We start from the raw sequence: 69,181 nt of genomic DNA, 5'->3' as shown, positions 1-69,181 counted from the left end.
ACTACAAGGTTCCATATCACAAAGGGAAAGTTGGGATTGAGTTAGGGGGTGATGAATCATAAGGGGGTTCAAAAAATTTGGGGGGGGGGGGATTTTTTTTTCTCTAAAATTTTCCATTTTAAATTGGTTATTTCTGATTTATATACAAAAGCAAATAATAATGATATGGTTTGAAAAGGTAAATTAAAAATTTTTAAGTTCTTAGACCACATTCATTCTGTGTCAGAAACCTATGCTGTGTCAAATATTTAATCACAATCCAAATTCAGTGCTGTATCAAGCTTGAATGTTGTGTCCATACTTGCCCCAACTGTTCAGGGTTCGACCTCTGCGACCAGCAGAGCATTTTATTTCTGATATCTCTAAAACTGAAGCAATAAGGGAAAACTATCAATGGTAAAGATGGTGAGCATGACGAGCTCTATCTGTCCTAAACATTTTAGAAAAAATATAAAGTAGATGTTTGATTTTGAACTGTTTGACTATATGGAAAACTAGAAGCTGGCTTAAAAGTGTGAATTGCAAAAAAGATTAACATGGTTACCCAAAACATTTCAAAGAATTCTGACAATCATACATGGAGTATTTGCCCCTGAAAGGAAATTTAATACCGATTTTTAGTCTTACTATTATCATAACAACAATAGGAGCTAGATTAAAATGGTGAATTAAAGAATGACCAGCACTACAATATGTTTCTACCATAAAAATTGAGAAAAATCCAAAACCTGTTATGCAGTTATTGCCCCTGAAATGACCGATTTTTGCAGTTTTTGGCTGTGATTTGAAAAATTATATTAATTTTTTTTTTAATTCGGTTTACATGTTTTGGAGTAATTGCCAACACCTTTTATGAAGGGCCATTTGAGAATTTGCCATCACTTTGCGTCTGTTGTCCATAAGCTTTTCTTTAAAATCTCCTCTGTAACCCTTCTATTTATCAAAAGCAAAGTTTCATCTACAGGATATCCACTATGAAGCTTGATTATCAACCAGGTAGATGAACAAATGGAAACACATTTTTGGGTTATTGTCCCTGAAATGTCTAATTTTACTATTTTTTGGCTGTTATCTCTAAGGTTAAAATTGTATATTGCAAAATTGACAAGATCTATCTAAACTGAAAATTTCAGAAACTCTGATAGTGATAACTTGTTTTGGAGTCGATTTTTAATGTTTTTGCAGTTTTTTTGGCTATTTTACAAATACTAAAGGTGATGGGTTCGAAGCTAAATTGCATAAATGACCAGCAGCATACGAAAAAAACTAGTATGTACAATTAGATATCATCATCAGCAGACGCACTTTTTCACCAGGTGAGCGATACAGGTTCTGGTGGGCCCCCTGTTAGATGAGACATAAGCTTGTGTTACTTATTTTCTCGCCTGCGACGAAAGTCGTAGAATACGAGACAGGGATTACAATCAGACAGCTGAGATCGGCTGTAAACTATTTGCATTAAGCTTTATACTTCAGAGGGTAGAAGACCTGAAGGCTTCATACCTTGTATACAGATGCCTTATAGTCGTTGTACTTGACCTCATTTTCATTGTTCAGCGACTTCTTGAAGAAAAAAAAGTTTTATTTTTTGTCATGTAAATTTCTCCTTCATGATGAGTAATAGGATAACTATAATATTTGGTACATGGAATGATTGTAATGATTTGTTGTATGGAATAATTTTACAGTGTACATGTCAGTCTGGCAGGTTTCGTTTGGCCTTGACTTCATTTTCACGGTTCATTGGTCAATGTTACGTGTTTGTGTTTTGGTCTGTTTTTCTTATACTATAAGCAATGGGTCAACATATTTGATGTATGGAATGATTCTAAGGTGAATATGTCTGTCTGGCAGGATTCATCTTGACATCACTTTCACGGTTCATTTGTCAATGTTAAGTTTTAGTAGTTAGGTCCTATTCTAAAATACTATAAGTAATAGGTCAACTATATTTGGTGAATGGAATGATTGGAACGTGTACATGTCTGTCTGGCAGGTTTCATCTGACTTTCACCTCAGTTTCATGGTTCATTTGTCAATGTTAAGTTTTCCTGGTGAAGTCTGCTTCTTAGATACAATAAGCAATTAAAGGTAAACTTTATTTGATACATGGAATAAATGTTAGCTGACTTGCATGGTTCATCTGATCTTGCACCTTTTTTTTATGGCTCATTGGTCAATATTACGTTTTCATGGTTTTGGTCTGTTTCTTATATACTACATGTATAAGCAACAATATTTGGTGTATGGAATAATTATTAGGTGTACATGTCTGTCTGGCTTGGTTTTTCGGACATTTACCTCATTTTTACGGATCATTGATTATATGAAGTGTATTTGATACTTCTAGTAAAACTTTATCTTTAGGACTATCAGCATAAAATATTTACGGATAGTAAAGCAGGCGAATTCATACTTTGTTTTATAATGTAGAATCCTCGTTTTTTTGTCAAAATTCTAACAAAAAGAAAATAGATCAATTGAAAATAAGGACTGGAGATATGATATGATTGCCAATGAGACACCTCTTAGTGTCATCACAATGGTTCGTTTACGTACAGTGGTGAAGAGATCCTGGTGATGAAGGCAAGTACTCTAGGGTCAATACTTGGTGTCCTGTCTATTCGTTTTTGTGCTTTGTGTCGATCTGATAATTCAGACCCTTTCCTACTGATTTTTACAGTTTGCTGTGCTTTTACATCATTTTCCCAGGTAAGGGGAGGGTTGAGATTTCGAAAACATGTTTAACACCGCCACTTTATGTGTGTGTCTGACCCAAGTCAGGAGCCTGCAATTCATAGGTAGTCGTTTGTTGCTGTCTGTCATATTTTTTTATCATTTATTGCCGCCGAGTTTTATCTAAGTTAGGCCTTTGGGTTTTGAATTGTTTAACTTTTTGTCATGTCTGAGGACTTTATATCTTACTTTACATTTAAGGTTATCCTCATTGCTGATGGTCGTACGGTGATCTTTCAGTTGATTCAGATATTAGAAGTGTTGAGTACAAAGTAAATAGACTTATTAAAAAAGGATATAGTTACGATACTGTTGTCAGGTCATTAAAGATTGCATATTTTGGCGTTAATATTGATTCACTTATAGGGTCTTTGCATCGACACTAAACACATTTATTTAAAAACCAGTTGTTGGCATGACACGGGTTATGTTCTTCTCATATATGTTATGATGGTATGATACTAAACCCCTAACGGGAAGGATTGTGCCTGATATTCATATGACGAAGAAATAATCTTTCAATCAGTTTAATTGAAGTCTGGAGCTGGCATGTCAGTTAACTGCTAGTAGTCTGTTGTTATTTATGTATTATTGTCATTTTGTTTATTTTCTTTAGTTACATCTTCTGACATCAGACTCGGACTTCTCTTGAACTGAATTTTAATGTGCGTATTGTTATGCGTTTACTTTTCTACATTGGCTAGAGGTATAGGGGGAGGGTTGAGATCTCATAAACATGTTTAACCCCGCCGCATTTTTGCGCCTGTCCCAAGTCAGGAGCCTCTAGCCTTTGTCAGTCTTGTATTATTTTTAATTTTAGTTTCTTGTGTACAATTTGGAGTTTAGTATGGCGTTCATTATCACTGAACTAGTATATATATTTGTTTAGGGGCCAGCTGAAGGACGCCTCCGGGTGCGGGATTTTCTCGCTGCATTGAAGACCTGTTGGTGACCTTCTGCTGTTGTCTGTTCTATGGTCGGGTTGTTGTCTCTTTGACACATTCCCCATTTCCATTCTCAATTTTATTGATCTTCTTTTTGTGTAAATGTCCAAAATCGGCATCTTCGTTTATGGTTGTCGATGTTCCTTAATGTGTTTTCCATATTTAGAAATTTGGTTGTTACTGTTAAATTCATTCATAACTAGGGGTTATCTATAACTTAATACTATTTAAAAAAACGTTTTCATATCTTAATACAGTATGTCAAGCTTCTGATGAAGTTATTCGTTTGTCTCCCGTTGCTTTGTTTGCTTGGTCTTTTTATACAATTATTTGTGCACTACGAATGTATCTTTGATAATTTGTTATGCTATGATAATCATTGTGAAATTGGTATATTTTTGTATATGCCCCTTGAGGGTTCATGATTGGTCAATAAAATCTTGAATCTTGAAAATTGTAATGCCCAAGTAGTTAGTTAACATTTAAAAAAACAATGCGCAATTCAGTGTTCACAAACAAAACTAATTTAAGACAACATCGGCTTGCAATAGTATGCCATTCGCCATAAAAACGAATGGTAAAATTTAGGTTAAAAGATGAATTTGTATCTTTAAAAGTTGTCTCGTTGAAGTCTACTCTACATAACTTAATTATTGGAACTTCTTTTTATGTTTTACCGAGAGATGAACAACCGGGTCCAGCTCAGTTACGTTCTGAATGTGCATGGAATATTTGCCGCTAGGCGTTAAACAAGCAATAACAATCAAAGAAAAAAGAACAATCAATCTCTCCTTAATTACGATGGTATTCTTAAGTTGTTGTTTTTTTTAGCATTTCAGACATTATATTAGCCAATGTGTACTTGTGAGGCCTATGGTGAATAGAATGCTTATTTTACATAACAATGTAACAAGTTGCTTTAAAAAAAAAAGACAATACGTGAACCTTAGAACTTTTTTATTCTAATTATTAATTCAACTGAATAAGAAATTATATATCAGTGTTATCTTGGCCATGTGTGTGGAGGAAAATATTTTCTTTTTATTGTAAATCATTACAATTTTGGCATGTTGAGAGAAGTGTTAAATATAAAGCAAGGAGAGAAAAAAAAAAGATTCCCAGACGTATAATTTCTTAAAGAATAATAATAATTCAAAACATGGAGGATACATGTACCTTCTTCCAAAAACTCATAAAATTAATCTAGAAATAAGTAATGAGGCATTGCGAACTGGTCAGCTAGCAGGACACATTAATGTTCGTTACCGACCAATCACCAATAAGTGTAACTCACGCAGAGATACTTACTTGATCTAATTATAAATATAAACAAGAAGATGTGGTATGATTGCCAATGAGACAACTCTCCACAAGAAACCAAATGACACAGAAAAAAACAACTATAGGTTACCGTATGGCCTTCAACAATGATCAAAGCCCATACCGCATAGTCAGCTATAAAAGGCCCCGAAATGACAAATGTAAAACAATTCAAACGAGAAAATTAACGGCCTAATTTATGTACAAAAAATGAACGAAAAAACAAATATGTAACACATCAACAAACGGCAACCACTGAATTACAGGCTCCTGACTTGGGACAGGCACAGAATGTGGCGGGGTTAAACATGTTAGCGGGATCCCAACCCTCTACCTATTTATTGACACACAGGAGAATATACTTTAAAGATTCTCAACAAAATAGATTTAACTGCATTTGTTAAATTAATTCTTAGAAACAATGAATTTGAGTTTAATGAACTGTTATACAAACACATAATAGGAGCGCCCATATATAATATTGTCACCAACATGCACAGATCTGCATCTGTCTGCCCTATTCATTAAAATCTTAGATAAGTTCCAATGGAGGGAAAACATCAAATTACACTGTCAATAGGGATGACGGTTTTATGGTCTTCACAGGCAAATTAGAGCAAGTTGAAGATTTCTTTAACCTTGCAAACGAAATTGACCATAGATCTACTTAAGTTCTAATATGAGGTATCGACATCTAGTATGGCCTATTAAGAGGGTGGTAAAGTGTTATTTTCGTGCAACGTTTTCGGCATTTTTATTTCACGTGTTTCCTTGTTTCAACGTTTTATTTCTCGTTTTCTCGTGTTTGGTTCGATGTGCGTGCTTCGTGTTTTCCCTTAATTATTTTCCGTGTTTCGTGTCGGTACTCTTTTTTTCTCGTGCTTGTCCCGCATTTGATTAAAAAGTAAACCGGGACTAATTCAAAGTCAGCCAAATATTGTTTTAAATTATAAACTAATTAACTGGTCCCAAGATATTTATTAATAGCCTATTGTATTACTATGATAAATCGGATGCAACTAACGGACGCTAAAAGGTGACCACATGCAGGGTCGCCATGTCCATTTATAATGACTGCATGATTTCCAAGAACGGCTGAGTAATAACTTTCGGTACTTTTTTCCTTAATATTTACGATTTTATTCCTTGGCTTCGTTTTTCCAGAGTGTTTATTTTACCGTGCAACGTTTTTGCGATTTGTTATTTCACGTGTTTCCGTGTTCCGACCCTCCCTTTTACCAACCTCTATTTATATACCGAAGTGTACAAAATTTAGTTGACTATCCTGTCACTGTTTGGTGTGCGCTTGCATACTTAACAAGTCCAAAAATAATTTTAGCAGAAAGGAAATAATTTGTGCTGTACATAACATTTATACATGGTGGAAATAAAAACATGGGACTTGAAATTTAATGTGCATGCAGTAGTCTCTTGGACGAGTCAAGACTTTCTGCAGCGGTCACTGAAATAATAGTGACTTCAATGAATTGAATAAGCATTTAATTAACTTACAAGATAACTTAATTGATAGAGAATACTGTAAAAAGGAAACAGTAAAAGATGTAAAAATGTATATTAACAAACAGTCTTTATTTTACTTGTTTTATTTTCATTTTTAATCTGATTTGTCAAAATGACAAGTGTGCATAATGATTTTATTGGTACAAATCAAATCCCAAAGCCCACTATAACTCATTATGTAGAAACCACAGCACTATTTTAAAATATCTCTCTGTGAATATCTATACACAGATGTTTGATACCATAGGTCGTTATAATTATATCTTGACCATTTAACTTTCACTTGTTTATCAAAGGGTACAACTGTAAACTTTGCTCAAGTCAGTAAACCCTTGCAATGCATAAAATGTAGCTTTACAATAAATATACATGTTTGAAAAGGATCAATAGATTGTTTATTATCATATATCAGATAAGTGAATTCGCGATCTGTGAAAATTCTTTATTGCAATGTTTGCGTGAACCCCTGAGGGTTCACGCATATTTATTAGTTAGAAAGATAGTCTATGGAGGAATATTCGGAAGCTAAATTATTGTTCATTCGGAACACCTATTCATCTTATCTATATTAGCTTCCTGCAATTAAGAGCACCTCCATACGGTGTATCTAAGATATTTAAAACATGGCAATGAAGAATTTTCACAGATCGCTAATTCACTTATCTGATATATGATAATACACAATCTATAGATCCTTTTCAAACATGTATATTTATTGTAAAACTACATTTTATGCATTGCAAGGGTTTACTGACTTGGGCAAAGTTGACAGTTGTACCCTTTGATAAACAAGTGAAAGTTAAATGGTCAAGATTTAATTATAACGACCTATGGTATCAAACATCTGTGTCTAGATATTCACAAAGAGATATTTTAAAATAGTGCTGTGGTTTCTACATAATGAGTTATAGCTATAGTGGGCTTTTGGGATTTGATTTGTAACAATAAAATCATTATGCACACTTGTCATTTTGACAAATCAGATAAAAAAAATCTGTTTCAAATGAAAATAAAACAAGTAAAATAAAGACTGTTCGTTAATATACATTTTTACAACTTTTACTGTTTCCTTTTTACAGTATTCTCTATCAATTAAGTTATCTTGTAAGTTAATTAAATGTTTATTTAATTCATTGATGTCACTATTATTTCAGTGACCGCTGCAGAAAGTCTTGACTCGTTCAAGAGACTACTGCATGCACATTAAATTTCAAGTCCCATGTTTTTATTTGCACCATGTATAAATGTTATGTACAGCACAAATTCTTTCCTTTCTGTTAAAATAATTTTTGGACTTGTTAAGAATGCAAGCGCACACCAAACAGTGACAGGATAGTCAACCAAATGATGGTGGTCACTTAGTGGAAGAAGTAGAAATTTCTTATATTATTCACACACTGTAATGCTCTTAAATTTATGTGTATTTTGGATGTGCACTAGTCATTGGTAAATATTGATACGTTTCTGTGTTTTTAATATATGTGACTTAACATCAAGAATTCCATTATTATGGAAACGTTCACTTTTGTACGCTTCGGTATCTAAATAGAGGGTGGTAATTAAAAGGGAGGGTCTGAACACGGAAACACGTGAAATAACAAATCGCAAAAACGTTGCACGGAAAAAAAAAACACTCTGGAAAAACGAAGCCAAGGAATAAAATCGTAAATATTAAGGAAAAAAGTATCAACAGTTATTACGCAGCCGTTCTTGGAGATCATGCAGTCATTATAAATGGACATGGCGACCCTGCATGTGGTCACCTTTTAGCGTCCGTTAGTTGCATCCGATTTATCATAGTAATAAATAGGCTATTAATAAATATCGTGGGACCAGTTAATTTGTTTATAATTTAAAACAATATTTGGGCTGACTTTGAATTAGTCCCGGTTTATTTTTTAATCAAATGCGGGACAAGCACGAGAAAATAAGAGTACCGACACGAAACACGGAAAATAATTAAGGGAAAACACGAAGCACGCACATCGAACCAAACACGAGAAAACGAGAAATAAAACGTCGAAACACGGAAACACGTGAAATAAAAAGGCCGAAAACGTTGCACGAAAATAACCCTTTACCACCCTCTAAATAGGCCATACTAGATGTCGACACCTCATATTAGAACTTAAGTAGATGGTCAATTTCGTTTGCAAGGTTAAAGGAATCTTCAACTTGCTCTAATTTGCCTGTGAATACCATAAAACCGTCATCCCTATTGATAGTGTAATTTGATGTTTTCTCTCCATTGGAACTTATCTAAGATTTTAATGAGTACAAATTGATAAGCCTGGTTGGTACGCTCCCATAATGTGTTTGTATAACAGTCCATTAAACTCAAATTCATTGTTTCTAAGAATTAATTTAACAAATGCAGTTAAATCTATTTTGTTGAGAATCTTTAAATATATTTTCCTGTGTGTCAATAAATTCTAATGCATTGATAACAATTTCTTCTAAATTGTCAATGATCATATTTGTCTACATTGACGTACATCATAGGCAATAAGAATGCATACTTTTTTTTACCTCGTGTGACTCTATTTTATTAATGAAATTTTTTGTATCTTGAATGTTAAAGTTATGCCTCTTCAATAATTGGATGTTGGATGTGTACTAATTGATAATTTAGTCTTAGATGCATGATTTTTTTAATTAGTTGTTAGTGGCTTTGATCTAGCTGTCAGTAACTGCGAGTACTCTCAGATCTGTGCTTAGTGTCTATTTGGTGTTGGGATATACAAGTACCCGGCCACGTCCACTCTGTGTAGTATTTCTGTTTGTATCCATCTGATGAGTTAAGCCTTTTTCAACTGATTTTTATAGTTCGTTCTTATGTTGTACTCAGTCTGTTACACCACTGTCCCAGGTTAGGGGGAGGGTTGGGATCCCGCTGACATGTTTAACCCCGCCACATTCTGTATGTATGTGCCTGTCCCAAGTCAGGAGCCTGTAATTCAGTGGTTGTCGTTTGTTGATGTGTTACATATTTGTTTTTCGTTCATTTTTTGTACATAAATTAGGCCGTTAGTTTTCTCGTTTGAATTGTTTTACATTTGTCATTTCGGGGCCTTTTATAGCTGACTATGCGGTATGGGCTTTGCTCATTGTTGAAGGCCGTACGGTGACCTATAGTTGTTAATTTCTGTGTCATTTGGTCTCTTGTGGAGAGTTGTCTCATTGGCAATCATACCACATCTTCTTTTTTATATTTATAATTAGATCAAGTAAGTATCTCTCGCGGGAGAGTTACACTTATTGATGATTGGTCGGTAACCAACATTAATGTGTCCTGCTAGCATTACTTATTTCTAGATTAATTTAATGAATTTTTGGAAGAAGGTACATGTGTCCTGCATGTTTTGAATTATTATTCTTTAAGAAATTATACGTCTGGGAATCTTTTTTTTTTTCTCTCCTTGCTTTAAATTTAACACTTCTCTCAACATGCCAAAATTGTAATGATTTATAATAAAAAGAAAATATTTTCCTCCACACACATGGCCAAGATAACACTGATATATAATTTCTTATTCAGTTGAATTAATAATTAGAATAAAAAAGTTCTAAGGTTCACGTATTGTCTTTTTTTTTTAAAGCAACTTGTTTAAATATCTTAGATACACCGTATGGAGGTGCTCTTAATTGCAGGAAGCTACTACAGATAAGATGAATAGGTGTTCCGATTGAACAATAATTTAGCTTCCGAATATTCCTCCATAGACTATATTTCTAACAAATAAATATGCGTGAATCCTCAGGGGTTCACGCATTGTTTATTATCATATATGAGATAAGTGAATTCGCGATCTGTGAAAATTCTTTATTGCCATGTTTTAAATATCTTAGATACACCGTATGGAGGTGCTCTTGGCAGGAACCTAATACAGATCAGATGAATAGGTGTTCCGAATGAACAATAATTTAGCTTCCGAATATTCCTCCATAGACTATATTTCTATCTAATAAATATGCGTGAACCCTCAGGGGTTCACGCAATTATTATAGAACGAAGCAGAGGGAGAACTCGCGCGTTATTTTTAACGTATAAAGTGTCGATAGCAGTTATCCTTTTAATTTACCATTTCATGACTCGTATTTCAACCTAAACTTGCAGTAACAAACTGTGATTGTAAAGTATTATGCCCTGTACGTTTTAAACGACAATTCTCGCTTTTTCATGGTTGATTATCTCAAGTGAAGAACTCATACTGAACATATTTTGGCATGTCAGGTCCTTTTATAGGTGACTATATATACGATATAGGTTTTACTCATTGTTTAAGGTCGTACGTTCACCTATAATTGCTTACATTCATTTCATTTCGACTCGGTCAAATGGTTGTCTCATTGCCAAACGTTCCACAACGCCATATTATTTTTATAACTGGTGCTGCTTTATCGGATACTCAGCGTATATCATTTGTTCACTTAATAAAGATAACACCATTGTGTCCTGTTTAATGACCCAAAAAGAGAAAATTCCAGTCATTGTACTATACTAGATTACGATGGCACCTGCCAAACACCGAAAACGGACCTCTTTGAGTGTGTTCTATTAATAGTTTCTATTTTGTGTCTACGAAAACAGACTTTTAGTTCTATAATTATCACCACGACCACCACCACCAACAACAAAAACTAACACAGCCTACTGGTTAAAAACAAGTATAAACCATTTCAATGTGTACAAAAAATGGAAGCCAAATAATCTAAAACCAAAGACAATCTCAGTCATGCAGAAACTAAGCAATATCAGATAAAATAAACTTTTAATTTTGGTCTTATAGCAAGTTTATGTCAACAAATTAACAATATATTTTAACTTTCAAAAGATGTAAACGATCCTTTAAAGTTTAATGTTTTACAGTGTTCATAAGGTTGTATCAAAACACTTGAAGATGGCAATATTATCGTAGTTTCAAGATGTTATAGTTCTTATTTCTTTGTTTAATATTCCTCTCCTTCTTCTTCACCCTCACCTTCAACGGAGTCAACTCCAACTTCTTCGTAATCTTTCTCAAGAGCAGCCAAATCTTCACGGGCTTCTGAGAATTCTCCTTCTTCCATACCTTCTCCGACGTACCAATGGACGAAAGCACGTTTGGCGTACATCAAGTCAAATTTGTGGTCAAGACGAGCCCAGGCCTCAGCAATGGCGGTTGTGTTGCTCAACATGCAAACGGCTCTCTGTACTTTAGCCAAATCACCTCCTGGTACAACAGTTGGTGGTTGGTAGTTGATTCCGACCTTGAAACCAGTTGGACACCAGTCGACGAACTGGATGGTTCTCTTTGTCTTGATTGTGGCAATAGCAGCGTTGACGTCCTTTGGTACAACATCACCTCTGTACAACATACAGCATGCCATGTATTTACCGTGACGTGGATCACATTTTACCATCTGGTTGGCTGGTTCAAAGCAAGCATTGGTAATCTCGGCAACAGAGAGCTGTTCATGGTATGCCTTCTCGGCAGAGATGACTGGAGCATATGTAGCCAATGGGAAGTGAATACGTGGGTATGGTACCAAGTTGGTCTGGAACTCGGTCAAATCGACGTTGAGTGCACCATCGAATCTGAGTGAGGCAGTGATTGAGCTGACAATCTGACCAATGAGTCTGTTCAAGTTGGTGTATGTTGGTCTCTCGATGTCCAAGTTACGTCTGCAGATATCGTAGATGGCCTCGTTATCTACCATGAAAGCACAGTCGGAGTGTTCTAGGGTTGTATGGGTGGTCAAGATGGAGTTGTATGGTTCAACGACTGCGGTGGAGACCTGTGGAGCTGGGTAGATAGCAAATTCCAATTTTGATTTCTTTCCGTAGTCGACGCTGAGACGTTCCATAAGGAGTGAGGTGAATCCTGATCCAGTACCACCACCGAAGCTGTGGAAGATGAGGAAACCTTGAAGACCGGTACATTGATCAGCCAATTTACGGATTCTGTCCAAGACCAAGTCGACGATTTCCTTACCAATGGTGTAGTGACCTCTAGCATAGTTGTTAGCGGCATCCTCCTTTCCGGTGATTAGTTGTTCTGGGTGGAAAAGTTGACGGTAGGTGCCAGTTCTGACTTCATCTGAAATTATACATAATAAAATGTTCTAGTCATTTCAGTCATCTTATAATGATAATATTTTTATACATGTGTTACTTTTACCTTTAAATAAAATCAATGAACCACTTGAGCGTATATTTGACGATTGGGCTAACTGTAATCAATTAAATAAAATATGAATGGAAAGCAATTACAAAAGAATTTAAACGTGTATAATCATGTTAGTAAAAGTGTGCATTTTAAAATGAAATAAATTAATATCAATCAATTCATCTCGAGTTGTATGGACACGTTTGATAAATCTGATTTATCTTGACAAAATTAAACATTATATTAGTATGCAAGATAAATAGTTCAGTAAAATTCCACCCATCAGTGGTGTCATTACGGTATCATTATCATATCTATTCTCTTTCGATTCTTATTTTTTTTTCTGTGGGACCAAAATGAATGATTAAAAGTACTGAATTTTAAACTTACCGACTACTGTTGGCTCAAGATCGACAAAGACAGCTCTTGGTACGTGTTTGCCAGCTCCAGTCTCACTGAAGAAGGTGTTGAAGGAGTCATCACCACCTCCAATGGTCTTGTCTGATGGCATCTGGCCGTCAGGTTGGATACCGTGCTCCAAACAGTACAATTCCCAACAGGCATTACCAATCTGGACTCCGGCCTGTCCGACGTGGATGGAAATACATTCTCTCTGAAAAAGCACATACAAACATTTATGAACATGAAATTATCAATAAAACTTGGCATAAACATTTTCTTATACAGCGGACACGACCGTCTTAATAAGGAAAAATACCAGGTATGTTATCTTGTATTGACTTACATTAAGGAATTAGCATTATTTTTTAATATATGCAAACATTCTGAATTGATGCAAACTTAAAAAATTTCAATATTTATTATTTTTTATCTATTTTTTACATATCGGAACGCTGATATATCAACCTCAGCGGAACAGCCAGACAAATCAGCTATTGCAATGAAATATAATCAAATGTCTGATTATAAGGTAATGTCTAGATTCTTTTATCGCTTGCCAAGATAATTCTTCACTTTAATATTTTATGTCACTTTCATAGTCTTTGAAATTTCAGTCAAGCTTTAATTGAGAAAAAAACCCAGAAGATAAAAGAACAGAAAACTTTCCTATTTAATACATTTCGTGGATCGAAATAATATTTTTTTATGACTTGATAAATAAATACATGTAGTTACAAAAAAATAATAGTATTATTAAGAATGACTTACCATGTTGACGATTTAGTTGTTGTTTTTTTTAAATGAAAACAAAAAAGGCCTTCGCTCACTGTGACTTGAGGTGTCTTGTGAGAAATAAGGTATAATGATGTTTGATTCATAATTTCTTGTATTTATATGAAATGCAATGTCGTTGCTAGGAACAGCGATCAAAAGCTTGGTTTTCTATTGGTTGAAAGTGAAGGACAACAATATGTCAATTCGAAATCGCCGGTCTTTTTGTTCAAATAATTAAGAAAAGTCCCGAAAATGTATATCCAGGGATTAAATGTTATCGGTAAATTTGTTTACACGTGTCCCATAGTGATAATAATCATTAACGGTATTTTGACACTCAAAAGATTCAAGATTAAAAATCAAGATTAAATTTCAAATATAATGTGTGTTGATTTTAGAATAAAACCATCTCTTTAATCCCTATACTCGACATGTCCAGACTACTGTAAATAATGATTTTACTGACGATAGGATTTCGCAACAGACTGAATTATGTAATATATAGATATTATTTAACTACGAAAAGATAAATGAATGAAATTATTGAATGGAGTGTAATAGATCTATTACTCGTATTTACCCTTTAATTAGCTTTAATAAAAAAAAATATTTCAACTGTAATTTTATGGTATCTGCTTGTCTAAATGTCCAACCAAGGATGTGTATAGCAGTAAAGTCTTGGTCCAACACAAAACTATCTTTGCTTCAACATGTGTCTCTTTATTATTTTTTTGCTTTGTGTTTAGGTTTGTTCAAGAATTTTTAAAGTATACAAATCCTTGGTTTGTTATTTGAAAGGTTAATTTAATATTCGACGTTGATTTAAGAGTTGAAATTTAAAGACTTAAAAAAGAAGAAAAAAAAATAAGAAAAAAGAAGCTTCGAACATATGGGAAGAGTATAACTGAGAATTTATTATGTATGTCCCAGATCAAACTAAATCATGGTACAGGAAATAAACATGGTAGCCATTAGTTATTAGTCGTTATTCAAATAACAACGTGACATTTACTTTATAATTGTATCCGGATCTATTAAATAAAGTATTTATATTACTGTCGTCTTTCATTAATTTATTTAAATATTTCTACAGGCATTCACATGTTCAAGAATTTAAATTGAGCATTAATTTAAAAAGAAAATGTGTTGTGCACAATAAGACATAATATCAACGAAAATTTTAGTTTATTTCGTATGGCACAAAGGTTCATAATTAAATCTAAAAGGTTTACAAACTAATAATTAACACAATATGCCTGTTAGCATTTCGTCTTAATACTTGCATTTTTCTTTTTTTCATGACATTTTCAATATTTTTATTATGTAACAGAGCATGTAGTTTTGATTTATTTTTGTATATTGTATCCAATTCATCAAGGAGACACACTAATATAAGCACTTGTTGCTTGTTTCTGAATCCTATTTGCCACAATGTACATTTATATTGTATAACGTGTATCTAATTTCACAATAAAATATTGTTTACACTAATACCAACGATCTTGATATGACACTTTTCTCTTTTTAAATAACGAAATTGTTTTCACAAATAGTAATCATTAGTTATCTCTCTTTCACTTTTAATTTGTAAATAGTGCACATACTATGTTTTATTCTAATTTATAACTGTGCTATTTATTACATGTAACTTCTGTATACCATTGTATTGACGAAGGTTTATCAGAATAAAGATGTATATACTACTAAAAAAAAATTATTTCAAATTATAAAAGAAGCATATTATGTCCAATCAGTATTTTCTCTTTAAAGGTCCGGGCGGCTGAAATTGTGATGAGTTGGAAAAAATACTTGAACACCTTTTTTCTTTAACTAGAAAATGAAATAGAACTGCAATTCATTGAGAAACTAATTTGTTTGTTTATTGATTTAGGAAATTGTTTTCCTAATAATATGTGGAGGTTACTCAAGTCACTAAACTTCATGTAGCTATAAAAACCCATTTCAATTAATGAAAACGGAAAATAAGATTAGATTACTATAACTTATATTATCTTTCCTTTAGCTTTTTAAAAAGTAACATACAAACGTTTAGCAAGCGGAACGTGTTAGAGTATAAACGGTACGAACAAAATCCGTGCAGAAAGATTACCGTTTCTTTGGAATCTTTGGCAATAAATCAGATTCAAAACAAACTCCCTATAGAATAATAACAATTCTGGCATAAATCTGTTACTATATGTCTTCTTAGCTAGGCCCGGTAACAGCAAATAAAGATTCATATAAAACTTTCAAAAATATAATAATCGTATAAAAATCCAAAACCTAATACAAACATTGAAGAGCTGATCAATCAAAAAAGGACCTAAAGTAAAGCCAAAGTCGAACAAGGAATCAGAGCTCGACATGAGGGAGATATACTCCTTAATTTAAAATAATTTCTAAATTTAATAACAGCAAATTTCAATCAAATAATATCACGGTATTTTCATCCAAGTCCGAAGTTCTGGCTACTTGGCTGGTGATACCCTCGGTGACTAAGAGTCCACCATCAGCAGAGGTATCGACCCAGTGGTACATGAAGCCGGTTAATGATATAGAAGATACCAATTTTACTGCACCAGATGTGCATTTCGACAATTTCAAAATGTCTCTACAGTGATGATGAAGTCGATATATTTGAAAATCCAAAAACACAATATATACGTACAACGTGCAGAAAATCGTATCGCGCAGACAAGTCTTTCTTTCAACGACACATACAACATATATATATCTAAAGTGTATTTTCGAAAAAACTTTATTTTGGACAGAAATTATTAATTATTTTTGCTCATTTATCTAACAAGAGTTGCAAGACCTTAGTTTTTTTTTGCATTTATCTTTACTGGATCAGTGCCTAACTTTATTTGTTTAAATATGTATCTTAACTAGAAATGCTCCCCCCCTCTTTTGAGAGTACTTTAACACATGTTATAGTAGTCTCAGCACCCCCCCCCCCCCCCCCCAGAAAATAAAAAATAAATGCGCTCATTTCTGAAAACCAAATATTTCTTGTTAAGGTGTCCTGATCGTATTGTTATCAATATCTGCGACTATTATACCAGAGACATATATACACATATATGTCTCTGATTATACTCACTATGTATAATAGTCCCAGTCAATATTGCCAGAGGTTTGGTTAAAAAAAAATATGTTGCAACGACGATGTTGATTACTTAAAAAAAGTAAAATATGGTGTTATCTATGGCACGCCTGAACCACTTTTATAGATAATCCTAGATTATCTCAGATAAACTAGGATTATACAGAATTATTTATATCATGATTTATTTGTATAGCAGACAATTCTTTAGGGTTACAAATTCAAAAATTTTAAAATAAATCTTACTCCAATCTATTTATCATAATTATTCTTTATTTTTAAATATTTCTTCGACGAAAAAAGAAATAAACAAGGTATTATACATAAACAGTGTACCAAATATGTTATGTTTTAAAAAAAAAATACAGATAAATCTTAGGTGACATTCTAATTAACCTTGATTGTTATAAAAACAAACTATTTATCAAAACATCTATTGTTATTTGCATGTGGGAATAGAAGGAATAGTATTTTTAAAAAGTGGGAATAGGAGGAAGACACCTTGGTATCGAATATGATCATCGGTCATGCATGACATATTCCAAATAACGGCGCGTGATAATAAACACTTCAATAACTTCTGAAATATTCAATTAATTTTATTCAAACAAAAATATTAAGATAAAAAAATAAATAATTTATCGGACGCATACCCTCAACGCCCACTAAAATATCTATTACATGTCCTGAGTGCACTCAGGAGGCCCTGAGTGGTTTTAAAACGTACCACAAAATTATTACTTAAAATAATTTTTGTTGACTTTTAAATGAAATACATTTCAATTCATGGAGTGTCAGTGAGTTATAATATATTTTACAAATGAGGGCCCCACTTTGGTAGTCCAACTTGAACACATTGAGCGATCGTATATATGCAATCAGGAACAGATGTATCCACGAAATTATATTAACATTTTATGAACTTGCCTGCTTAAATAAATCATGTTTTAGTTATAACATACACTTTTAATGTACAATTATTTATAAATCAATGTTTAAAATTCACATATATGTGCTTAGATTAAAACTTCATGTAATATTTTAATACTTTATTCTTGTAAAAATTTTCATAAATAAATACTGTTTAAACTAAGATTAAAATTTCATGTGTCATACGGTCATTCCAAGTGTCATTCGGTTATTCGTGTTACGTATCTCCAGTACTTCTCTATGGATAAGAGCTAAAACTACCAAAAACAAGTTCACCAGAATTAATCGAAAACTTCCAGAAAAAGCTACTAATAAGCTTATACTCTCATTACCAACTTATGTAGCAGATGTTACTATCAACATCCTAAACGGAATACTACCAGTAGAAGCCCAACTACATATCCGAGTACTTGGACTATTGAACAACATCTGTAATCAGCCCGAAAAAAAGAATAGATAAATTGCTAGCTGACGACAACTTAAACTGAAAAATAGCCAAAGTTCTAGTTGCGTGTCGCTATAAAACATATGCCCACGAAGTACGATCTACAAAATGGTACATGGACAACACCGTCAAAAAAATATTATGGACCTCCAACATCAAGAAAACAGTACAGAGCTACTAGTCTAAGAGTAACTTCAGTAAACAGCAACACTGTATTCTAGCTTCGAAGGCCGTACGGTGACCTATAGTTGTTAGTTTAAACATATTTTATTGTTCAAAAATGACAAATGGATTAGACACAAGTTTTTCAACTTAGTAACGTCTTCTCCTATTGTTGTCAATTTCTGTGTCATACGGTCTCTTGTGGAGAGTTGTCTCATTGGCAATCATACCACATCTTCTTTTTAATTTCCAAAACGACGAGTGTAAAAAAAAAAAGCAAATATGCAAACATACAGCCTGATTTATATTTACAACAAAAACAAAATGAAATACAGGAACAAAGACTCAATGACACAATATGTCATGACGGAGGAAGGCACATGCATATTTGGAAGGGGCTAAAAAAAGGTCTAGTGCCAAACCATACCTTAAACTGAAACTGTACACATGGGATAAGACCGAAGTCAGAACTTAAAGTAAAAATTTGTTGAAAAAGGTCCAGGGTACCGTTTCACAAAGCCTTCGTAAGTCTACGTGTCATCGTACGTTCATCGTAAATAAATCGTAGGTTTTACAGCCGTTTCACAAAGCCGTCGTAAGTTAAGATGAGCGTAAATGGGTCATTTTCAAAAAATGTGGATATTTCAGTTGTGAAATAACTATACAAAAAAATATTCAATTTTCAACTTTAATAAATGAAATTGAATAGTTTAACAACAATACAACCTGAAATAAAAATATGCAATCTTAAATGCTACTACAAACATATTTAAAAAAATAAAATAGAAACAAGTATGGGACAAATGTCAACTACATAACGGATTTAGTTTCGGTCCCTAAATTTTTTTTAATAATAATTACATTTTGCTTGATATATATTTCCATAAAAACCATCACACTTTTTTCAAAACAGTTAAAATAACACTTTTTAGAAACATATTTTTAACATTATGCAGATTTTTAATGGAAGGGTCAGAATACTTGTGTAAATCAACTATAAAACTCAGTATAGATTGCACCAAAATAATATTTTTATAATTGAATTACCATAAAATTGAAATATATGACAATTGTAATATTGACAACTATCAACAATAGATTAAATCAAGTATTATAAGGCACAAACACCAACATTTGACAAGTGTTATGTAGTTGACATCATCGTTATGTGGTTGACAAAAAAGCATTTCTTGCTGTTAATTGACTAGAAAATAAAAAATTAACAATGAACCTTGAACTCCATCTCGAATCGAATCTCAGATTAACAAGAAAAACACATATAGCATATTTAGGACACTATTATCACGAGTAAAGTAAACTTGAAACTTCTGACAATGGAACTGACGACTGATAACAACATATTTTCAAACAACAACAAAAGTTAATAAAAGAGTCTATCTTCAGAGGATCGAGTAATTAAACAAAGTCCTTTATACCCAGCTGTACCATGACTTCTCTCCAGTCTGAATCATTAACCTTGAAATGTGAATCATTCCCTTTCACAGCCTCGGGAGGTGGAATTGTTCTGAGAATGTCATCAATATCATACCAGTTTCTATCACGCATCTTTCGTGGCCACGAAAAACAGTTGTTATTTTTTTTCCCAACTGTGTGCATGCATTCTACGAAAACCATCTGAGACTCCATGTCAACATTTTCAACCAGACCAGGATATGCTTGACCATAATACAATACAAGCACATGACTTCCAATACAGGCATCAATGGTTACTGTATTGTCTTCAATCCTGCTGCTATCTTTGTTTTGTTGCTTTTGAGATCTCGAAATCAACAGCTCTTTGTACGCATTTTTTATTCTAACATTTTCAAATGTGATAGGATCAGACGATTTCTTTGGCAAGACTGGTACGAAATGATTGGGCACCCAGTTATTGTTATTCATATCAAGCCTAGTTGTGGTCCACATAATTTGGGCTGGCATTGATGAACGTACCTCTCGTGGATATATATGTCTACAAAGATGTTTTCTGACTGACGGATTGCCTTTCTCAGGATAGATAGAATCAATCATCATCCCAATGACTGAAGAAAGACTATGGATCTGCCATATGCCCATATATGTTCTTTCTTTTGTTATTTTTAGAACTTCTTTAGAATAGATTTCCTTTATCACTGTGTCTGTGATGTGATTGCCATGCATGTATTCGTCTGAATACATGGTGTATCCTTTTATCAATGTGCCTGTTTTGAAATTGCTTCTATCATAGCCTTTCAAAAGATTATCTTCATTTAGATAGAACTCTGCATTCATCACCTGTTCTATGATAATTCGGGTTCTAATTTCTGATGGGTGTTTGTCATTACCAAATACAAACATACTGCCAGAGGCTGGCAAACAATCACCATCTGCTCTCACTGTCACGGGTACATCCCCCTTTGTTTCGTAATCTGTTGGGAGAAGTGCAACGGACAAAATATCTGTAGAATAATGTTCATTGTTTCTTGCAGACCCACTCACCTCTTCTATTTGCTCATGAATTTCAACACACTTCAGTTGCAGTTCATCAAATGTTTCACATGCTTGCAATAATTTCAGAAACCTCCTGTATTTGCCTTCTCTTCTTCTCCCTTCAGTCCTGTCCTCATCAACAGTATCATTTTCGATTCTTGTTTTCCTAGGTTCATCCTTGGGTTTCGTTTCATTTTCAGACGTTTCAATCTGCTTTGTTCGTTTAACGAATGTTTTTTCAGTACAAATCGGGGAAAAGGTGAATGGTTGCAGGTCATGGCCATCACAAACTTTTTCATAACATTCACAACTTACAGATCGATACCTGACACTACCCATCTTCTCTGTAAATAGCTGGTGTATCTTCATGGTTCCTGGTATTGTTTTCAGGTTGCAGGACCTCACTTTTGACTCAATGTCTAAAATGTCCTTCTCTTTGATGAGATAAACATTAACAGAACTGTTAGCTTCCCAAATCTGTTTACAGAGATCAGTTGCATTTACAATATCTACTCCATGTTTCACTTTTAGATCTGCCGACCTTTTGACGGATGCACCTATTCCATCTGGAATTCCTTTGCCATGGCCTGAAGCATGAAAATTCCATGATGCTTGCTTGAAGCCATGGTCAAATACTTCTGTGCTAAATAAATAAAAGTTCATCTTCTGCTTGTACTGGGAGGATGGCCCGTCACTGTAAAAATGCAGTGTATCTACCTCTGGATATTCAGATCTAATTTGCATCAATATTGGTTTCAAGTATGCCCAAACTGAGATGGGATCATGTTGTAATGAATCTGACACGCCACAGAATGACTTTAAAGAAGTCATTGTTCCTGTAACGAAATACCCAGTATGAAGAGAAATTTGTACCTGAGATGCACCAAAGTGTTTACTTTGAATTTCTCTTGCCAATTTTGCGATGTAGTTTTCAGCGAAATCAATGTGCAAAAAACATTCTGATGGTTTCAATGTCCCTTTAACATTTTTGTAATGGTTCATTTGGTTATCAATCATAAACGAATGTCTCCTATACTTGAGCCAAAGTTCATCATGGACTTTGTCAAGTAAGTCGCCTGCGGTTATCTCTTCTTCTTTTCTTTTAGTTATTGTTACATCTTTGATGTCTCCTTTTATCTCTCTTTTTTCTTTTTCTGTAACCCATTGAGTCCAAGTTACTAGTTTGTTTTGGTCAAACTCTTTGAGATCAATCTGTTTTTCCTTGCACATCTTACAGTTTCCAAACATACAATTCATACTGTCCGTTGAACATGCAACCTGTTCCACTAGAACAGAAATATCTTTTGTTGATATCACATCATTTCCGTAAAGCTCTTTAGCCATATATGATAAGTTCTCACATGTTTTACATAAACATGTTTCTCGTTCCTTTTCTGTAGGACATTTAACCCAGAATGGTTTCAGTCTCCAGAATGTAGTAAAACTGATACTTTTACATGTTTCATATCTCTCTGCTTTGAATTTCCTGTACAAATGTTGAAGGGTATCAAGCATGAATCTTTTTTGGCGTTTCTCTTTGTTTTTAGTAACTGTTTGTCTCATTCCTGTCGACATTCGTGAATTGTCGTCACGCTCAAAAAACTCTTTGACTGCTTTCTTCATGTTCACAGTCTTTGAACCTTTCTTTTGTCTTCTATCTTTTCCACCTCGTACTCCAATTGTACGTCTAGCTTCAGAAACAAATTTGTATTTTCTTATAACTCTTCCCACAATTGCTTCAGATAGGTGTCTTTTAGCTGAATTTAATTTGTACTTCTCGCTTAGCTGCTTGAGGAGTGCATGGTGAAAGTTTAAAGCTTTTCTCACTTTACAGTGTTTGGCATCATAATTTGAAAAGTTTCTGAGCAGTTTTTTTGTCTTTGATCTTGGAGAATCTACATTTCTTCTCTCTGTTTCCATTCTATGTACACGTAATCTGTACAATTCAGCTTTCCTTTTTGTGATTTCCAACTTTTTCTCTAATATAGCTTTATCTCTATAGCATTTTGCTTGATCTCTGTTTCTTTTTTTCTTACTTTGGATTTTTTGACGGGAACATGTGGGTGGTTGTGGAATTACCATTTCTATATGAGCTGGTGATGCTGGTGGAGTTAAGTCGTTTTCAAGGTCTTTTTTTCGTTGTCTTTCTTTATTCTTTGATAACCTCCATCGCCTTCTTTTACTTCTTTTTGATCTTTCAGACATCTCGTTTATAGATTTAACCATACCAATTTCTTTGTAGTCATGATACCGCTTTCTTTCCTTTGCCCTGAAGGCCTCTAATCTGTCTGGGTCTCCTTTTAATTTGTCCCTAAAACGTTGTTGTCTTTCTTTCACTGTTAGACCCATTTTACCTTTCGTAACTAGTTTGTATTACAGCTGGAATGATAAAAAATAAAAATTACAGATTTTTTGCAGCAAAGTGAAACCATGTTTTATATATACCGTATATATATCGGGGTTTTTTCGCGTCTGGTTTATTTCGCGATTTAATGGCAAAATGGGCATGTTAAATTTTCGCTGTGTATTATTTTCGCTGATTGGTAAAACACACGCAAAAATTTAACACGCAGTTATCCTAAATTCAAGTAGCGAGGATTCTGAAATAACGCATACATAAACTTTATTACTGATTGACAGAAAATCAATAAACAATCATTATATTTACAAACTGATGTCTACATCAATCACACAGACGATTGGTGTTAACTGTTACAGTTATTTAAAGGTATATTTCACAGCATTATAAAATCACGGTATATAAAAGCCACCAAGCAACCAATTCTGATCAATTCTAGTGGTACAGGGCTACCGGATACAAAATACGATAAAATGTTACCTGTTACAGTTATTTAAAGGTATATTTCACGGCATTATAAAATCACGGTATATAAAAGCCACCAAGCAACCAATTCTAGTGGTACAGGGCTACCGGATACAAATTACGATAAAATGTACCTTTGGAAACACTACAACAAGTTTTAAAACAATTATTCTGTTTAAGAAAGCAAATAGATAAACAAGTTCAAATTATGGATGCTAAATCATAGTATAAGGTTCGATGATTAGCCCGACAAGGTGACCTCAAGTCAATTTAATTCAGCATTGTCAACTACATAACGCTTTCTGTCAACTACATAACGATTCGATGCGTTATGTAGTTGACCGTTATGTAGTTGACCTATTTGTGGTTTTCGGATGTTTTTCTTGCCCCTAATACTACCAGATAAATGTTTTTTATTGAATTAGAGTCAGTATTATAGACTTTGAATGATTTATGTAAAAAAAAATATTTATGCAAAAAATTAATCAATGTTTTTGCCGTTACAAAGTTGACATAGAATTAAATTACGGAGTAATTTGTACTCACCAAAACTAATCTACATTGAAATGAATTCATGATGTCATCCTGTAACTTTAAGCACGTCATCAGAGGATGAAGAGTTAGTAGAGAGCACTTCCTTAGTTACAAGGGATATAATCAGTTGTTTATTGGCAACACTATTTCATTTGTGTTATGTAGTTGACATTTTTTAAAGTACGAAATGAAAAGTAAAAAAAAATGCTAATAAAATCTAATAATTCCCTGTATTTGTGTATACATACCTGCAGTGATACCTATATATTCATAATAACCAAAAAAAAAATAATAATTTCCGCTTGGTATTAAAACCAGCATGTAAAAAAGACTAGTTTTTTAATTTCGTACAAGCAATTTGGGGTTTTTTGGACCCTTTGAAACCCACTGGAAGCAATTTCTCTAGCTAAATTTCATATTGAATTTGCTGGAACTTGTTACACACACCAAAAACTAAATTGTGTATCTAAAAATTGGATAAAAATATTTACACTTTTTTAGAAATATTGATTGTACAAGAAAATCCACATTTTTTGAAAAAGGCCCATATAATACGTAAATCCTGGCGTAACTTACTACCGTACAGCTATACCCAGTCGTATCTCGATCGTAGTTTGTCCGCGAATATGAATTAAACCATATCTAAGATGGCTTTATTCTCGAACAAGATGCCGCAAATGTTAGAAGACGAAGAAGAATCTTCAATATTAGAACCACATTTTCTTCGTTTGATCATTTTGAAAATGAAATGGATATTATATCCAGATACAGACTGGATAGACACAGTATCAATTAAATAACATTGGCAATAGAACCAGATATAAAACATGATACAAATAGGTCCCATGCACTTACTCCTGAAACGCAGGTTTTGTTAGCTTTGCGCTACTCACTGGTTCTCCGGTAAAGCGCCCATTTTATGACGCTGATTTGTCCCACCGTAACAAAGCAAAACTAACGACTTCGAGTTATATACCCGTAGCTTGTTATACTTATATCTGATATTTTTATATTTCTTTATTATCTACATATAATCATATTGCACAACGATAGTGATCGTACCGGCCGTCATAATGTTTTCTTCGTAAACCTGTAATTCCCGTTAACGGATAGAAGACCAAGCAAGAATAAATATTTAGCACAATATAGAGTGTGAGGAAGCAGGACAAATCGCCCCACTGGCAAATCGCCCCACACCTAATCGCCCCACTTTTTCACCAACTCGCCCCACTTTTAAAAAAATCGCCCCAAACTATTTTACCAACTCGCCCCACTTTTTAAAAAATCGCCCCACTTGTGAAAAGGGTTAAATCCCGTTAATATTACTCCTGCCAACTCGCCCCACTTAATGAAAAACGGTAATATCTAGATGAATATATAATTTTTATGTCTGCCAACTCGCCCCACTTTATGAAAAACGGTAATATCTAGATGAATATATAATTTTCATGTCTGCCAACTCGCCCCACTTTATGAAAAACGGTAATATCTAGATGAATATATAATTTTCATGTCTGCCAACTCGCCCCACTTAATGAAAACTAATCTACACAGAATACCAGCGCAAGCAAGCCCGCACTAACCAAGCCATCCTATTCAACATGTGGGAGCAGTATATCAAGTTGCAGGCAGCATATCTACAACCAGACTCTAACGCCAGTGTGGTCGTGTCAACGGTCGAGTCGTGGAAGCAGACAGCTACTGAACTTTCTAATGACAATGTATTCATGTATTCATGTTCTTGTTTCTAGTGCTGACATTTCATCTAGTACTTCTTTTTAATATGTTATCATGCCAGTGCTTGTCATAATTGATTTAATGTATGTTTGTTTAAAATGTTATTGTTCTGCATACTTACGTAGATGTGCAAACCTATCATCTGAGAATAAAATTATGTTATTGTAAACACACATGATTCTTGACTTATCTAATAAAACATTGAATATATACCAGGAAAAAAACGTCACATAAATGCTGATGCTACTTTCTTTCTGTTTTATTTCAACCAAAAGAAAAGAACAAAAAAAAAAGATGCATTTCTAACGTTTTCATAAGTGGGGCGAATTGGAAGGCCTACACTCATTTGCTGGCATGACTCAATATTAGGATTTTCTTATTTTTCATAAGTGGGGCGAGTTGGCATAACTCAATTCATCAGGATTTTTCTATTTTTCACAAGTGGGGCGAGTTGACATTCACGTCACCGAAATACTGATACTCACTTCTTACTGCTTTATTTAAACAAAAAGAAAAGAATTACAAAATATGTTTATCTAAGGTTTTCATAGGTATTGATTTTATTTATAAGTGGCAGGAACATATACAACGGGATAGCATCTTTTTCCATAAGTGTGGCGAGTTGGCATTACTAAATTCATCCTGGTTTATCTATTTGTCATGAGTGGGGCGAGTTGGCAGACATTGTTTCAGCGGTATTTTAACCCTTTTCATAAGTGGGGCAAGTTATCCAACCTATTTTCAATGGGATTTTACCCTTTTCATAAGTGGGGCGAGTTGGTAAACAAGAGTGGGGCGATTTTTTAGGAAGTGGGGCGAGTTGGTGAAAAAGTGGGGCGATTAGGTGTGGGGCGATTTGCCAGTGGGGCGATTTATCATGGATTCGAGTGTGATATGAGTTAAATTTGATTATAAGGTTACCATAAATAATTTTGTTTATAAGGTTACCATAAATAATTTTGTTAAATCGTCATTTATTCCAAATCATATCAATCTTGAAAACTAAACAAAGTTGAAAACTGCAGAAATTTGTTAAGCATGTAAACTCCGTGGAATGGTATATCCTAAACAAACACCTTTTTTGAAAATAAATTCTACATCCAACAGATCGACATCGGTGTCAACATTCAATTTTAATACAGATCTTCAGATTCCCGTATTATATTTTATAAATGGGGGGGGGGGGGGGGGGGGGGGGGGAGGCTATAGATGACGAAATCATCGAAATATAATCTCCGTTCATGTTTTTGTGAAGAGTGCTTTCTTTCACGTCCGCACTTCTATCGAGTATGGCATGCCAAATAAACATTTTAGATAATAATTACGGATGGCGAATATATAAATTACAGATCACGACATAAGAAGACACCATGTGACAATTTTAATTAGTCAATTGTTTTGGTGTAACAGAGTTGCTTTTTTCTTAGATCTACAAAAAAACAACAAAAAAAACGCACTGGATGTTTTTATATCAATATTAATGCAAGTAAATAGTTTTAACCCGTTTTCAATATTAAAGATCTGAAACTTTTATTATTAATATAAATTTGATACAGAATTTAATACGATTAAACAATTATGCAAGTAGTCATAAAAAATGCTCTGCCTAATGAGTTTAATAAATCATATTGCACAGGGAGAGAAGCTTTTAAATACTTTCTTTCATTAAAAATGAAATTACGACGTCGGCTGAGAGGGCATGGTATATATTGTCCGTTACATTTATTAACAACACCTTGTACAAATATTCTTTTCGAAAATAAAAACAGTTAAATAGAACAAACAAAACTATCCGTCACAATGATATATGAGGGTCTGGATTAGGGGGGGGAGGGGGGGGTTTACATTTCTGTATTCTGTAATTCTTTTGGCCATTTTTCTCTATTCAGTAAGAAATATGCTTATTCTGTAAATTCTTGTGTTCAGACCGTGCATATGAAAATTTCCTGTTGTATCATGATTTTGACATGATAAGATCTTTTTGTCTGTATCAACGACATATAAATATTTGAATCTACATTTTAAATTGATACAAAAAATCAAAATTCTCTGATCTATAGATTTTCATAAACGAAGTCTAAAATATATCCATAATAAATGCACTGAATCAAATGCATATATGAGAACAACTACTTATAAACTGCTACGCGTCGCATACTATGTATAGAGACATGCATCATAAATCTAAGTTAAAAGACAAATGGAAAAAAAGAAATTTTAAAAGCTTTCTTTGACAAATTTTATACTAACTTCATTTTAACAAGTTTAAATTACATTTTCTAAAATAGAGCCAAGAACTGTTTGTAATGTTGTAAATTTAATTCGTTTGAAATTTTTATTCAAATACGCTGTTGAAGATTACTAAGCGCCAATAGAATACAATAATTTTGTATTTTATAAATTAGTGTCTTCGATAATGAAAAATTCTTCATCGAACAGTCTCATTATCATGTCGGTATTCGAAATGACTCGTTTCATTGTTATTACAAAAAATAGTTCATAATAACATGACAGAGTTTTTTTTGCTTCAGAATGTTCTAGATAAATATACAAAAAGCAAAGTTTAGACAATGTACCCTCATAAGCCTGGAAGTGGCTAGTCACATATAGTTAACAGCGTTTTTCTCACAATGATGTTCTACCTCCATAAGCCTGGAAATGTCGTGGCGGGTCACATATAATCAATCCTTCTGACTTCATAAATTTTGTTAGAGAGTCGGCTGAATTAAGACGTTATATGATGAAAATTAATTAATTTCCTTCCGTGAAAATGCATCGCATGTACAATAGAAATGAATCGCCCCTACAGTGAAAATTAAAGTCTAGTATCATTATTCGACAGTAAACATGAATCGCATAATGAAAACAGCATAGTGGAATTTAATTCAATATCAACAAGCTGAATAACAAAACCTGTTTTAAGTTATACAACATTAATAATTATGTTAAAAGGTACATTTTTCTGCAAATGAAACTTAACTGCTGCTTTTAAATCTCTTGCACGCTCTGTTCGTGAACTATTCTTAATATTTATCTATTTGTGTATCAATTTTACACCTGGATGGCTGAAGGCGCGATGAAAACCCGTCCGCATCTCATACCTATATCATGAATTTATAAAAACAGTACACATTATATCTTATTTCTTATTCTATTCAAAAATCATGAATTTGTCGTCTGTTTATTTATCATTCTACATTAGAAATTCATAACGGATACAGTGAAAATGGTATTTCAGGATTCGCACATTATATACACTGGTTTTGTTTATTTTTATTGGACTTTCTTTTAATTCTTTTCAACGACAACGCATGCAACTTCTTATTTCTTGTTTGAAAATTCTTCTCTTGCTCATAAATCTGCATGAAATATTTGCCACTGTACGTTCAGAAAACAGCAATCAATCAATCATATCTCCTCTAAAATTGCAGTACTATAATAACTTTAGACATTATCAAATAATTGTTAAAAAATTCGTTTAATTCTTTGATCAGATATAAACACGTCTCGTCACTCCTATATATTATTTCAAATTTCCGATACAAAGAAAAAAAGTATTATTGAATATCAAAGGAAGTAACCCATCAAAGATACAAGGCTTGTGTCTCGTCTACAAATGAAAAACATACGAACACACCCACTCACCTGATTCGCTCGTCCTCACAAATATAAAAAAAATCAAAATTAAGAAACAATTATATACAAAATAAAGGATAAGGTCACCCCGGATGCCGCACAAATGTCAAGGCAACGAACGAGAAACCGGAAAGGACATACTTGGATTCCAAACCGATACCGCTAAATGCCCAGCTGTATTCCTGGTAGAGGAAAGCCGAAAATCCTACAATAAAGCATCTCGGAAAGAAACTACCGATCCATTAGGGGAACAACAGCTAAAACCCTCAGACATCAAATAGATTGGTCTGATAGTTTCCCACATGGAAACTTCTTATGGATTCCATCTGACCACATGTCTCAAACAAACCTGAAAATATCTGCAGAAACTTTCCTCAACAAAAAAATATAATCCAAAACATAAAATATAAGATGTAAGGATAACAATATTTATCCATGAAACCAATTTGGCAAAACAATTTCAATGATGTTGAAGGATTCTCTCTGCAAACATTTTCACGTCCGCTCTCATCGGCATGCTCGACTCATCGATCTGTGAAAGAAGAGTGTGCCATATTCCGATGTAAATAAACTACGATTCACACCTCCTGTTTACAGCTAGAGTTCCGTTTTACGATACACTTACGATGATACACAGTGCGTAACTTGCGATCAACTTAGTAGTCCTTTACGATGCCTTTGTGAAACACACGTAACGGGAACGTAGAACCACACGTAAACGGATCGTAAAATGATACGGTGATCGTAAGTTAAGAAGGCTTTGTGAAAAGGTGGCCAGATCAACACAATACAGACAAAAAAAAGTATACCAATAAATAGGACACAAAAGAACGATCTGATAGTACTAGCATTTTATAACCTAGTTCAACATGTTCAAAGTCAGTAAACTTTGATAGATCATACAGAGTGGTGATAGATATGCAGAGTGGTGGTAGATGTACAGAATGGTGATATATAAACGAAGTGGTGATAGATATACAGAACGGTGATAGATATACAGAGTGGTAGTAGATATACAGAGTGTTGATAGATATAAAGAGTGGTGGTATACATAGAGTGGTGATAGATATACAGAGTGGTGATAGATATACATATTGGAGATAGATATGCAGAAAGGTGGTAGATATACAGAATGGTGATATCTATACAAAGTGGTGATAGATATACACAATGGTGATATATAACAAAGTGGTGATAGATATACAGAAAGGTGATTGATATACAGAGTGGTGATATATATATACAGGGTGGTGGTAGATATACAGGATGGGGATAGATACACAGAGTTGTGATATATATACACAGTGGTGATAGATATACAGAGTGGAGATAGATATGCAGAATGGTGATATGAAATGAGGTCGAGGTCAAGTGAAAACTGTCTGACGGACATGAGGACCTTGCAAGGTACGCAAATACAAAACATAGTTATCATGTTACTCATAATAAGAGAGACATTATCATTACAAAAAATGTTAACTTTTTATTTCAAGTAGTCACTGAACCATGAAAATGAGGTAAAGGACAATGGACATGTGACAGACGGAAACTTCGTAACATGAGGCATCTATATACAAAGTTTGAAGCATCCAAGTCTTCCACCTTCTAAAATATAAAGCTTTTAAGAAGTTAGCTAACGGCCCCCTATGTCGAGCTTTCTGCGACAAAAGTCGCAGGCTCGACAAAAATCCAACTGGTTGTCTAAAAAGATAAGTCCTTCCTTAAATATATGCTAGTTTTCGAGTCAAAAGATATTATTAGAATAAAATATTTGAGAAAAAGATTGAACAGAAACCATAAGAATATAAATCTTTCAAAATTTCTTTTTCGTGCATGAATTAAAATATTGTTTTGAACAGTCTTAAACAAACTTTTATTACTTTTTTCCTGTTATGTGAACATTTATTGGGGGCAGTTGTTATATATTAGCACTATAACAGGTAAAGCTTTGACAATCTTGTCACCTGTAATTACATTTACCTGTAAGAATAAAACGTTTTGGTTCAAGATTTAGAAACAGAACGAAGAGGTTTTCTCCTGTTTCTTAGCCACGGGTGTCATTCGGTTTATCGAGAGAAATGATAGTAAAAGAATATTTTACGGTGGTCAAGTATTGCGAGACGATCGTGGAATCTCTGGTACCGGATCGTGAATGTAATTAAATGTAAATTCTACTTCAGAATAGGTGAAAAAATCGCTGAATTTTCAAAATGCGGAACAAATCCGAACAAAAAAATATGTCTGTCAAAATGATTCAACTTCCTCAACATTACTGTGCAATAAGATAAAGAAAATATGCAGTACTTTACGAAAAAACACAAAAGGCACAATGCATGTCTATGGGATTAATTAAAAAAACACGTTTTTGTACCTATAATGGTCATATTTCAATATATCATGATATATTTGAAATTTAATCTTTGTTGTGTCCGAAAGTACAGTAAAATAAAAGTATGCTCTTCCTTTAAAATCGTTCATTTGTTAATGAAAACCTTGAATTTTGTTGATTTTTTATCAAACTTGATCGTGATAGATCAGGCAACGCATTATTTTGATCGTGAAAGATAATGCGTGACCAGACTTAATAATCAGAAATCAATATGTCTTTTACCATTTGATATACCTGCAACTGGTTGAAGCCAGTAACTTTTTTGATAAGAACGAACATGAAAGCTATCATTTGTTTTTTAAATTCAACACTTTACCTCTAAAGTTAAAAATTTTTAACTTAAAACGTGTCTAAATCAGTGTGAAAAATTCAGCTCTGAGAATCGGACTAGTACAAATCAGGCAGACCTCCATTATTTAGCCAATAATATGGGTATGCAACGTTCAAACCAAAAAGTTAACCATCAACCAAAAACTTATAGCAAAAACAGCATCTTTCATGAAAAATTTGAGATTGAACGATAACCAACATTTTGTTATATGTATCTTTGTATACAACGTAGCAGATGTGGATTGATTTCCAATGAGACAACTATATATTACAGAATAAAGAATACCAGAGCGCAAATGCTGAAATGTCTCGTCTGCTTTACTTATGATAGTATATTTGTTGAACTTCTGTAATATTAAGGGTTTTACTAGAAGTGTCACATACTCTTAAAATTGTCAATGATTCATAAAAAGAGGTCAAGGTCAGATGAACCATGACATACAGATATCTACAAAAATCCCGTACACCAAATATAGGTGTTCCGATGCTTACAGTACCTTAGAAACTGACAAATGTAAAAGTTATGTTTGGCCAATTAATTCGGAACATGAGGTCGAAAGTATATGAACCCTGACCGACAGTCAGACACAGACATCTTACTATCATTCAATATATCAAATACAATTGACGTCATATATGAAACATGCAGACAGACATGTACACCATACACCAAATACCGTGGCCCTATAGCATACAGGTATGCAAGCTTTATAAATATAATGGGCATAAAGATGAGAATTCAAAGTTATAAATACAAAATAAAACATCTTAATGTATAAAAAAACAATACTTATGAAGGACGGACAAATGGACTGGTATTGATACAATTTACCAAGTCTGTGTGGTATTATAAGATATTAGATCCAATGGCATTGCACGATTATAGCCCTATTCACCAGCAAAAGAGACCCGGGTCAGTCATGCCAATCTAGTTTTTTTTAATACCAATAACAAATATTAATTATCATATAATTGAAGAATAATATGAACGTCTTCGTAGCATTAGATCTTTTACGATCCTTTTCACGATCTTCATAAACCAGTACGTGATCTTTCACGATCCGAAATATCAATTTTGTGTAAATATTTCTTTTTTTACCAAGTTTCAGATTATGTTTATACAAAATAACTATGAGAACCATTTGATGCATTCAAACAGAATGCCCTTTTTCGAAGAAAAATAGTTTATTTTATTGGAATTTGTGAAAAAATCATGTTTGTTTACATTTTTGATGTCACTGAAATGTCGAGGAGCAATATGCCTTTTGTTGTTTTGTAAAAACTATGTACTTTTAGAACTGGATTTTCTCACATACTGATCATAATGTTCGACCATTTTGACAGACAGTTTTATTTTGTTGTAAATTTGTCCGTGTAATGAATTAAATTAGATTATTTAATTAATGACTTTTCATATGTCTTCTCGATTAAATTTCTTTCACGATCCGGTACCAGAGCTTTCACGATCGTCTCGCAATACTTGACCTCCGTTAGATATTCTTTCACGATCATTTCTCTCGATAAACCGAATGACACCCGTGTTAGCGAGTACACACACATTTTGTATTCAGACAATGTACATTTATTGTTTATATCCTACAATTAATAACTGGCGCTTTAAGGTTCGTGGCATATAAACTCTTATGTATTTAATTATTTTGAAAACAAAATGAAAATTATGTCTAATGAATAACCATGATGATTATTGTTTTTCCCATAATTGAATCGTGCATTTGTGTATTGGATTACTTAGTTGCCTAGGTTCTTTCTAGTGCTATTTATTTTGTTTACTGACAAATGACGAAATAACGCAATAGTTAAAATTAAATATTTTACAAAACTTTGTCACGATTAAAAAATTAAAACCGACTGAATGAATTAAAATATGAGAATTCAATGATTATCGATGTCGAAATTAGCCGTCGGTAATAAACAGTCAGTTTGTGTAAAAGAAATAGCTACCAAATTTGTTTATTACGTATGTACAAAGTATATGTATATTGTATATAATCAGCCCTTCTGTATATTACTTGTTTTTATAATTGATTCAACAAATTTCGCTTGTCCAGGTGTCAATAACGGTGATGTTCACACCACGAGTAGTGATAAATGACACAATAACAGCGATCGATCAGTAAAAATTGCGTGCCGTATGCTGAATGTCGCCCCTCCTCTGAAAAGGACGCTAATTTTTATATAAAATCTCGCAAAATTATGACCCATATTTTGGCACATCCCCGTTCACCTAATAATAGGAAGTGAATTCGTCACCATCATGGTTTCAAAGAGAAAGTAAAACGTTAAACGCCGGATTCAGTGTCGTCCAATTAAAACACTCGTTACATTGTTCTTTTGTATATTTAGAATCCGAGATAAACCTAGATTTTCTCGAGAAATGAGATAATTCATTATCTGAAATTGAGAAAATTAATTATCTGGAGATAAATTAGGATTATCTGAAAATCGATCAGAAAAACCTAGATTTTCTTAATATTTTGAGATAATCGGGATTTTCTCCAGATAATGAATTTTCTGTATTTTCTGAGATAAACTAGGATTTTCTCGAATTTGAATTAAGCTGAGATAATCTTAGTTTATCTGAGATAAACCGGGATTATCTGAGATAATCCTAGTTTATCTGAGATAATCTAAGATTAATTAATAAAAGTGGTTCAGGCGTGCCATAGTTATCCTCATATTTCCTAGTTGTTTATGGCGTCTAGTTTTCGAGGCATGTACGTATAATTAAACACCCTTTAATGTCGAGCTGACATCTCGATAGATTTGATCGGTATAGAATCGATATTTCTCTCCCACAGCCATTGTCACCGTGGTTTAATTTGTTTTTGTATACGTTTTTACATTGATTCCGCCTGAATCTCTTTAGGTCAGTTTATGTTTACATGTTTTATTCAAATTGAAATAAAGTTTGCTTTCTTTCAATCGAGTTCCTTGCGTCACGCAAGTTATAAAGGTAATTAAAAAACCCTGTTAGATCTTATTAGTTCGATTCTTTTTGGTGTCCAACTGTAAACCCTTTTTACCCGATTTCATAATGACACTTTACGGTCATTGCCTATTATGTATGCATAGGACGAACCATAGATGTGGCGAAAATGTAACCTTGTCATTTAGACATCACATCTGCGTTTCAAATTTAGTAAAATTTAAATTTGCAATAAATGCTACAACTTGACATTGAATGATAAAAAGAATGTTTCGGGAACATGGCAATTTTGAGATTATTATACAAAAAGCGACAATTTCTATTTGCAATATTATGTGTAACAACGTTCTGGATGATTTACATTTTCTTATCCTTGCCTCAACCATCAAGTAAGCACACTAGCCTGTCACTATGATACAAATAAGTTACACTTAAGCCAAATATTGAAATAAGGTTCATCATAACAAATGGACAAACATGGCTGTATTTACACCTCAAAAACTACTCTGTGTACAGACTTACCTGTCCAGTTTGGAAAGTTTTAAGGCCGGGCATCCACTAGATATATAAATGTTAAATGCATTTTTTGTTTCAGAAAGATATAATCACTTTTGGATTTTGATGGGCACTTTTTTTCCTTTCTGCAGAAGGTGTAAAAATAAAAAAACACCTGAATTGCTTTGATACTGCCCACTCAGTTAAACCCTTTAACTCACCTATAGTTGTGTAGATACCTATTGTCTGTCTTTTGTCCCTGTCAATCAAGGACAATCAGTACAATACTATACAGTTTTTACCTGAGAGAGAGTATCTCAAAGTTTTATCCCAACTTAGTTTATTTTTACACCTTCTGCAGAAAGGAAAAAAATGGCCATCAAAATCCAAAACAGATTTTATCTTTCTGAAACACAAAATGCATTTAACTTTTATATATCTAGTGGATGCCAGGCATTAACACTTTTCCAACTGGACAGGTACAGTACGGGTAGAGACTTACATGTAAGTCTGTACTCAGAGTAGTTTTTGAGGTGGAAATACAGCCATTTTTGTCCATTTGTTATGATGAACCTGAAAGACTATGATACGATATCGGTATGGAAACTACCGATATTGCCATTATTGGCGATAACAAAGTACTATAGTTCTATCAGCGCTGTAATTCTTGCCACTGCAATAATTAATGTAATTGTAAAGTTGTTCTGTAGAATAATGCGTCAATTTATCGATTAAGAGGTCAGAGCAGCTAAGCAAATCCTTATTCAAAAGCACAAAGTGACTGCTGGTTCCCTCATTCAATGCACATAGAGGTGTTTGCCACATGAGCATTGACCCTGGAGGTTCAGAAATCAAATTAATTTGCTTTCATTATACATGTATTTGCATGCTTTTTCATTTTTGTCGAGCCTTCGACTTTTGTCGAAAAAGCGAGACATAGCGATCCTACATTCCGTCGGCGTCGTCGTCGTTGTCGTCGGCAGCGTCCACAAATATTCACTCTGTGGTTAAAGTTTTTGAAATTTTAATAACTTTCTTAAACTATCCTGGATTTCTACCAAACTTGGACAGAAGCTTGTTTATGATCATAAGATTATATTCAAAAGTAAATTTTGTAAAAAAAAAATTCCATTTTTTCCGTATTTTACTTATAAATGGACTTAGTTTTTCTGCCAGGAAACATTACATTCACTCTGTGGTTAAAGTTTTTGAAATTTTAATAACTTTCTTAAACTATCCTGGATTTCTACCAAACTTGGAAAGAAGCTTGTTTATGATCATAAGATAGTATCCAGAAGTAAATTTTGTAAAAAAAAAATTCCATTTTTTCCGTATTTTACTTATAAATGGACTTAGTTTTTCTGCCAGTTAACATTACATTCACTCTGTGGTTAAAGTTTTTAAAATTTTAACAACTTTCTTAAACTATCCTGGATTTGTACTACACTTGGACAGAAGCTTATTTATGATCATAAGATAGTATCTAGAAGAAAATTTTGATAAAAATATGTTCCATTTTTTCCGTATTTTACTTATAAATGGACTTAGTTTTTCTTCCAGTTAACTTTACATACAGTCTGCAGTTAAAGTTTTAAAAACATTTATTAGATTCAAAAACCATCCTGGATTTTTACCAAACTTGGACAGAAGCTACTTACAATCAAAAGATAGTATAGAGAGGAATATTTTTATTAATTTTTTTCCTCATTTTTGTTGAGCCTGCAATTAACAGCAAAAGTAGGCGAGACACTGGGTTCCGCGGAACCCTTACGAATTTTTATTAATTAGTATTTGCATGAAGCTGCAGGATTTTTATATTATAGTCGGTTAAAAAGCTCACCAGAGCTCATGCTTTATCTGTTACTATGTACATATATGCCGACTTTAAATAAAATTTACTTACTTACTTATTCAAAGGATTTTTAAACAAATTATTTACCATGCAATAAACTGGTACACTGATAACTTGAAAACTGCTGAAAACTGCTTATAAACCAGAAAACTGAATGATATTATATGAAAACTACATTATATAATGTGATACTGCCTATATTGATAATACAGGCTATAATTTTGGAATATATGTCACTTTTATTTAATTAAAGTACAATTTAACTTTCATACATGTAGTATAGGAATACTATTTTTGTGCCTTGCATGCATGTGCCTTGGAAACAGCATGGCGTATGTAATTTTTCAAAAGCTTTATCCAAATAGTTTTGTCCTCAATATTGTTTACAAGGAACTTGCATACTAGACACACAAGTCTTATTCCTAATCAAGTCAAATTGTACTTTAATTAAGGTAAAGTTACATATGCATATATATGAAAATCATAGTCTTTATTATCAATATGAGCTGTATAAAACCATAGAAAATGAAGTCTTTGGGTAATAACTGTCAGTTTTCGAAAGTTTTTCAGGTTATTTTGGTACCTTGCAATAAACCGCTGCAATCTGTGAAAATACTTTGTAGTACCCAAAACTTTGGTATGTAAACAACTGAAGTGAGAGCGATTGTAGCTTACTGATCAGGGCTGATCTAAAGACCTTTGGGGTTTAAACCACCACTAGTTGGTTCCACTAAATAATATAGTTCAGGAAAAAGTGATTGTTTGTCAGTGCTCCAGCTAGAAATCAAAAGGGGCAGGGTGCCAGTGGAGGGCAGGGCACTTTTTTATGAAAGGAAAAGGCACTGCTCATTTCTTTTGTCTATGTTTCTGTGTGTATCACGAGTTCACATTCTTTTTTTTACTGTATATGTTGTTAATAAAGATGCATAAGTTGTTGTTTTGATTATTTATTCTATAAAATTTGCATTAGAAAATGTAATTCATACGACATGTTCATAAAACATGTAAATACACATTCATACATCACATCACTATAAACCAATAGAGGCAAATTAACTTACTATTATAGACAGTTAATATCCTTAAGGTAACATTCTTATATAATTTTGTATTCAATTGGTAATTTATTCCTATTTTTAATACTAGATAATATTTTAGGAGCACAAATTTGTAATAAGCTAAAACAGGGGAAGTAACTCCAAAATTAATTTCTAATACGTTAACTGTTTGCTTGTCGCTCACAAGTTGAGATGGACGGTGTTTCTGTGAAGGCATAGTTGTATTTTGATGACTTAAATTCTATTCTAAAGTCATGAAAGTCTTCATTTATACACTCTTGTTTTAGATCGAAAATGCCGACCCACGCTGACACATTCATCAAATTTATGACAAAAAGGTACATTGTCTTAATTAAATTACCTAGTTATTACTTATCCACTGTAATTGATTGTAATGACATGATTAACCTGGGGGCAATCACCTGGTGTCATATATGTAATTTAACTTTGTGATAAGAAATCGATGAAACAAAAGGCGATTTTACCAAAACGGCACAAGGGTTTTTGGGAAAAAGGTGTCGGGGCAGAAGGGCGCGGATGAAGGCAGCCAGGGCGCGGCTGAGGGCACCCAGGGCGTGGCTGATGGCACCCAGGGCGCGGGGCCCTTCTATTTTGGGCTAAAGAGACCACTGTTTGTAAATTTCATTGTTTGTGTCAAAACATGTAAGGTGTGGGAACCCAAATTGCACCTATTTTGACAGTTTTTTCACCTACGTTTATCTATGATCCAGACAAAGTTTCCATTCTGTGTTTATTTTGTAGATGCATCACTATTTACTATATAGTTTCACCAATTTAATTTTGAATCCATATTGAATCATAGAAAAATGGGTTTGAACCGACCTCCAAACGATCCATGATTCTGCAATGAAGAGTACCCAAATTGCATCCATGCGTAAATTCACATCCTTAAAAATCGAATAACAGATGTTTTGTTCTATTTCTTCAATTATTTAGAACAATTTGACATTAGTCCATGTTTACTATACATTTTTTTTAAGAAATGGATGCTCGTAACATATTTTATTTGGTCATTTTTAAAAGATGACTTTTTGTGGACGTCGCATGGCGACGTTTCTGCAGATTTTACTTTTTCCAGTGAATACTTCATCTGTTGATATATACTGTGAACGTTTTGTGAATATTTAAATATATTTACTTATTTGAAAGACGAGCATAATGTCAAGTAATAAAAAAAATACAAGTTGTTTAGTCCCTAAGAAAACTTGTAAGATTTTCGCTGCGATTTTGCTAAATAGGTGCAATTTGGGTGCTGTAACGTTAGTCTTATAGCACTTAGAATTGATTGTTTATTTATTCTGAAAGTGATTGATCATTACATAGTCTTTTGTTTTTGATTTGTGTGAGGTAGTATAGTTTATCAGTCTCTGCTATATTGTATAGGAATGGTTGCCTTAATTATTTTTCTGTTTCTGGAGTGTCTGGAGTTCAAAATTACTCAGCAGCCGTCGAATAGTACTTTCTACTTTTGAGTGGTAATTTCAGCTAATGAAACAGGCACCTCTCTTCTTTGTATAAGTTCAATTTTTTTAAAGTCACCTTTCATACACAAATGTATATGTATATATATATATGGGTCCAAAATTACATTGTACCACTCTATACTCAATTGTTGATCTCACAAGTGAGATGTAGCATTGTAGGCATTTTTCCTGCAAGAGGTTGAATAGTCATGATAGTGGTTCAAGGAGTAAGTTCATGAAGGGTTAAAATTGGTCCTAAGATTTAGATGTTTTTTTTAATCAGGCAAAATACTACAAATTTCACATAGAAATAGTTGTGATATTAGGCCAAAAAAAAAATAGGTTGATTTACAGTTACCCAACCAACTTAATTTGAGCGCCAACCCTAAGTCATTTTATTTCCATCCTAAAGTGAAAAATTAACTGAACTCGTGTCAAATGCAAAGTTAGAGTTGCCAATAAATTTAATCAATTGCCTGATACATCCCAATGTTCACAATCTTGAATATGACAGCTGTTTTTAGGAAACTCATGACTTGTGTGATGAAATAAACACTTTGCTGCCATCTTTTTTCCAACTAATAACTACGGGAAATAATCCAATCATTAAAATACAGGTAAACTTGGCTCATGGACAACTTGGACTACAACAAGAAGGACAACACAAATCAAAATCATGTTGCAAAAAATAAAATGGAAATACTGACCTACCTACATGTACCTAATTTTTTTTTTATTATGTAACCATAAACACACATATATTTTTTTTGGCCTTATTAAAATGACAATAATATTTATTATTTTAAATTGAGCAGAAAGACGATTATCATTTGAAATAAAACAATATACTTTGCATAGCTTTTTTTCATAAAAAAAATTACTGATACTATATTCTGCTTTACAGAAACAGAAACAAGAACAAGTTTTTCGGATAATTTATCAAAGACTCAGATTGTTCTAAGAAAAAATGAAGAGAAAAGCTTGAAAGACAGAACTGTCAATAATGTTATTGCCAAACCAGATCTGGTCAAGAAACCACAACTGAGTGAGGTGAAAAATGAATCTGACAAATTCAAAAAGGAACAGGATGAAAAGAAAAAAGAAAAGAATTCACCAGAGAAAAAGAAGGAAACAAAAAACCCTAATTTAGAAAAGAAAATTTCTGAAAAAAATATTAAAGTCACATCAGTGAATGCAAAAGTAGATAAAATATCTGGAAATAAAACATCAGTGAAGTCACCAGAAGTGAAGGGAAACTTAAATATTGTACTGGAAAAAATTAAAAATAAAACTTTAGAAATGGGAAAGAGTGTAAAAAATAAAACACTGGAAAAACTGTCAGCTTTTGGTGTATTTCAACCAAAACAGTACAAAAAATTACTATATCAGCAAGGTTTGTGGCCCCTTAATTTATCGTTGGAAGATGTTGGCGGCATAATGAAAGATACTTCTTATCTTCAAAAAGAAGAAAAAATTAGCATAAATTATCCAAAATTACTGTCATCGAAGATTAATGAGACAGTTGGGAATGAGACAATAACATTAAGAAATCTTACTATGACCAACAGTGTTGGATTTTGTGACTGTGAAGATTATGAATGTTTCTGTTGTGGTAGAGTGGAGATGAAGAAAATGCATGTAAATAATACAGCATGTGCCAATTTTACTTTTATGACAAAATCTCAGGCAAGTTTATATGTTTGTTTATAATTAGCTAATACCAAGTCTTGTTTATCAACTTTGTAGTATTTAGACAAGAAGTTTTAGTGATGGAGTTATGCTGGTGAATAAACAGCAACAAATGGTTGAAATTTCTGCAGTAGGTCTTCCTCTTTCAGTAGATAAATGCTTTGTATCATACTATAGCAAATTCGAAATTAATATTACCTTAATTAATGACAGTTAATATGGAGACTTATCCCTTTACTCATACCATTGGACTTAAAAAAATATTTTTTAAGTTTTCATAGGATCCTGAAAGTGAATCATGACATCTAATTCATCAACTTATTTCAAAATTTCATAATCATTGTTGGTGCTTCTATTTTTAGGAATTTGACTACAGATTTTCTTTAGATAAAAAACTTTTGGATAAACAGATTATATCGGGTAAGTAATGAGCAGGCATATACATTAGACATATATAGTATATTTATTTCTGCTCTTTGTGAATTTGGTTGACATATATGTTATAAAAACAATTCTGTTTCAACTTAAACAAATTGTCATAATTTGAAAGAGGTTTGAGTAATTGGTAGATATTCACAAGACAACAAGTTAATGCATTGGATATTTTTTGGGAAAAGGAAATTTACAAGACTGCAAGAGTTGTACAGAAAGTTTGGTAAACATCCCAAATAATATCTACAAATTATTATGATTATACAGTGACAAAAACACTTGTCTTCTTCCTCACAGTAAATATTTGTTGAAAAATTATGCCAGATTGTTTTGATGGAAGCATATTTAGATCATACAAAACATGAAAGATGAAAAAAAGAGAAAAGAAACTGTCACATTACAAAATGAAAATTAAGTATACACATGCTCATAGCTACTATTCATAAAGTGACTCAGGCTAATATTTGAACTATCAACAGTCCCCTTCTTTTGAGACAGCAATAGCAATAGCAAAGTCAAATAAAATAAGGGACAACAGTTGAATAATTCATTATGATTAGATAATAATGTCTGTAAATAAAACATGAAATAGCAGTGTGATTGTTATAAGTAAAAATACTTTTCTATCCATACTAAGGTAAATTAATTTAAAGAATCAGATTCAAGACTGCCACAGAAATGAAACATTTGCTGCTGTTTGAGAATTTGGTAGACCATAAAGAGTATATATCTCCCAATTGATAAAATATTACAGGGCTTGTGTTTCCAATTATGATTTCCTTAATAGAGGGTTGCTGCTTCCAATTTAGCTGTTGATCATAGGGTTCCAAATGATAAATTTGAAGTCATCCCTTCGAAAGTTGTATGGACACTATCGCCAGTTGGTTGTCTATTATAGAATATCTGTATCACAGATAAGCACTTATATGTGCCAGTTGTTGTAACCACAGTCCCACTTTCAATCAATTGTGACGTGATCGAATGAGACTCATCATCGTATTTGTACTTAGCATGAAATACACAACAGGTACTACTAGTAGAGCAGGTTCTGCTTACCCTTCTGGAGCACCTGAAATCACCCATAGTTTGTTTTAAAGGGATTCATGTTGCTTTTGCCTTAGTTTTCAGTGTTGTATTATGTGCTATTTTATTTTTTAATGTCTGTGTTGTCCCTACTGGTTAAAGTCTTGTTTATTATTTTTTCAGGAAAACTTTATTTTCACCTTAACATTTTAACATTTTGTCACATCTTTGGGTAAGATTAACTTGTATCTATGGTTTTGCATTTGGTAAAGTCTTAGGGTTAGATTAACTTGTATCTATAGTTTTGTATTTGGTGAAGTCTTAGGGTTAGATTAACTTGTATCTATGGTTTTGTATTTGGTGAAGTCTTAGGGTTAGATTAACTTGTATCTATAGTTTTGTATTTGGTGAAGTCTTAGGGTTAGATTAACTTGTATCTATGGTTTTGTATTTGGTGAAATCTTAGGGTTAGATTAACTTGTATCTATAGTTTTGTATTTGGTGAAGTCTTAGGGTTAGATTAACTTGTATCTATAGTTTTGTATTTGGTAAAGTCTTAAGGTTAGATTAACTTGTATCTATAGTTTTGTATTTGGTGAAGTCTTAGGGTTAGATTAACTTGTATCTATAGTTTTGTATTTGGTGAAGTCTTAGATTAAATTGTATCTATAGTTTTGTATTTGGTGAAGTCTTAGGGTTAGATTAACTTGTATCTATGGTTTTGTATTTGGTGAAGTCTTAGGGTTAGACTAACTTGTATCTATAGTTTTATATTTGGTGAAGTCTTAGGGTTGACGAGACATTTAAGTGAGTCAATGTTTGATTTAATGTCATAGAATTGATGGCCAATCTGCCTCTGTCCATTAATTGAAGGCCAATCTGCCTCTGTCCATTAATTCTGTCACATATATGAAACACACTGAAAATCACAGACTGTTAATAAAAGTACAGGGACATAATTCTAACTTTGTTCGTATTGTTTTCGATGTACTTATGGTTTATCTCTTACAGCTGAACAGCCACCAACAGTATGTTTAGGATCAATATCTAAAGTAGGAGCAGTATGTACCAGATTTTTAAATGTGACATCGATAGTTAGTATACAAGAAGATCACAAACTTCATGTAGTCGGATGTTTAGAGTTCAGTTTGATGTTATACAATCGAACTGTTAGTGCATTCCCTGTTGACTGTTTCCAGTTACCCAGTCATCAACATAGAGTTAAAGAAGAAAAAGCTGTACATGATTTTGGTAACTGGATGCCATGATTATGGATAAGGGACAAGGTGTTATATATTGTAATCCTATTTATTTGTTGAATTCCTGTCATTTTTTCATTCCTATTCAGTAAAAGGTTCAATCCATTTAATACAGGGTATAAATCTCCAAAACTATGTAAGCTATAAATAGTATAGCTTAAACTTGTATATGTTTTCTGCAAAATATAATTTTCAGTTTTATGTTTATAATATATTATTTACAATCAGTGTTTGGTTGGCTCACAAGCACAGAAAAATGCTTGTACCATAATAATGATTTTATACATTTTCCTGTAGACTAGTGATATATTGCTGTGCAATTTACAACGTTGTAAAATTTTAAGTATTGATAACTGCACTTGATGGTCTTTCCATAAACCTATCAAAATATTATCTTTTATTCACAGAAAGTATTAATCTGAGAGATATCAAAGATTATATATGTGAACCTAGTAAATTTGCCCAAGACCTAATAACTTAAGGAAAAAAACTTCAGTTGCTTTATTTTTTAGATTTTTTCAAATATTTAGAAATGAGTTACAATGTTAACCATATAAATGATTTAGCCACAAGATCTCTGTTGCAAAGATGATATGAGTGAAATATATCTTTTTGAGGAAAGCTTTTGCCCATAATAAATTTTACTGAATACATGTTAAATGGAAATTTTTAGTCAAATATATATGTGCATTATGACTTTTCCATAATGTCACAGGAACATCCCATATCCCATTTCTATGCTAAAAGATTCTTGTCATCTGTTTTGTTTTTAGTCCCCTACCGACGAAGTCGAAGGGGACTTCAGGTTTGCACTCTATCCGTCTGTCTGTCCGTCCGTCCGTCTGTCTGTCCATCCGTCAGTCCGGCAACTCAGCTTTCCACACTTTTTATCTTCGTTCTTGAAGATTTTGATTTGATATTTGGTATATAGTTTTATCATGACAAGTTATAGATCAAGTTCGAATTTTGTTCCAGTCTGATGATTTAGTCCAGAGTTATGGTCCATAAAAAAACTCCATAACTAATGTTAGAGTACTATGTTAAACCATATAATCGGGTACAAAGGGAGATAACTCATTTTTTAAAAGACATTCTTTGGGAAATTGTTTGAGGAATTTTGTGGCAGGTTTATATGTTATTTTGTATAAACTAATTTTCTGAATGCTTTAATTAGATAATAATCTATTTTTATTAAGGTATATATTTCATTACATTACATTGTGTAGATAAAAGTTGTTGACATTTTATAGATAAGTTACAAATCTATATTTGTTTGTGACAAATGAAAGAAACAATATTTGGAACTATTAATTATATTTGATTATAACTTGAAAATAAATATACATTGTATTACATCATATCTAATTTTAGAGAACTATTAATCATATCTAATGTTAGAATGTTATAGGTTTTCCACACTTTTTTTCATCATGCTTGAAGATATTGATTGACAATTGGTATATAGTTTTATCATGACAAGTTACAGATCAAGTTCAAATTTTTGTTTCGGTCTGATAATTTTGTGCAGAGTTATGGTCCTTGGACTTGAAAAATTTCACTCATATATTCAGTTTTCCACACTGTTTTTAGTCATGCTTGAAGATATTGACTTGATATTTTCTTTTTGTTTACACCATGACAAGTTATAGAACAAGTTAGCATTTTGTTCCAGTTTAATGAATTTTTACCCGGTAGGGGACTATGTATTGCCATGCAATACTCTCAGAATGCTTGTTTATCTACAGGTTAGCATAATTTTGAAAGGATTGAATAAATTTAATATTTTTATCGACTTCAGTGGCCAAATAGTTTTTGTTTTTTCCAATAGCATTTTGTTTTTTATCTACAGGTTAGCATAATTTTGAAAGGATTGAATAAATTTATAATTTTTTTTCAACTTCAGTGGCCAAATAGTGGCTCTTATACCTCCTTCTTTGTTTATTGTGCCATGACTGCCAAATTTAATGGCTTGTAAACAAATAGTACTATTTTGTTAAATTAAAGTATTTTGATATGTTTGTAATAGTAATATTTTGTTAAATTTAAGTGTTTTGAGATATTTGTTTTCACCAATTTAATCATATTAGTCCAAACTTTAGTAAATTGAGTACTAACACTGACTTTTACCATGTTTCTACCTTCCCTGTTCTCAGCATTGTAGTAAACACTGTAGAACTCTTTGAGTTTTGAACAAGTCCTATAGTATAGGTGTTTCAAAAGTTGAATTTTCAATTTGATGTGTACATACCAAATTCATGAATTTGAAAAATAGCTGGTGTCGGGACGAATTTTTTTTTCGAGATTGATCAGACAACAAGAGGTTTTAGGCGTTTCATTCTTACTTTGAAATCTGTTAACTTCTCACACATCACTGAATTTACTGGTAGATAATATGTAAACACTGTTTTATAGAAATATTTGTTATTTATCCAAAAGTTGTTTTTTAGTATGAGTTGTGTTATTGTAGAATTACTAATATTTTTAAAGTGTTTTATAATGTGGAAAACTTTGTAATGATTTTTAGAGGTCTAAATCAGATATTTTGAAACTAACATAATTATAACATTTTTCAAAGAACTTCAATGTGAACAGATCTAATAGTTTGTCATTTTAGTAAAATATAATATATAGAAAATGTATACCATGAGGCTGATAAAACATTTGCAGAAGAATACAGAAAGGTCTATGAGGAAGATAACATGATATTGCATCAGCATGTTGAGAAGGGAACGTTGTGCACATTCATATTAGAAGAAGTTATGTACACATTATTGGGATTAACAGTTATATGTTGCCGCACATTGACTTGATTCATACTCAGTTATTCATTTGAAACTTTTGATTTTTCTTGGTGTTTATAGAATTAATCTCAACTAAAACTTCCCAAAATATATTGACATAGTCACTTATAATCATGGTATCTTTTGTGATGGCATTAATCATCTTGTTTCTGTAATTTTAGATTTACATATCATTTTGTATTTTCCTGTTAGTTTCTTGGATTTTAGTGTTAATTTTGTAATTTGTTAAATGTTTTCTTAAGGATACAAAACATATACATGTAGTAGTTTTGCATACAACATTTGTAGTACAATTAAGTTACACATTTTTATAAAAATTTTGAGATAACACAAATTGGTGTATTGACTGTTAACACCAGTATCAACAGTTTTGTTAAATTCATGCAAAGAATTTCTGATGTTAAAGAAATAATAATAATACATTTTAATATTATCTTGTATAGAAGTTTGAAGTATGACAATAAAACAAATGTATTAATGATGGTGATTTATATGTTGCTCACATCTTCATATCATTTTAAATGAATAAAGTTTTGCATAGTATGTATGTGTATTGAAGTGAATTATTTATGTGATTTATAGTGGTATTATTTAAAAGGAAATAATACATCACAAGTTTATTATAAAAATTATATGTGAAATCATTGTGTATCAACTTATACCAGATACTGCTTTATAATGCTACAGAATAATTTGTATTGGCAGGATTCACAATTGGCAGGGTTCCAGTTCTCTGTATACACTTCCTACTGGTATAGGGTGTAGATTGCTGAACAAAAACAAAATTTAACAGATACATGTACACTTGATTACAGTATTATTTTGTTTCATTGGATGTTTATATCCTTCACCACCTTGTCAAAAGATGCACACTTAATGACTGCATTTAGTTATTATCTTACTAAATTTTCATTTACAAGTTGCAGTTAATTATTTTTATTTGACAGCTTTGCATACCATCGCTGTCCACATGAGGGAACTCTACCAACAGGAAATTTAGTAGGCATTGGTTCGGGAGTTTTTTTTTCAATTAACATTATTAAAATTAGCAGGACTCCTCAAAGTTAATGGAGTCAAAACCTTTTAAGGCTAGTGCACTTCAATCTTTTACTATTATTTTTTACGATTATCTTGTTTTAAAGAGAAACTTATTGTTATTTTCATTTACAAACTTAGGATGTGTGTTGTCAACATAGAAATCATTATGATTTCACAGAACACATAAAAAATATGAAGTCATGAGAAATTTGTTGGAGTTTCCTTCCCTTTTGGTTGAGCCTGTGAAATTTATTTTGCGAAAGCGAGACATAGTGATCATAGATTCCGTCGATGGCGTCAACATTTAGGTTAAGTTTGTGGTTAAAATTTTTTTGGACATCAATAACTTTGTCAAACCTACATGGAATTTTATAAAATTGAGACAGAAGCTTGTTTATGACCAAAATACAGTATCCAAGGCAAAATTTAGAAAATATTTATTTTTATTTTTCCGTATTTTACTAATAAATGGACTTAGTTTTTTTAACAGATAACTTCTGATTTTGTCTGAGGTTAAAGTTTTTCAGTCATCAATAGCTTTGTCAAACCTTCATGGAATTTTATAAATTTGGACAGAAGAGTGTTTATGACCAAAATGTAGTATCCAGAGCAAAATTTGGGAAATATTTATTTTCATTTTTCTGTATTTTACTGATAAATGGACTTAGTGTGGGGTTAAGTTTGTTACACATCAATTACTTTGTCAAACCTTCATAGAGTTTTTTTGAACTTTGCTTTTTAATGATTAAAAGATACGGCCTAAAAGATAATGTCTGAAGCAAACCCTTGAAAATATATATTTTATTCCTTTTTTTCTATTTTTCTGATAGATGGACTTCAATTTTATACCACCGCAAAAATTAAACATTTTTTGGTCGTATATTGGTATGATGTTGGCGTCGTCGTCGTCGTCGTCGTCCGAAGACACATTGGTTTTCGCACTCTAACTTTAGTTTAAGTGAATTGATCTCCATGAAATTTTACCATAAGATTCAATACCACAAAAGGAAGGTTGGGATTGATTTTGGGGGTTATGGTACCAACAGTTAAGGAATTAGGGGCCAAAAAGGGCACAAAAATAAGCATTTTTGTAACTTCCAGACATAACTTGTGTGTTAGTGTATGGATCTCTCTGACATTGTACCACAAGGTTCCATATCGCAAAGGGAATGCTGGGATTGATTTTGGGGGTAATTGCCTCAAAATTTTAGGAATTAGGGGCCAAAAAAGGGGCAAAAAACAAGCATTTTTCTAGTTTCATGATAATAACTTGTGTGTAAGTGTATGGATCTTTCTGAAATTGAATTACAAGGTTCCATATCACAAAGGGAAAGTTGGAATTGAGTTTGGGGGTAATTGCCCAAAACGTTTAGGAATAAGGGGCCAAAAAGGGGCCAAAAATAAGCATTTTTCTAGTTTCCAGACAATAACTTGTGTTCAAGTGTATGGATCTCTCTGAAATTGTACTGCAAGGTACCATACCACAAAGGGAAGGCTGGGATTGATTTTGGGGGTAATTGCCTCAAAATTTTAGGAATTAGGGGCCAAAAAAGGGGCATAAAACAAGCATTTTTCTAGCTTCAGGACAATCACTTGTGTGTAAGTGTATGGATCTTTATGATATTGTACTACAAGGTTCCATATCACAAAGGAAAAGCTGGAATTGAGTTTGGGGGTAATTGCCCAAAACGTTTAGTAATAAGGGGCCAAAAAGGGGCCAAAAAACACATTTTTCTAGTTTCCAGACAATAACTTGTGTTCAAGTGTATGGATCTCTCTGAAATTGTACTGCAAGGTACCATACCACAAAGGGAAGGCTGGGATTGAGTTTGGGGGTGATGAATCATAAGGGGGTTCAAAAAATTTGGGGGGGGGGATTTTTTTTTTCTTCCTTTTTTTTCTTTTTTTCCTTTTTTTTTTCTTTTAAAATTTTCCATTTTAAGTTGGTTATTTTCTGATTTATATTTAAAAGCAAATAATAATGATATGGTAGGAGATACACACCAAACAGGATGTGTAAATTATTATATAATAAGTATTGTGCAATAGCAAGAAATTTTCAATTGCACAGTATTGCGCAATAGCAAGAAATCTTCAATTGCACAGCATTGCGCAATAGCAAGAAATATCCAATAGCACAATATTGCGCAATAGCAATAAATTGTCAATTGTACAGTATTGCACAATAGCAAGAAATATTCAATTGCACAGTATTGTGCAAAAGAAGATACTTCGTATAAATTGCTTATTTCTTGACCAATTTCAATGGGGTTTTATTCTTGAATTCTTGGGGTTCTTTAATATGCTGAATCTAACCGTGTATTAAGTTTTTTGATTTTGGGCCCCGTTTTTAAATTGGTCCACATTGAGGTCAAAAGGGTCCGAAATTAAACTTTGTTTGATTTCATCAAAAATTGAATTATTGGGGTTCTTTGATATGCCGAATCCAACCGTGTATTTAGATTCTTAATTTTTGGTTCCGTTTTCAAATTGGTCTACATTAAGGTCCAAAGGGTCCAAAATTAAACTTAGTTTGATTTTAACAAAAATTGAATTCTTAGGGTTCTTTGATATGCTGAATCTAAACATGTATTTAGATTTTTGATTATGGGCCCAGTTTTCAAGTTGGTCCAAAACGGGGTCCAAAATTAAACTTTGTTTGATTTCAACAAAAATTGAATATATGGGGTTCTTTTGATATGCTGAATCTAACCATGTATTTAGATTTTTGATTTTTGGGCCCCGATATCAACTTTGTCCACATTGAGGTCAAAAGGATCCAAAATTAAACATTGTTTGATTTCATCAAAAATTGAATTCTTGGGGTTCTTTGATATGCTGAATCTAACCATGTATTTAGATTTTGGATATTGGACCATAATAGGTGAATGTCCAATTTAAAATTTTTAAGTTCTTAGACCACATTCATTCTGTGTCAGAAACCTATGCCTTGTCAAATATTTAATCATAATCCAAATTCAGAGCTGTATCAAGCTTGAATGTTGTGTCCATACTTGCCCCAACTGTTCAGGGTTCGACCTCTGCGGTCGTATCAAGCTGAGCCCTGCGGAGCAGTTTATTTACAGTTAACATTTACAGTCTGGGATTAAATTTTTTTTACATGATAAATTTGTAAACTTCATGGATTGTTATGAAACTTGGACAGAAGCTCATCTTCAAGACCAAGAAATAGCATCTAAAGAAAAAGATTGATTTTTTTTTTAAATTCTCTATTTTTCTGATAAATGGGCTCACTTTTTAATTTAAGTCAACATTACACTTTTACACTGACAGCAGCAATCGCAGGCGAAACACAGGGTTCTGCGGAACCCCTTATGAATTTTTTTGGGGTAAAGATTGCATGAAACCCTATGGTACTGACTGATATCTATATCTTTGAAGGTTGATCACTACCTTTGATAGTTCAAATAAAAAAATGCACTGTAGTGATCATTATTTAGATCCTATCCAGTCTATTTCATGCAACTTATTGATGATATATTATACTTTGATATTTTTAAGTTACAATATGATGTGTATTTGAATTACCATACTTGTCAAGAAAACATGTTTTTATTAAAAATTACAGAAGTAATGCATGGTGTATGAATCTGTTATAAAAATAGGTTCAACTACAAATGTACAATCATGAACAAAGAAAGATAAGTCTCAACTCAATTTTTTAACTTGCCAAGCAAAATAAAATTCAATTTAAAAATTCACTAAATTGCAAAATGAAATCAATCTTTACCCTTCAGTGCTCACAAGCACTTTGATTAGAATTTCTCTCTACATTTATTGCAATGATTTAACATGTAAATAATCTCATGGCAGTATTATAAATATATTTACTGTGATATGGTAGATAAGTATATTAGTGTATTGATTTACACCTTTATGTACTTAATGTGAATGTATGCTCCCATTATGTAATTAAAAACCCTTCAAAAGAAGACATTGTTGATTTTAATAAACTAGCCTAGTTTTAATTTTGTGTAGCCATAAATAAAGGCAACAGTAGTATACCGCTGTTCGAATAGTGTCGCATTTACCAAACAGTGAATATGATAATTTCAGTTTTCCAAATATTTGAAACAAAGCATAGATGTGTATAATATGTATACGTTTTTATACGACCGCAAAAAATTTTGCGGTCGTATATTGGTATGGCGTTGTCGTCATTGTCGTCGTCCGAAGACACATTGGTTTTCGCACTCTAACTTTAGTTTAAGTGAATGGATCTCTATGAAATTTTACCATAAGGTTCAATACCAAAAAAGGAAGGTTGGGATTGATTTTGGGGGTTATGGTACCAACAGTTAAGGAATTAGGGGCCAAAAATAAGCATTTTTGTAACTTCCAGACATAACTTGTGTGTTAGTGCATGGATCTCTCTGACATTGTGCCACAAGGTTCCATATTGCAAAGGAAATGCTGGGATTGATTTCGGGGGTAATTGCCTCAAAATTTTAGGAATTAGGGGCCAAAAAAGGGGAAAAAAACAAGCATTTTTCTAGATTCATGATAATAACTTGTGTGTAAGTGTATGGATCTTTCTGAAATTGTACTACAAGGTTCCATATCACAAAAAAAAAGCTGGAATTGAGTTTGGGGGTAATTGCCCAAAACGTTTAGTAATAAGGGGCCAAAAAGGAGCCAAAAATAAGCATTTTTCTAGTTTCCAGACAATAACTTGTGTTCAAGTGTATGAATCTCTCTGAAATTGTACTACAAGGTTCCATGTCACAAAGGGAAATCTGGATTTGAGTTTGGGGGTAATTGCCCTAAATATTAGGAATTTGGGGCCAAAAAGGGACCAAAAAACAAGCATTTTTCTAGTTTCCAGACAATAACTTGTGTTTAAGTGTATGGATCTCTCTGAAATTGTACTGCAAGGTACCATACCACAAAGGGAAGGCTGGGATTGAGTTTGGGGGTGATGAATCATAAGGGGGTTCAAAAAATTGGGGGGGAATTTTTTTTTCCTTTTTTTCCTTTTTTTTTTTTTTTTAATTTTCTATTTTAAATTGGTTATTTCTATTAATAGCGGAGCATTTTATTGCTATAAGGAATATGAATTATAAATACTTCAGAAACTCATTAATCCTTCAATATCACTGATGTTGATAGCTTCCGGGAAATTTGTGTATTTTTTAGGCAAGTTGGGGGCGAAGTCGGAACTCACCCTGATAATATGAAGAATGAGATCACGGCTTTAATAGGTCCAGGAGTCATCATTTTGGTTTCTGGACAAAATCTTTTGGGCCATTAGGAATATCTTTATCAAATGGCATGATAATGTCCAATGGGAAGAGGAAGACCCCTATGGATATTGTTGGTTAATTGGTCTAAGGTCAAGGTCAAGATCAAAGCAGCTATTAATAGACTTGGTTCAATAATACTCCATAGATTGATAAGATCCCTATTGATTTTTGGGTCAATTATTAAGGTCACAGCGGCCTCCATAGTCTGGAATTTGGGCAAAATTTTGATTTCTGGATGTTATCTCTTGAACCATATCCAACTGTTTAGTAGCAATGCATATAGCTGTTAACTTCTATGTCATTTGGTCTCTGGTGGAGAGTTGTCTTATTGGCAATTATACCACATCTTCTTATTTTTTTATATATAGTAAGGAAATAAAATAAAAATTTACCATTAAAATTTTTAACCATCCTCTTTGGCTGGTTTTCTTACAATTAAGATTACTGTTTGTGTCATGCATGTGCATAACATATGTAAACAGTATATTGATATAAGAAGATGTGGTATGAGTGCCAATGAGACAACTCTCCATCCAAGTCAAAATTTATAAAAGTAAACCATTATAGGTCAAAGTACGGTCTTCAACACGGAGCCTTGGCTCACACCGAACAGCAAGCTATAAAGGGCCCCAAAAATTACCAGTGTAAAACCATTCAAACGCGAAAACCAACGATATATTCCATAGATTTGATCTCCAATAGTGAATATTGTGAAATATCATGATTGTTTTATGAATCCATGACAGCATTTTTATGCCCCCGTAGTGGAGGGGGCATTAAGTTTTACCCTTGTCCGCCTGTACGTACGTACCAAAATTGGTTTCCATTCTCTAACTTAAGTTTGCCTCAACCAAATGTTATGAAACTTATACACAATGCTTATAACCACAAAACACAGATCAAGTTTGAATTTTTGTGGCGTCACTTTAACTGTTCTAGAGTTATGCCCCTTTATAAATGGAAAAATTGCAAAATTTTTAGTTTCCTTTCTCTAACTATGTCCGTACGTCCCATAATTAGTTTCCGTTCTCTAACTTTAGTTTCCCTCTACTGAGTGTTATTAAAGTTATACAAAATACTAAACACAGATCAAGTTCGAATATGGGTGGTGTTTCTTTTGCCGTTCAAGAGTTACATCCCTTTACAAATGGAAATATTGGCAAATTTGTAGTTTCCGCACTCTAACTTTACTTTGTCATAACCAAATGTTCTGAAACTTGTACATAATGCTTATTATTACCAAACACAGATCAAGTTCTAATTTGAGTGATGTTACTTTTTCTGCTGTTGTGTTATGCCCCTTTATAAATGGAAAATTGTCCTCTGTGTTATGGTTGTATGTATTGACCAAACATTTCATTTCCATACTCAAAATTAGTTCGGTTTTAGTACGAGTTTCGCACAAAATTTAGGTTTACTTTAGTACAAGTTTTTACATTATTCTAAAATACGCAAACATTACTTGAATCCTGCATCTGTGTGTGGAAGTTAACAAAAGGCTAGATTAATGGTAAGTAAAATAAAAAATTATGCATGTTATCAGTATGCAATGATATCTAGCATTGAATCATATTCAAATATTGGGGTTTTTGATATGCTTAATCTTACCATGTGTTTAGAATTTTGATTTTGATTTTGGGCCATGTTCTAAGTGGGTGCAAAATTAAACTTTGATTGATTTCAATATGCTGAATTTAATCAATTAATGTATATAGATTTTGGATTTTGAGTCCATTTTTCAATTTAGTCCAAAGGAGCTAAATTTAACTTTATTTGATTTCAACAAAAACTGATTGGTAGGGGTTTTTGCTACGCTGAATTGCTTATATTTGATCAATTTCTTGTTTGTGTTTTTTTTTTTTTACATTAAGAGTTACCTCCCTTACAATGTTTTGACTTTTAATTTATTTCTTATCTTTTAAGTGCTATGCAAAATGAAAAGCTATCATTTTTATGCCACCGCCGTAGCGGTAGTGGCATAAAGTTTTACCCTTGTCCGTCTGTACGTACGTACGTACGTCCTTCCGAAAGTCCAATAATTGGTTTCCGTTCTCTAACTTGAGTTTGCCGCAACCAAATGTTATGAAACTTATACACAATGCTTATTACCACAAAACACAGATCAAGTTTGAATTTTGGTGGCGTCACTCTAACCGTTCTAGAGTGATGCCCCTTTATAAATGGAAAAATTGCAAAATTTTTAGTTTCCGTTCTCTAACTTGAGTTTGCCGCAACCAAATGTTATGAAACTTATACACAATGCTTATTACCACAAAACACAGATCAAGTTTGAATTTTGGTGGCGTCACTGAAACCGTTCTAGAGTTATGCTCCTTTGTAAATGGAAAAATTGCAAAATTTTTATTTTCTTCTAAATATCAAGAAATTTTTAAAATTGGAGTTATCTTCCTTCGTCCATGATTATAGTTGAATCAACTACAATCAATGCTTTATACAATGCAATGTTTAATTATGACTTCCACTGATAAAACACAGATGAAGTTGAATTTGGGTAGTGTCACTTTAACCATTATTGAGTTATGCCCCTTTATAAATCGAAAGATTGCAAAATTTTAAGTTTCCATTCTGTAACTTAAGTTGCCCCAACCAAACATTATGAAACCTATACACAATATTCATTATCACAAAACTAAGATCAAGTACACATTTTTTGTTTCCGTTTTCTAACTTTAGTTTGCCTCAATCAAAATTTATGAAACTTATACATAATGCTTATTAGTACATAATACAGATTACGTATGAAATTTGGTGGCGACACTTTTACCATTCTTGAGTTATGTCCCTTTATAAACATAAAAATTGCTGAATTTTTCATTTCCGTTCTCTAACTTTAGTTTGTCTCAACCAAATGTTATAAAACTTATACACAACCGTTCTAGATTATGAGTGTTTACAAATAGAAAAATTGCTGAATTTTTAGTTTCTGTTCTCTACTTAAGTTAGCCTCAACCAAGTGTTACGAGACTTACACACAATGCTTATTACCACCAAATTTTTGGGTAGCGTCACTTTTACCGTTCTTCAGTTATGTCCCTTTATAACTATATGATATGCAAGCGGGGGCATCATCCGTGTCCACACTATCCACATTTATATTTTTAAATGTTACCAAGAATTTTGCTGATTCAGATATATTAATTTTACTGCTTATGTATGAAGATTTTAATTTATTTCTTATCTTTGAGGTGATATGCAAATGAGAAGCTGTCATGTTATTTTTAGATCTTACTAAGAATTTTGCTGATTCAGATATATTAATTTTACTGATTATGTTTTGTTCTATTTTAAGATTGTTAACATGAAACTTTTAATTTATTTCTTACCTTTGAGGTGATATGCAAATGAGAAGCTGTCATTTTATTTTTAACCGGATTTTCGATGGACATATCGGTTATTAAAATGGGGATGTACGACGGGCGGTTGGGCGGGCGGACGGGCGGCTACCAAACAGTGTCTCCACAATAACATGAAAACGCTGTTACATTTTTTTTTCAAATTTAGATATGTTGTTTCCTGGGACTTAATGAAGGTCCTGTTCAATTTTCAAGATTTTAGTGTTTCTCCTTTTTGAGTTATCGCCATTTTTAATATCCAAAAGTGGAATTTTTAAATATTTTACTCTTGTTATCATGTTATGATTTGTCTTATCTCACAATAAAAATTGGAGTGACAGATTTATTAGAAAATTATCTATTTCCTAAGTGGTAATGATTATAAGCTATATTATTAGACATTTTGAAGATTATTACATTATTAATTATTATATTTGTAATGTTAGAGTACTATGTTAAACCATAGTTCTGTTCAATTGGATCTGGGAAATATTTTAGCATATGATAATGATTTATTTTCATTATTAATTAGATCTGGAAATATTTTAGCATATGATAATCATTGGAGTGACAAATTTATTTGAAAATTTTCTGTTTTCTGATAAGATCTGTAGGACTGTATATATAAAGTTTGAAACTTACTAGTAGGACTGTATAAATGAAGTTTGAAATTTACTGTTCATTATTAGACATTTTGTAGATAATTAAGGGTCCCTAAATCATATATATTCTAACCCCTACCCCCTTCATTTTTAGAATGTGCTATTATCTTGTAAACGGTCGAGATTCCCACCCCTAAACCATATATATTCTTGTATGGGACAATAAAACAAATCAAATGAAATATTGGGATAGTCCTCGGGTTCACACTTACCCTCCTTTTTTTTGAAAACTTGTAAATGTGCAAGCTCTCCACCCTGAAACCATATATATTCTTGTATGTTACAATAAAACAAATCAAATGAAATTTAGGGGAAGTCCCCTGGGGTAACCCCCACCCCCTTTTTTTGAAAACTTGTAAACAGTCAAGATCCCCACCCTGAAACCATTTTGCTTCTTGTATATTACAATAAAACAAATCAAATGAAATAAAAGTCGAGTCCCCTGGGATCTTTTTTGTGATTGAGTTATTTTCCTTTGAACAGAAATTGTTAATTATGTACATAAAGTTTGATTACACTAAGCCTTCATAGATAATTTTCACCTGTTTATATGTCCTGTAATCAGTTTACTAAACATATGGTTAATGTCTTATCTTGAGTGACAGATTTATTTGAAAATTTTCTTTTTTCTAAGTGTTGATGATTAAAAGCTATATAGAAGTAAATATAGTTAGAAATTTACTGTTCATTATTAGACATTTTGAAGATAATTACAGATAAGATTTATAGATTTTTAAAAGACATTGTATTAATGATAAATAAAATTTTTGATTTTTTTTTCTTTACTTTGGTAAATTGTAAATTGTTTGTTATTCTGTAAAAACTAATTTTCTTAATGCAATATATATTTTTTTGATTAGGTGAACTCCTTTCAAAACTTAGCTGATATTGTCTATTAATAAACATATATTTAGATTTCTGATTTTGGGCCCAGTTTTCAACATAAATTAAATATATATATAGGGTTCTTTGAAATGCTTAATCTAACCCTGTATTTATTTTCATTATTAGTTAGATAATAACACATCGAGGTACTAAGGGTCCTAAATTAAACTTTTGTTTAATCAACAATTGAATTATTGGGTTCTTTGATATGCTGATTTTAACAATGTTTGAGTGTTAAATCTTATCTAATTTATGAGAACTTACTCATCACTGGTTGTTGTTATTATATTATTGATTATAATTTGAAAAAATTACATCATATCTAATTTTTTAGAACTTAGTCATCACTTTATTCATTATAATCATATCTATTTATCAAGTTTGAGTTATTTCCCTTTGCACAGAAAATATATGGATAAAATTAAATTGTGTTTCATTTCAACTTAAATTAAATATATATAGGGTTCTTTCAAATGCTGAATCTAAACCTGTATTTAAATATTAGATTTTTGGGCCCAGTTTCCAACTTGGTCCTAATCAGGGTCCAAAATTAAACTTCGTTTGATTCACAAAAATTGAATTTATGTGGTTCCTTGAAATGCTGAATCTTACCATGTATTGAGAGATTTTGGATTGTGATCTCCTTTATCAAATTGGTCAACATTGTGGTCCAAAGGGTCTTAAATTAAACGTTTGTTTGATTTCATTAAAAAATGAATTTTTGGAGTTCTTTGATATGCTGATTCTTACAATGTACTTAGATTTTGGATATTGGACCATAATAGGTAAATGTCCAATTTCAAATATTTCAGTTCTTTGACCACATTCATTTTGTGTCACAAACCTATGCTGTGTCAAATATTCAACCACAATCCAAACTCAGAGCAGTTTTAAGCTTAAATGAAGTGTCCATACTTGCTCAACTGTTCAGGGTTTGACCTCTGCAGGAAAATCCGGTTTGCTGTCACTCTGACAGCCTCTTGTTAGATCTTACTAAGAATTTTGCTGATTCAGATATATTAATTTTACTGATTATGTATTGTTGTATTCTAAGATTGTTATCATGAAGATTTAAATTTATTTCTTACCTTTTAAGGTGATATGCAAACGAAAAGCTGTCATTTTATTTTTAGATCTTACTAAGAATTTTGCTGATTCAGATATATTAATTTTACTGATTATATATTGTTCTAATTTAAGATTGTTATCACGAAGCTTTTAAATTATTTCTTAGCTTTGAGGTGATATGCAAATGAGAAGCTGTCATTTTATTTTTAGATCTTACTACCCCATTAAGAATTTTGCTGATTCAGATATTTTAATTTTACTGATTATGTATTGTTGTATTCTAAGATTGTTATCATTGTTCTATTTTAAGATTGTTATCATGTATTTAAATGATTTGTTATGGTTGAAAGTTCCATCTGTTGAGGTGAAAGTTAAGGTAAGTGATGTTTTTTTAAACTGTTTGTCTTTTTAAAATACATTATTCTTAAAAAGAGTTTTTTGTATATCTAAATATAATGATTTATTTTTAATTGGTATATGTTTAATTTAATTTCTAAATTTCAACAAAAAATGATGTAGATGGGGTTCTTTGTTATGATCAATCTAACCATGTATTTAGATTTTATATTTTGGGCCCCATTAACAAATTGGTCCAAGCTGAGGTACAAGGAGTCCAAAATTATACTTTGATTTCATCAAAAGTTGAATTATTGGGTTTTTTATTATATGCTCAGCTGAATACAACCGTGTATTTGGATTTTAAATTTTGATGTGCTGAATCTAAGTGTATATCTAATTATTTGATTTTAGGTCTGGTTTTCAAGTTGGTCCACATTAAGGTCCAAAAAGGGTCCAAAATTAAACTTATTTTAATTTTAACAATAATTGAATTCTTAGGGTTCTTTGATATGCTGAATCTAAATATGTATTTTGATTTTTATACGCCCGTTTACGGGACGTATTATGGTATACCGTTGTCCGTCCGTATGTCCGTATGTATGTCCGTATGTCTGTCGTCAACATGTCGGACAATATCTCAAAAACGCTTTAACCAATTTGCATAAAACTTTGGTAAATTGTTTATATCTATTGACGTGAGTTCTCTTTCGTTTTTGTTTTATCTTAGATTTTGCGTTTCCGAGATATGGGGTTTTATTCATAAAAAAAGGGGAATTTTTTATTTTTATAAATTTTAGATGTTACGTTTCCTAGTTATGGGGTTTCATTCATTAAAAAAGGGGGGATTTTTTTCTAGTTTTCTGACAATAAATGAAAAATGCTTTCAGCAGTTCTTATGAAACTTTAGAAAATTGTTTATATCAATTGACGTAAGCTCCCTTTCGATTTTTATGAATTTCTGATATGACATTGAGAAGTTGTTGAACTTTATTCTTTGAAAACGGGACGGGCGTATCATGCGCTCATGGCGCAGCTCTTTATTTTATATTTACATGCAAGTTATGTTTGTTGTTCTTTAAAATTGTACTTCACCATTGTAAATTGTTGAATGTTAAAGATTGAAATATAACTGGTTTTTTTTTTAGGAAATAAAAAGTGTCTTAACAGATCAATGATGCCACAAAAAAAGAAAAAAATCAATAGCTGTTAAAAGGATTGAGGACAGAAAAAGAAAAAGAAAACAGGTAAGAATTGTTTCAGCATATGTCACACATATTGTAAATAAAAAGAAAGGATCTGGAGATAAACATATAATATAGTTAAAAAGGGAAGAAAAAACATCTATGGCTTAAACAATGGCTAACATATAATAACTAAAAAATTAAAAAATATTTTTATGATGGCTTTTGTGTAAAAACATAAATTTGTCATATTAAATTGTTTCCTTTATTTGCAGATTTGCAGCACACATGAAAGTTCTAATTCCTGTATAAGTATGGAAACTGTGAAAGAATTTCCTTAAAATGAACAATTAGTGAAAGCAAAAATAAAAAAAAAACTTTTTGCAAAACTTCAGAAACAGAAGATTCCTTTAATCAAATTGACAACCAATCAATTTTTAAGACGCAGACATCACTGAACAAAAAGATTGTAACACATTTGATGTCAGACCAATTGCTGAAGGAATTCAAGTTAAAAGAATTACAAGCTGTAAAAGGCCATCAACAAACTACTAAAGACACAAAAACAGAATTCATGCTTAAAAGAACATAAAAAACAACACATAGTGTAACATCAAATATGATAAAGCGTATTGAAAACCAGTCCGAAATCCAAACCAATCCATTAAGTAAGAGAAAGAGTGACACAAAAATTACAGACAGTGCAATGATGCCACAAAAAAAAAAGAACAAATCAATTGCTGTGAAAAGGTTAGAGGACAAAGAAAAAAAAAGAAAACAGGTAAGAATCATTTCACATTGTAAACACAAAGTAAGATCAGGAGATAAACATAGAACACATTTATATAATTTAAAAAGGAAGAAGGAAAATATCTATAGCTTAAACAATTAACAAGGGCCAAAATGTGCAAGCTAGATAGACCACCAGGATAAAAACAAAAAAAAAAACAAAGAGAAATTCACTTGCTACCAGTCTTTTATTGACAAAAATAAAAGGAAGAACTAAAGTTTATTCGAAAAAGTTTGGCTCATAAAATTAAATCAAATGAAACGGAATGACAACTTTTCTTTTATTCTTTATCAATAAAATTGAAAAGTTTGCTGAATGAAGTTCATAAAACCAAATATATGGCATGAGGTTTCCATGCAATACAAGTTATTATAATCAGATTAGATTTTGTAAAAATGCTTTAAGTTGTATTTCACCATGTGTACATGTGGTTTTCTTTTACTCACAATTCGCTTTGCCAAGACCAAAATATTGACTGGATTTAAAACAACAGTGTGCACATAATAAGCAAAAAATATAAACATTCTTTATGAAATTTTGACTGGAATATAACATAAACGAAATAGATTTTTTTTAACTTGTTTTCTTTTATTGGCAGATTTGCAGCACTCATGAAAGTTTCTTTTTCCTGTACAAGTATGCATACTGTGAAAAGTAGTTCCAAGAGAACAATTAGTGAAAGCAAAAATACAAAAACACTTTGGCAAAACTTCAGAAATAGAAGATTCGTTCAAGCAAATGGACTACCAATCAAATGCTCAAACCCAGTCTTCAATAAACACCAAGAGTAAAATACAATTTATGCCTGACCAATTGCTAAAGGAATTCAAGTTTCAACAGTTGCAGCATAATAAACAAATTCAACAAAAACACACAGACAATCTAAAGCATGAACAGTTGAATGATGGGAGGAAATAAGAAACTCAAAGGAAAAAAATATATAGAGAAAAAAACAAAGATTCTCTGACATCAGAAGAATTAAAACAGAAAAAAATCTGGTGGCAAAACGCATCAAGCAATACAGAAATTTAACAAAAAAAAGTTTGAAACAGAAAGCAGACCAAGAATCCGAACGTATAAAGAGTCATCGTGAAAAAACAAAAAAAAAACAGCTTACTCCTGATGTGTTGAAACAGAAAGCAGACCAAGAATCCGAACGTATCAAGAGTCATCGTGCAAAAACAAAAAAACAGCTTACTCCTGATGTGTTGAAACAGAAAGCAGACCAAGAATCCGAAAGTATACGTAAAAAAACAAAAAAACAGCTTACTCCTGATGTGTTGAAACAAAAAGCAGACCAAGAATCCGAACGTAAAAAGAGTCAGCGTGAAAAAACCAAAAAAAAAACAGCTTAATTGTGAAGAGTTGAAGAAAAACACATTTCTAGAATCTGAGCGAATTAAAAAACATAGATATAAGACAATTAAAAACCTTTAAAAAAAACAGCAACTTTCAAAACAAAAACTAGAGAGAAGAAAGAAAAGAAGAAAACTTTTATCTTTAGGATGGATACAAGAGATCAAGAAGAAGGAACAGAAAAGAAAACAAACTAAGCGAAATCCACATGAATTGATAGACATTATAAGCAACTTTAAGAAAACTATTCAGCAGTATCCAGAATATGTATGCACATGTTGTAGGAGAATACTTTATAAAAGAAGCGTAACTGTAGTTTCAAACAGTAAATTTAACAAAATTAAAAACTCAATTTTAGAAAACTGCATTACTGGCAGAACATCAGTATGTAATAAGGAATGGATATGTAGTACTTGTTCTTCTTACATAAAAAAGCAAAAAATACCATCTCAAGCCAACTATAATGACCTAGAAGTGGCACCTCAACCTCATGAACTGGAAGACTTGTCACCACTTGAGAGACGGTTAATTTCAAAACGGTGCCCATTTATGAAGTTGATAGCTTTGCCAAAAGGCCAACAAAGTGGAATTAAAGGCACAGTAGTTAATGTTCTTGTAAATGAAGGAGCTATTTGCTCATCACTACCTCGCACACAACTTGAAGGAGGAACTTTACCACTTAAGCTAAAAAGAAAAATTGTTTACAAAGGACATGTTAAATTTCAATATATCAGACCAAAGAAAGTATTGTCTGCTCTTCACTGGCTTAAGGAAAATAATGTTTTCTATAAAAATGTTCAAGAATGTCATGAATTAGAAAAGAAATGTGAAGGAGAAGACGAGTAAACATGGACAGATCTTTCTAAAATCAGTGCAATAGAGATAATTGATGAAGATGATACTAAAAAATGTAAAAAAACATTTCTATTGATAAAGTGGAAAATGACTGTGATCTTCAAACTGAATTGACTGTTCAAGGTAACAAAAAACCTCTCAATTATGAAGACAATAATTTAGATAAAACAGATTTTGATGACAGTCTTAAAGTCTCTGATTCTGAAAGTGAAGATGACTATACAGAAGATTCAGTTTCTAGACTTCCATTGCTCCTGGAGAGGGGAGAAGACCTATAAATTTTATGATGGATGATAATTTTGAAGAACTAGCATTCTCACACCTCTTACCTACAGGAGAATTTGGATGGAAGCATGAACGCAAAGTAAGACTATCAGCCAAAAATTATTTTCAAAAGAGAATCTTAGATGAACATCAAACATTTGCCTCAGATGTGGAGTATCTATATGTTGCACAGTCTATTACGGAGACAAAACAGATACTTGATAGCATGAATATTGCTCTTCGTAAATCATTTACAGGAGCAACTCTAAATGAAACATTGACAGCAGGTTTGGCGAAGAACCCTCAGTCATTAAATTTATACACGTTTAATGATCAGGGATATAGAGGTCTGCAACCAATCAGAGGATCACCACCTTACTGGCAGAAGGTACAATACTAATTACTTTCTGCAATAAAGCAGTTAGGAATTTTTACTTGGTTTTTTACTTTGTCAGCTGCTGATCTCAAATGGACGGACACTATCCAGGCAATAGGTAGACAAAGAGGAATATTTATGTCAGATGAAAAAATAAACAATCTTTCCTGGAATGACAAATGTGCTATGTTACGTTCAAATCCTGTTACTGCGGTTAGACACTTCCAGTTTAGATTAGACTGTCTTTTCAAGGACATCATTCTATCGAAAGCTAAACCTCTTGGGGATTATTTTTATCGCATTGAATTCCAGCAGAGGGGGTCACCACATTGCCATGGAGTTATCTGGATTAAGGATGCACCAAACCCAGAAGAAAGTTCAATTGCTTCCATAGAAACATTCATTGACAAGTATATTCATTCAACACTTCCGTCACAAGAAGATGATAAAGAACTCTACGACTTGGTTAACATTCTGCAAAGACACACACATACACCAGCATGTACAAAAACAGGAAAAATGTGCAGATTTAATTATCCAAAACCTGTCACATCTAAAACAGTTTTTGCCAGACCTTCAAAATCTGATAAAAATCCAGCTGAACAATCTGTGAAATTCAAGTTAGCAGCCAGTATTTTATCAAAAGTTAAGGAATTTTTACATAACACTCCTGAATTTGAAACATTATCCATAGAAGATGTTTTGACACAGTGTAATTTGACAGAAGAAGAATACTTGATTCAACTTGTGAATTCGGTTAAGGTTCCTACTGTTTTCATGATGAGAACACCAAGTGACATTCTGATAAATAATTACAATCCTAGAATACTTAAAGCCTGGCAAGCAAATATGGATATCCAATTTGTTTCAAATGCATATGCTTGCATTCAGTACTTGGTTGCTTATATTCCAAAAGAAGAAAGAGAAATGGGTCATCTTCTTCAGGCTGTAAGCAAAGAAAATTACAATCGAGGGGTGAAACAACAAATGAGGAAATGTGCACAAGCCTTTAGTAATAGTCGAACAGTAAGTGCACAAGAAGCTACATACAGATTACTTGGACTTCCATTGTATAAATCATATTTTTAGACAGTTTGGATACCAACATGATTACCTCACCAAAGAGTGCATTTACTGAAACCAAAGTCATTTCTACAACAAATGGAAGATGATGAGGAAAACATATTTATGACGGGCTTAGACGTAAAATATACATGTAGGCCAAAGGAGTTAGAACCATGCTGTTTAGCACAATTTGTCATGTGGTATACAAAATGTTCTTCACCAAAGGAACAGAATGATGTACAAACAGACATTTTGGCAGAAGACAACATTTTGTCAAATCTAGTCCTAGATAAGATATCAGGCCTTTCAGAGAAGTTTGTTATTAGTACATCAACAGAGGATATCAACATGAAAAAACGCAAGAAACCAGTGTTAATCAGATACCATGCGTTCAGTATTCAACGTGAACCAGAGTCTTATTACCACTCAGAACTTTATCTGTATATTCCATGGAGAACAGAATATAGTCTTCTGTCTGACTGTGAGTCATACGCTGAAAATTATCAAGAGAATTTACCATCATTACAAAAAACAAATATTTTAATCAGAGTCGGCAAAATAGCCACTTCCTTATTTTTTAGACGTATTTTAAAAAAAGATAACCTTTTCACTTGAAAATTAAAAAAATGAGATATTACTGTGAGCAGAATGCTATTATCAAAATGGTACTTGCTAAGATAAGAGAATTTCTTCGAAGATTTGTTTGATTTTGCTAGGAAAAAAAATAAAAATAATTCAGAAGTTAAAAAAAATCGTCGTTTTGATGAAAATTTATCTAACACTAGCAAAACCGAAAATATAAAATGTTTAGAGAACATTTACAAGCAAAAATAACAACACACACAAACATCAACCTTTGTTTTTGTTTTTGTGACTTTTTTCCTGTTTATCTCTCTCTGTGTGATTATGTGGTTTGTCTTTCTTCGATTAATGGTTTTTATTGCCCCTTTTGGTCCTGTGAGGACAATTTTAGCTTAAGTGGTGGACATCTAATAGTCCACCGGAAGCGGTTTCAACCTAGTTTTAGTGGGAAAAAAACATATATATATATATTTCCATGCATGTTTATGGAATAAAATTCAACAGGAATCTAAGAAGAAAAAAGTTTGAAAATCCGAAACAGATAAATGTTGTCTTCAAATGATATTGTCTTTGTATGGAAATCGTACTACTACGAGTGTCTTGTAAAAGAATTAGGAATAAATGAGCACTCAGGTAATCCCACATACAAAAGTATATCATTTGACAAGGATGAGATTTTGGCGAATCATAATTCCTTTATGGCTTCAATGAACATTACATTGAACAGCAAATCTGAGGACTTACCTTGTTTGTATTGGATACCTAAGCTTCACAAAATTCCGTACAAACAACGGTACATTGCCGGCTCATCTGCATGTATTACAAAGAAATTGTCCATAAGATTAACAAAAAATCTGTCCGCAGTGAAAGAGGGTCTTCAGAAATACAGTGAATCTGTTTACTAGCGTAGTGGTATTAACCATATGTGGATTCTAAAAAACTCTAAAGAACTTCTGGATAATTTTAAATCTCGATTTTTCTCTGCAATTAATTCTATCAAAACTTTTGATTTTTCAACCCTGTATACCACCATTCCCCATGTGAAATTGAAAAATCGTCTACAAGAAATAATCCACAATGCTTTTCAATATAAAAATGGTAGCATACGCTATAAATTTATTACTTTGGGGTATCATACGGCATATTTTGTTAATTGTGAAACATGCTACACAGAAGAAAAGTGATCAGTATGCTGGAGTTTCTTATAGGCAACATATTTGTTGAATTTGGAGGTAGACTTTTTTCAACAAATTGTCGGCATTCCTATGGGAACGAGCTGTGTGCCTCTCCTTGCCAACCTCTTCTTATTTTCGTATGAGTCGGATCCGGAGTTCCTTCAAAAACAAGAAGATCAAAGAAGCCAGATCATTTAATTTCACATTCAGATATATTGATGATGTTCTTTCCATTTACAATCCAAACTTTTCTGATTGGGTTCCATTGGTATATCCTCCATCACTAGACATTAAAGAAACAACAGACACGACTTCCTCCGCCTCATTTTTAGACTTATACCTCGAATTTGACAAATTTCACCCACCTAAGTAGCAATATACCAACTTAACCTGCATATGGGATATACATTTCCCAACTCATTCGGTATTCAAGAGCTTGCAGCTGCTACTCAGACTTTATAAAACTTCACCAGTGTCTGAGCAGAAAGTTGATGAACCAGGGTTGTATCAAAGAACGTCTCGTCCTTTTTCTAAAAAAGTTCATCGGAAGATACCAAGACCTTGTTGATAAATATTCCGTATTTACTTCACAAATATTACATGATGGTCTTGAAGTATAGATTCTAGGTACTGACGTTGTTTATCATCTTAATTACGTGTTATAGTGTTCTTTTATTTGTCTTTGTAAATTATTAACCTTTACTGTTTAGTCCATTTATTGTAATATCCTTTTGGCGTGGCTTGGTACTTATACATCCTGCCATTGTGTTGTTGTGGTATGGTCATTTTTTGTACTTTTTTGTCTTTCATTTTTACTTATGTGCTTTGTCTACATGCCAATTTTGTTTTTCTTTGTTGACATATTTCTTTGTTTTTATAGTGATTAAGACTAGAACACAATGTTGACTGCTGTACCCCTATTTTTGACATTTTTTTCTATTATGTATGTTTGTTTTGTTCACACATTGTTGTCAAAATATTGCAATTTTATGCGACTGTCATACAAGTGAGAGGTTTAGCTAGCTATAAAACCAGTTTTAATCCACCATTATCTACATAAGGAAATGCCTGTACCAAGTCAGGAATATGACAGTCGTTTGATGTGATTGAGCTTTTGATTTTACCATATGGTAAGGGACTTTCCGTTTTGAATTTTCCTTGGAGTTCAGTATTTTTGTTATTTTCCTTTTTTGTGAGGGCATCAAATCAAAATGGTCTAAACAGAGCAGCTAAACTCGCCTTAGTTTCAACTTTACCAAAGGGGGTTACAACTTTAGTTTAGTATTAATACACAATTCATGAACAGTGCCAATATAGAAGCATTGGTTACTGGTAAACTTTTCTTCTTTAATTAACCCTATCGATGATTTAGCATTGTATTATATATCAACTGAGTCTTGCATTAACAGCTGACCTTAACTATGATATGTGACAAACTTATTTCAAAATATTAACAGAAAAGGCTATAATTTTTGTGTTC

The 69,181-nt window shown here is 32.5% G+C and overlaps 2 protein-coding genes and 1 long non-coding RNA gene across 3 annotated transcripts; 2 read left to right on the top strand and 1 right to left on the bottom strand.

The window, feature by feature from the left end:
• Positions 1-11,276: 11,276 nt before the first annotated feature.
• On the bottom strand, positions 11,277-14,000 carry LOC127730446 (tubulin alpha-1A chain). The gene is made up of 3 exons (XM_052238874.1): positions 13,841-14,000; positions 13,061-13,283; positions 11,277-12,601 (listed from the first exon to the last, which is right to left on the bottom strand). Exons 1-3 carry the CDS (start codon positions 13,841-13,843, stop codon positions 11,472-11,474), a joined length of 1,356 nt encoding a protein of 451 aa, XP_052094834.1. The 5' UTR covers positions 13,844-14,000; the 3' UTR covers positions 11,277-11,471.
• A 21,594-nt stretch (positions 14,001-35,594) lies between these two features.
• LOC127730450 (uncharacterized) lies at positions 35,595-52,439 on the top strand. The gene is made up of 4 exons (XM_052238879.1): positions 35,595-35,744; positions 41,149-41,930; positions 42,296-42,353; positions 44,400-52,439. Exons 1-4 carry the CDS (start codon positions 35,636-35,638, stop codon positions 44,654-44,656), a joined length of 1,206 nt encoding a protein of 401 aa, XP_052094839.1. The 5' UTR covers positions 35,595-35,635; the 3' UTR covers positions 44,657-52,439.
• An 8,734-nt stretch (positions 52,440-61,173) lies between these two features.
• LOC127730465 (uncharacterized) lies at positions 61,174-61,627 on the top strand. Its single transcript, XR_007995117.1, has 2 exons — positions 61,174-61,301; positions 61,514-61,627. It is a non-coding gene; the product is annotated as an uncharacterized LOC127730465 (long non-coding RNA).
• The last annotated feature ends 7,554 nt before the right edge of the window (positions 61,628-69,181 follow it).

Source organism: Mytilus californianus, unplaced genomic scaffold, assembly GCF_021869535.1.
Source record: "Mytilus californianus isolate M0D057914Y unplaced genomic scaffold, xbMytCali1.0.p SCAF_2, whole genome shotgun sequence".
Taxonomy (NCBI): Eukaryota; Metazoa; Mollusca; class Bivalvia; order Mytilida; family Mytilidae; genus Mytilus; species Mytilus californianus.
The sequence above is the reverse complement of the archived record's forward strand: the minus strand, read 5'-3'. Positions and strand labels throughout refer to the sequence as shown.

Excerpts from the sequence above, each read along its gene's own strand:
- LOC127730446 (XM_052238874.1), bottom strand. Across the intron at positions 12,602-13,060 it reads TCTTGAGCCAACAGTAGTCG|ATGAAGTCAGAACTGGCACC; the intron begins GTAAGTTTAAAA and ends GTATAATTTCAG.
- LOC127730450 (XM_052238879.1), top strand. The coding sequence starts at position 35,636 with ATGGCAATTTTGAGATTATTATACAAAAAGCGACAATTTCTATTTGCA. Across the intron at positions 35,745-41,148 it reads ATCCTTGCCTCAACCATCAA|AAACAGAAACAAGAACAAGT; the intron begins GTAAGCACACTA and ends TCTGCTTTACAG. Across the intron at positions 42,354-44,399 it reads GGATAAACAGATTATATCGG|CTGAACAGCCACCAACAGTA; the intron begins GTAAGTAATGAG and ends TATCTCTTACAG.